Genomic DNA, 71,386 nt, shown 5'->3' with positions numbered 1-71,386 from the left:
TGTTGGTGCAAGGCCTGAGTGCTCTGGCAGCTTGGTCCCCGTCCTGCTGTGTGTCAGTGCTGTGAGCGCAGGCAGGGACACACAATGGGCACTGCTGTCACAGAGCTGGCCTCACAACAGCCTTTCCAGATAGAAAGATGATCTCCTATGGGAAGGGCCAGAAGGTTTAGGTCTTCTTCTAAAGGTTATCTCAAGAACATGCCAACAAATGTGACCACAGATTCAAACACCATTGTACATCTGAACAGTGTGTGTCTGCAGGGCTGGCACACAGCAGTGTCCTCTCACAGCCAGGCCTCCTGCCAGAGACCTGCAGGACCAGCAGAGCAGGGGCTGCGCTGTGCCCCTGTGCACTGGACACCCCTCAGAAGCTGACCCAGGGCATTGTCACGCCCCTCATAACCACCATTTCCAGCCCTGGCCTCTCTCCCCAGCTCACAGCTCTTCCCTCCACGGAGGGACACTGAATGAGCAGTTCAGAAATCCATGTTTGCATTGTACAGATGAGATGTGAGCATGCACATCATGTATGAGAGGTGTGATGAACCCAAGTGAGGACAGACAACATCAGCTGTTCCTGGGGATTCCATGAAGGCCTGTGGCACAAACAAGCTCTTGAGGTCACTTCATACTGGAAGAAACATCCTTTGGGAAACCACCTGAATGCAGCACCGGGTTGTGCATCCTCCAGCTGTGATCCCCGTGTCCGTTCCTCATGATGGGGGACATCTCAGATGAGTGCAGAGCAGCTGACACACCACAGGGCTGAGGTGCCTCCCATCCTTTGGGAGTGGCCACAGGAGGCCAGAGAGAAACTGAGACTACAACCTCTGTGTGTAAAAGGGACAGACACTGTCTCTGAGCACCCCTGGGTACAGAAGGAGTTCACGAGTCCACGTCAGACATGGATGTTTGACAGAACCTGACATTTCTGTGTGTGACTCCAGGAACAAACCTCACTGCCCCAGTGAGATTCATCTCAGCTGCCCTGGACAGGATCATTGCAACTGCTCCAGTCTGCTCTGCCACCCTTGCCTGTGATTCTGGATTGTGCTCTCAAAAGTGACAAAACAGTCAGAAGGGTTCCGAGGCCCTCGGAAAAAGCAAATGTCAAACCCTTCTGCAAGAAAAGCATGAAGGAGAATTAATGGCTGGTCAGCCTGCCTCCATGCCTGGAATTTTGCAAGGTCACAGACATGGTGTTCCAAGGTGTCCTCGTAGCCAGATCAGTGATCTCTGGGCTGGAGAACTGGAAGCTGGGTGGGAGGTTGGCTGGACAATTGAGCCAAATGTCATCAGTGGTACAAAGCCCTCAGTGTAGCCGGTTACCAGTGCAATCCCTCAGGGACCAGCACTTGGGCCAACACTGCTGAATGTCTTTATTCTCCCTCTGTATGATGTGACGAGTGCACTTTGAACCCTTGAACAACCTCAGCTGGTTCACCCTGCCTGGAGCTGGACAGTGAGACAAGTGAGGCAAGGGCTCTCTTCAAACCTCAAGTTATTCTGCGATTCAATGAATCTTTCCCTTGAAGAGGATTTTGAAGACAGAATAGGCAGAGGAAAAATAAAAAGAATAAGAGACAGAAAAGGAGTTCTAAAGGTGTCAACATAAATACAACGGTTCCTCAGAAGAGTATTTTTCCCCTCAAATTACTAGTAGAGAATATATTTGATAAATTTGATAAAACAATCATACTGTTTTCTGATAGGGTCCTGGACCAAACGGTGATGGATGATTATGGTATTATGAGGTCAGTTGTGTCTCAGACACTCATAATCCAGACAGAAGCGTGTGGCTGTGAAGGGGCAGTGAGGTCAGTTCTGTCTCTGGAGGTGACAGCCCAGCCGCAGGGACATGGCTGGGAAAGAGCCTCTCCCTAAGTGCCCACAGGCCCTACCCGGGAAGAGGCCTTGGAGATGGGTTGTCATGTCCATCCCACCTGAGAACATGACGGGACAGCAGCAGGAACATGGTCATGTCTGTCAGAGAAACTGAAAGAACAGCAGCAGTCCTGGGATTTATAAGATCATGGTGAGGTTACTTGTCTTCTGTCAGGTAAAAGACCACAAGAAGCCTAATGGGTTGGGTTCCCTGCATGAAGGGCAGTTCCTGAGGTGGCTGAGTATTCCTTTGTAGTGGGAAAAAGCAGAAGAGGGAAAAAAATATCACATAGTACAGTTTGGAAAGTGAGGACTGGATATCAGAGGAAGAAATGTCAGTGGAAGGGCAGTGCTGTGATGCAAGAGGTCACCCAGAGGGAGCTGGATCAGCCCATGGTTTGTGTTCCAAGAGCAGCCAGTGAGGGTGCAGACACAGCAGTGAAGGTGCAGAAATGCTGGGGTGAGAGCAGGTGGGGAAGCGAGATGGGTGTCTGCAGCCTGCAGGGAAAGAGGGGCAGGGGTAGGACCGTGTAGAACAGCCTGTGGTGGAGACGGCAAAGGGCGCTGGTAAGGCTGGAAGGGACCCACAGAACCCAGGTCTCTGTCCCCTTGGCCATGGCAGTTGTCTCTGCCACTGAGGCCCAGGAGAAGCCATGTTGTCCTCATGGCACTGTGGCCTCGTTGCCTCCTTGCAGCCCCATGGGGAAGCTGGAAGTTGTTGTACCAGTGTTGTCCTTCCCTCGGCCTTGCACACCCACATCCCACAGTCCCAGGAAGAGCCCTGAGCCGTGTGTGAGGGACAGGATCCCCCTTCCCATTGCCTGCAGGTCATGGCTTCTCCTTTCTGCTTCAGAAAGCAAACCAAGGGGTTTCTCAGCATCAGAGCTGAAGAGAAGACTAAAAGGAGACCTCACGGTGGCTACAGCTTCCTCACGAGGGGAGAAGGAAGGGAAGGTACTGATCTCTTCTCTCTGGTGACCAATGACAGAACCCAAGGGAATGGCAGAAGATGTGCCAGGAGGTTCAGGTTGGACATGAGGAAAAGGTTCTTCACCCAGAGGTGCTGGACACTGAACAGGTTCCCAGGGAGGTGTCACAGCCCCAACCTGACAGTGTTCAAGAAGAGACTGGACAACGTCCTCAGACACACGGGGTGACCTGTGGGGTGTCCTGTGCAGGGACAGGAGTTGGACTCGATGATCCTCGTGTGCCCCTCCCAACCCTAAATTTCTATGATTCTATGAAACACTAGGTCAAAAGTCCATTTTTTCATTGTACAGATGAGATGTAAACACACACATAATGTGCATGTCCACTGTGTGCATGTGGTGAGATGAACCCAAGGGAGCACAAATGCTGTTGTTCGCAATCAGGACACATAACCACGGGCGTAGTTCTATGCGGTGCTTTATTTCAGCGCTGGGAAACCAGGGGTTCGCACCCAAAGCTTCGAACAGCTGATTCAGACCATACCTTGTTATACAAGTCAGTCACATACATATTCATTACAGCCCTGACAACCATTAGCATATCCCACACCTATTCTAACACAAACTTTCTATCTAAAAGATGCTATAATTATCAGTTATTTTCTACGGTACCAACTTTAAAAGAATATATCGTAAATCTATGTCCACCTTAAGAATAAGGCTCGGTTACAGCTACCTGCCTTGTAAGAATATACCATAAATCTATGTCAGCTTTAAGAACAGAGTTTGGTTACTGATTACAAGAGTTGTATGGCTACAGGGCTGGTTGCTATCCTAATATTTATTCAACTGTAACAGATCCAGCGATATTCAGGGAAGATCCATTCTGTCCTGTTCCATGGAAAAAAAACATTTCGCAAGGTTGATTACTATCACTGTCAGCTATTCCTTGGGGTGCCATAAAAGTCAGTGGGAAAGAGATGGTGTTCAGGGGTCTCTTCCAACCTGCGCTATTGTAGGATTCCATGAATCTTTTCCTTGGACAGCTCTATCAAGAGAGATATATAATGCCCCAGAGTAAACACAACAGCTCCTCTGAGGAACGTTTCTCCACTCAAACCCTTGATAGGAAATCTATTGGATACATTTGATGAAAGCAGCTCAGTTTTATCTGCTCACACACTGGAGCACAAGGAGGGTGATGGCTGGGTACGATGCCATGTGGTCACTTGTGTCTCAGGAACTCATAGTCCAGCAGGAAGCCAATGGCTGTGGAGGGGACTGTGAGGTCACTTCTGACTCTGCAGGGGATAGGCCAACAGCAGGAACATGGCTGGGAAAGGACTGTGAGGTCACACATACGAGACGAGCAATCGGGCCCAATCAGCATGGCTTTGTGAAAGGTAGGTCCTGCTTGACCAGCCTGATCTCCTTCTATGACAAGGTGACCGGCTGAGCAGATGAGGGAAAGTCTGTCGTGGGGAGTGAATCCGCCACACAGGCTGTGGGTGTTGTGTCCTTAGACTGCAGTAAAGCCTTTGACACCGTATCCCACAGCATCTCCTGGAGAAGCTGCAGCTCATGGCCTGGATGGTGTATCTGTGATGGGTAAAGAACTGGCTCGAAGGTATTTTGTCCCCTGGAGCCATTTTTTCCCTTCCTGTTCTCATGGGCATCCCATGAATGCATCACTGCTCTCCTCCACTGTAGACAGGCACAAGGCCTTCTCCATCTGGGCCTCTCACCAATGCTACTGGTTTCTCCGGCAACCTCATCCTTGACTGTGGGATGTCCAGAATAGCCCTCCCAAGACAGTTTGACAAAGCCTTTTTCCTGCACCATCCCCGCATCCCTGCTCAATGCCCTCATGTACAGTTCAAGGACCAGAAAGTTTGGGTGTAAGTGGAGCATTGAGAAAAATGGTCAGGAAAGCTTTGAAATGCACAGGGAGTCCATCAACATGTTGGCCTGCTGCTCTCTTCTGAACAGGCCCAGAGGACCTGGACAGCATTTGCTGTGTCCCAGAAATTCGCCTGGAAGGTTGGGATATGGAGAAAAGGTTTGGTCTGGGAAGGAACAGACAGGTGCTGGTGGAACTGGCTGGTGTGACCGTGAGACATCTCTCAAGCACCTCAGAAAAGTCCTGGCTCTCAGGGAGGTTGCATGGTCCTCTGAGAAAGAAAAATACCATAAATGACTTATCATAGAATCAGAGAATAATTGTGGTTGGAAGAGACCCTTAAGATCATCATTCCAACCATAACCTAAATCTGGCACTAAACCATGTCCTTAAGAGCATCATCTATCTGTCTTTTAAACACTTTCAGTGATGGTGACTGCACAACCTCGCTGGGCAGTCTGTTCTGTTGTTTCTAAACCCTTTCCCTGAAGAATTTTTTTTACCTAATATCCAATCTAAACTTCCCCGGGTGCAGCTTGAGGCCATTTCCTCTTGTCCTATCACTTGCTACTTGGGAGAAGAGACCAACACCCACCATGACAGAACCACCTTTCAGGCAGTTGTGGACAGCGACAAGGTCTCCCCTCAGCCTCCTTTTCTCAAGCTGAACAGCCCCAGCTCCCTCAACCGCTCCTCATAAGACTGGTGCTCCAGACCCTTCACCAGCCTTGTCGCCCTCCTCTGAACTCTCTCCAGCACCTCAATGTCTTCCTTGCCATGAGGGGCCTAAAACTGACCCCAGGATTGAAGATGCAGCCTCACCAGTGCCGAGTACAAAGGGACGATCGCTTCTCTAGTCCTGCTAAAGCTCGGATTGGATCAAGGCTTGAACACCTTGGTGTAACCCAGTTGGTGACAGGTTGGACTGCAGACTCCTGAGGTCCCTTCAACCTCAGTTCTCTTATGATCCCATGGTGATGTTGGGCTCTATTTCTAACTGGAGCAGAGCAGACGATGATGGGGCAGAATCCACCTGTGCTGTAGGTGACCATCTAAACCAACATCTCAGCCAGGGAACCAGCCAACACCTCAGTGTGACTCGCTCTGGGCAAAGTGTGAGTAGTCCTGGGGAGGGAAGGTTTAGAGGGCATGGGGCGCTATGTAAGACACAAAATGATCTTGGCTTAATGATTGTAGGCCCATCAGATGTCAGTTAATGTCAATGAAAATTAAAATAAGAAGAACTGAAGACAAAGATCCAAAGCAAAGGAAGGTGTCAACATACTTCTCTTTATTTTTCTTTACGGGGGCTTTCTTTTCTTTGAAAAGGAAAGAGTTTTCCAGAACTGGGCATGGATTTAAGACACAGATGTCTTCAGCTCCAGAGACACAAACACCTGGTGCCAGTGTAGATGCCCTGGGAAGCCCTGCCCAGGCTCCACCTGCATTGCAAAGTGCTCTGGTCTCCCCAGGTCCTGTGTGATAGATGCCAATCCCAGGCCAGCACCTCAGGTACACTGGGGCCCCTAAACTGGCACTGGCTGTTAATGATGAGACAGCTGATGACTTGATGTCTGCTTTGTTTTGTTGTTGTTGTTCCTGCTGTTTTGGTTTTGGTTGTTGTTTTGTTGGGTTTGTTTTTTTTGTTGTTTTTGCTTTGGTTTTGTGGGGTATTTGTTTCTCCTGTTTTTTTTTTTCTTTGTTTGTTTGATTGGAGATTTTTGTTTAGTTATTGTTTTTTATTTGTTTGGGTTTTTGTTTGTTTGTTTGTTTGTGTGGGTTTGAGTGTGGTTTGTTCTTTTTAACATATTAATTAAAAAAAATAAAAGGCCAAAAAGTGAATTATGGGGAAGTGTACTAAGGGTAGAAAAAGAAATATCGGTCTTCCCCTGTACTTCTATTATCAACACTCTATTTTTTCATCTCCCTCGTCATTCAGGAGTTCCCACCTCTCCTGATTCAATGTCCCTGTCAAAGGACAACTTTCCAGCAGACTGTCTGGACCTTTGCCCTTCCCAGCACACTCAGGTTTCTCCTCCACTTGCTCTTTGGTCATTCTGTTGCCTCTCAACTGTCTGGTTTCTGCTTTGAGCTTCAGGGAGTTACAAACTTGCCCCATTCTTCAGAGCTCTAATTAACATGGCAGTCAACACATTCATTGGGTTTATTGCTATCCTTTCCTGTCTCTCTGTCTAAACCAGTTCTTGTGTGGATGTCCCTTGTGGATGGTGGACCTCATCAGATCCAGCTTACACACACAGCTGAGGAAAGTGTTTTACTGTTTGTTAAACTGTGCAGTGTTTGCACAGGAGAGCAGGTGGAGCTGGTGCACAGGAGCTGCAGCATCTCCTGCAGAGCTCAGTGGAGAAGTCTGATGTGAGGAGAAGTGATGCGGTCTCTGGTGGTCAGTGAGGGAACCGGCAGACTGGGGGTCGGGGTGAGGAGCGAGGTTGTCCATACAGTGTCCAGCCTCCAGGGACTGTTCTCCTGCCAGTGCAGAAAACACCCTTGAAAGAAAAAACTCTCCTTTATGAGATCTTTTTTGAAATTTTCATCATCAAGTGTCCCATTGAAACCTCCCCAGTTAGTTCTACAAGTCTGGAAGATTGTAAGAAAATTAGAGAAAGAAACATTGCTCATTAGGGCTTTCTGTGTTTTAACGAGCCCCATGGTGTATTTGGTGCTGAGTCCATGAACCTCAGATACCAAGGAGAGACTGAAGAATCTGCTCAAGAAGTCCAAGTCAGAAGCAAACTCCAAAGTACCTTGAAGCATTAATGGGCCCCACTGAGGGCTGTTACTGACAAAGCCTCCCCGGGGACTCGTTAGAGCAGATAATTGGAGGCAGTGATTGCATCGGGCAAAGGCAAAGTGCAGCAGGTCTGATGCTGAGAAAACCCTTGGTTTGTTTCATGAAGGACAATGGCCAAGCCTTGAGCCCCTGCCCCTAGGAAGGGAGATCCTGTCCCTCACCTGTGGCTCAGGGCTCCTCCTGGGGATGTGGGCAGTGCAATGCCCAGTGCAGGACAATGGTGTGACACTCCCTGGGGGTGCAAGGAGGCAATGGGTGCCATGGCCATGACAACCATGTGTCTCCTCTTAGACCTCGGTGGCAGAAACATCAGGCATAGCCAAGGGGACAAAGACCTTGGCTCTTTCAGGGACATCCAGCCTTGCCAGCACCCTTGGCCATCTCCACCATGGTCCATTCTACACTGTCCCAGGCCTGTGGCTGTTTCCCCACAGGCTGCAGACACCCCATGCGCTTCCCCACCTTGTTCTCACCCTAGTGTGTCCCCACCTGTGCTGCTGTCTCTCCATCCTCACCAGCTGTTCCTTGGAACACAAAGTCATGGCTGATCCAGGGTCCCTCTGAATGACCACAGCACTGTGCTCAGAATGACATTTCTTTATCCTGAGCTCCACTCTGGACCTCCAGAGCTGCAGTTTCTGATGTTTTTTTTTTTCTCCTGCTCTTCCCTCTACCAAAAAAAGTAAAATAAAATAAAATAAAAGGCATCATCTTGGAAAATGATTTTCAGGTTTTTGAAGCTATGACTGCCCCTTCCTGTCATGGTTTTACCACAGCCACCAAGTAAGACCATGAGAGCTGCTCACATCCTGCTCCCAGTCCACAAGTGGGGTAAGGGCGAGAACTGAAAGGGAAGGGAGAAACTTGTGAGTTTAAAAAAAAAATAATAAGAAAATGAAAATAATAAAAGTAATACACTACTACTAATAATATACTTATACTAAGATATACATCAAGTAAAATATATGATACTCAGTGCCATCCCCCCCCATAACTGCAGTTGTGCTGAACTGACAGCCCAAAAGAAGAGAGCACCCTGGACCTAAACAGCTGATCCCAGCAGGACATAGGGAGACCAGAGCACCTTGCAATGCAGGTGGAGTCTGGGCAGGGGTTCCCAGGGCATCTACACTGGCACCAGGTGTTCGTGTCCCTGGAGCTCAAGACATTTGTGTCCTAAATCCATGCCCAGTTCTGGAAAACTCCTTTTCGAAGAAAAGTAACTCCCCTACAAAGATTTTAAAATTAGTAATTTAATTAATAAAAAGTATGTGGACAGAATCCTTTGCTTTGGATCTTTGTCTTCAGTTCTTCTTCTTTTAATTTTCATTGAAATTAACTGACATCTGATGGGTCTGCAGGCATTACACCAAGATCATTTTGGTCTTGCATAGTGCCCCATGCCCTCTCAACCTTCCCTGCCCAGGACTCCTCACACTTTCCCCAGAGCGAGTCACACTGAGGTGTTGGCTGGTTCCCTGGCTGAGATGTTGGTTTAGATGGTCACCTACAGCACAGGTGGATCCTGCCCCATCATCGTCTGCTCTGCTCCACTTAGAAACAGAGCCCAACATCACCATGGGATCATAGGAGAACTGAGGTTGAAGGGACCTCAGGAGTCTGCAGTCCAACCTGTCACCAACTGGGTCACACCAAGGTGTTCAAGCCTTGATTCAATCAGAGCTTTAGCAGGACTAGAGAAGTGATCATCCCTTTTGTTGCTTTATCCATGCGAGCCACGGAACCTGACACACCAATATGGTGTTCACAGAGTTCGCTTTATTGTCAGACCGGGCTGGCTTTATAGCAAAGCTGCCCTGTCCACGTGTCTTACAACAATGTGACTGGTTGTAACTCGTGTTATACAATAACATGATAGGCTGCATGTACTGTCCACGCGCTCTGCACGCATGTGTCCAGCGATTGCTCACTCATTATTACCTTCTAATGGTGCTCCTTCAGTTTCTTTTGCCTCTGGCTTCACCTCTCAGCCAGGCTGGCGACAACGCCATCCCCCTGGGGCGGGGGGGGCTCTGCCACTACATCTCCCTCTCTTTTATTTAATATTAACAATACGCCGTATCATGCTTTAAATACAGTGTGAAATACAGGGTAAGAACATAAAGGCTAATACAATTACAATTAACAAGAACAAACCTGTTTTCAATATTCCTTTTAACCAAACAAGGCATTCACCCCAAAAAACCCAATATCTTCTGTTATTTTCTTGTTCTGCAAATCTTCTATCTTTTTAAGTTCAAACAACACATACAATCAAACTCTTCATATCTGTGAACATGTCCAATAACAAAAAAATAATTACTGCTCTGTTTTACAAAGTGGTATTCTCAACATTGGCTACATTCGTTGCTTAAAGCGATAACATGTCTGGGGTTAAGGGTTGTCATCACTGCAATCGGTTTCTTCTCTGTTAGCTGGCCAAGGTCTCACCCACTTTGCTGGGATCCACGAATTTTTGTGGTTACCTGTAGAAACACAAGCATATCCCCTTCCCCAGATTATTAGTGACATAGGACCTTCCCATTGTTGTGTTGGTTCCATTTCAGTTTCACTTTTAGGATTAAGCCAGTTCAGCACATACAATGCCTTCATCAATACCTCTTCTGGGCTCACACCAATTCCCCCTTGTTTTTTCAAAACAGACAAAAGATTTTTTAATGTACGGTGTGCACGCTCAATAATTGCTTGGCCGGTAGAATTATAAGGGACTCCAAACAGGTGTTGTACCTTCCACTGGGTGAGGAAGGCTGCAAGTCTGTCAGAGTGGTATGCAGGACCATTATCTGTTTTGATTTGTGTAAGGACACCCATGACAGCAAAGGCTTGTAGTAAATGACGTTTTACTGCCTTTGCATTTGCTGAGGTCAAGGCTGTAGCCCACAGCAGTCCTGAACAGGTATCTATGGAGACATGAATGTACTTTTGTCTGCCAAATGGTGCAAATTCAGTAATATCAGTTTGCCATAACTGACCTGGCTGCAAGCCCCGAGGATTTACTCCCTTTTGTTGGAGAGGGACTATGCGGGCACAATCAGGACAAGCTGCAATAATGGCTCGAGCTTGTTCCTTTGTAATTGTAAACTGCTTTCAGAGTGCTGCTGAGGATTGATGAAAGAATTCGTGAGCTTGTCTGACTTGTTCAAAAGGGGATATATCTGCTACTGCCACAAGTTTGTCTATAATGCTGTTTCCCTCTACTAGACCACCTGGTATGTTAGTATGGCTTTTTATATGCATGATAAACACTGGTGCTGTCCTATAATCTAATACGTTCCACAAATCTAACAATGCTTCAAACAACAAGGAATTGGAAACTCGCTGCAAAAGTGCTCTATGTATTCTTTGTACAATTCCCACAACATAAAGAGAATCTGTTACTAGATTAACTGGAGAGTTATGCCATTTTTGCAATGCTGCTAAGCATATTGAGGGCAGTTTCTTTTAATATGTCCTGTGTGTTTGCAAGTAAAACATGCTAGGCCACAAGAAGAAGGGCTTCCACCTTTCATTGCAGGCTTAAGTGCTGCAGCCAAGGCCGCAGCGTGGGCTTGAGCATGTATTTTTGCTTTTTCTACCTCCTGTTGCATAATCGGTACCTGTGTGCAAGCTTCCACCATCTCTGCTAAAGAAGCAGTTTTTCCCAAACCGGCTAATATCTGTTGGCATTGGGTGTTTGTATTCATCATAGCCAAATCTTTCCCCACAGCAGCTTTTGCCTCTGGAGTCAAGTTAGGAGAGGCATCTATAGCTTCTTTCAAATGATCTACAAACTTCATATATGGTTCCCCAGGATCCTGCTTTATTGTAGAATAGGGTGGCACAGGGTTACCTCTATTTGCCAATTCTTTCACTGCCGCCAAGACAAGCCCTTGCGTTTGCTGCAAAATCCTTGGATGAAGTGCTGCCTGAGTAGCACCATCTGCATATTGCCCACGACCCAGTAACTGGTCCATGCTAGCTAACCGCAACGGATCATCAGCTGGTAAATGAACATTTTCTAATACTGCCAGTTCCACTTTCCCCTGCCACTTGTCCAAGAACAGCGAATACCCTGTTGGAGGAAGCAATAACTCCATCAATGCCCTAATATCTGTTTGAGTTAGTACTTGCCCCTTGAAAAATGAATTGATTAGCTGCATCACATGCTTATTATCCATACCATATTGCATAACTGCACTTTGCAATTGCTTAACCGTTTTCCAATCAAAAGGCGACCACTGCCTTTGTCCTCTATTATCTATGTGCACTGGCATTGCTGTAATACTACCAGGTAACATGATCCCTTCAATAGTTGCATCTCTGATTACTCCTTGCCAACGTTGCCCTGCATTATAAGAATGATCTCGAGGAATATCTCTACCCTGATGCACAGGGGCAGCACCCAAATTATCATTATTATCACTGCTATACAATTCCCTTGTGTTTCCCTGTGGATCAATAAGTCGACGCATATTTGCAAACTGGTCTGCTAACCCAGTCTCCAGCCCTTTTCCATATCGCGCTCTCAAATATTCATCTGCTTCTCTTACAGACCACATCCCATCTTCAACACATTGTCTAGCCCATTTTTGTATTTGCTCCCTTTTGATACGGAGCTCCTCGGGAGTGAGGTCTAATTCCACCCCCTCCCTTTCCTGTTTTCTCCGTTTTTCACATTCTCTGCCAATTGCCTCCAGCCCGTCCTTAATTGCATCTGACGCCTTTTTATATGCTATTAACCGCGAAGTTTTACTGTTACCGCCATCTAGTCGTTTCATAGCTTCTAGAACTCCTTGCATCTGGCTCTCCTGCGGTCTCAGTAAGTCCTCCAGGCTCTGCACGTGGCTCTCCTCCTGGAAGTCAGGGCGATTCTGCGGCGCTCCGTCCTGGTGTTCCATCGGGTCCTCCGGCAAGGGCACGTCAGCTGGATTAACTTGTCCTGGCTTGTTGAAACTTGCTGGTTGCTGCCATTCGTTGTCGGAGCCAGGCAATGGCTCAACGGGCGCAGAGGGTATAATTTGCTCTCCGCCCCAGAACTCCAGATCTGATACGGGACATACCAGCGGTGTTGATTCTTCGGAGTCCTCGGAGGGTGGGCAGCTTGCGGCGGGCGGCTCCGAGGGGACGGCACACAGCTCCGGCTCCTCTGAGACTTCCTGCATTAGCTGTCTGACCTCCCGCCAGGGTCCGGCGAGATCGCAAGCCTCGCGGCTCCCCCTTGTAACCGCTTCCCATAGTTCGGTCCCTATGTCCTCCCATGTACCGGGAGAAAAAAACTCGTCCGTCGAACGAACACAGCCCTTACGCTGGGCGAATAGTAAAAGGCGCTCCACCGCGTCTTTTTCCAAAATTCTTCCTGTTCTTGCAGCCAGCTGCAGAATACTTTTCACTATTATTTTTCCTTCCACGGATGCCGTGTTTCCCATGCCACCTGCTTCCTCGTAGGCCTACTTTCCACTATGATTGAGCGCTGGGCTGGTGTCGCCCCCAGGTGGCGTCCTCGCGTCTTCACTTCCGGTGATCTTGCTTCGATACGAAGTATCACGTCGGGGTCACCAAAGTGTTGCTTTATCCATGCGAGCCACGGAACCTGACACACCAATATGATGTTCACAGAGTTCGCTTTATTGTCGGACCGGGCTGGCTTTATAGCAAAGCTGCCCTGTCCATGCGCCTTACAAAAATGTGACTGGTTGTAACTCGCGTCATACAACAACATGATAGGCTGCATGTACTGTCCACGCGCTCTGCACTCTGCACGCATGTGTCCGGCGATTGCTCACTCATTATTACCTTCTAATGGTGCTCCTTTAGTCTCTTTTGTCTCTGGCTTCACCTCTCAGCCAGGCTGGCGACAACCCCATCCCCCTGGGGCGGGGGGGGGCTCTGCCACTACACTGACCTGTCCAGTTTTCCAACCTGCAAACAGGAAGATGCCCCCAGGCAGTGCCCTGTGAACAGGCAGGACCTGTAGGGCCAGGGGGAGGGCACAGAGGGTGGGATGGGGTCTGTGAGAACTGACAGGGGAGAGACATGGACAGGGAAACACCTCCCAGGGGGAGAATGATCAGAAATGAGAGGAAATTAGGCCTGGAATTCTATGGGAGGGAGAACAGAGAAAAGTCCCTGTGATCCCCTGCAGTGCAGATCCCTCCTGTGAGCAGCCCCCTGGCCTCCTGTCCCACCCAGCAAAGCCTCTGCCCTCAGGGCCGGGGGCTCCAAGGCATGAAGCAGCTCCTGTGCAGCCAGAGCTCCAGTTCCTCTGCAGAGCACAGGGGCTGAGAGCAGCTGCCCGGCAATGTTGGTGTCTGGGAGGTGGCTGCACAGCTGGGGAAGGGTGACGCTGTCTGAGTGCCCGGCTGCCTCTGCCCTGGCCTCTCTCACACCCACCCTCACCGCATTGTCCTTCTTGCTCCCCTCCTCTGGGTCACTGCTGTTGGGATCTTGTTCTTGCTGTCAGGCTCTCTGGGGATGGCAGTTTCAGCTGCAGAGTCACAGTCTGATCTTGTGGGTCCTTTCCTGCAGCTGTGTCCATGGGAACACGTGTCCCAGCTTTGCTCTGACCTGTGGGGCTGTGGGCTATGCAGTCTGTGGGGATGGGGAATGAGCTGAGTCTCCCTGAATCAAATTCCATCGTTAGAACTCTTGTGTGTCTCGTTGAGGTTTTCTTCCCAGCTGCGAGCTTCCCTCCAGGATGGAAACCTGTCCTATAGCATCTGTGTGTTTTCTAAAAGCTCCATGGAGAAGTGCAGAGATGCTGCAACCAAGAAAATGCTTTTTAGGAAAGGATGAGACTTGTTTTGGTTCCATCCGACAAAGCTGAACCCCAGGACTGTCCCCTGTCCCCTGTTCCCATGCCCCCTGCTGCAGAGCAGGGCTGACTCCTTGGCAGCCAGCGGGCACAGGCCCTGCTCCTCACGGCACCTCCAGCCAGCACCACCCAGGGCTCAGACACAGAGCTGGAGGAAGGTCTGGAAAAGGACAAGGGGGTGTGGAGGAGGGGAGGGTGTATGAGAAATGGCTTTGACTTTGCTCAGAGAAATCTCCCCTAACTTGTCACTGCCTTTTCTTCTTTGGTCAGTGTCCTATGTTGAGAGGCAGCAAATGTCCAACAGCAGCTCCATCACCCAGTTCCTCCTTCTGGCGTTCACAGACACACGGGAGCTGCAGCTCTTGCACTTCTGGCTCTTCCTGGGCATCTATTTGGCTGCCCTTCTGGGCAACGGCCTCATCATCACCACCATAGCCTGTGACAAGCACCTCCACATCCCGATGTACTTCTTCCTGCTCAACCTCTCCCTCCTCGACCTGGGCTCCATCTCCACCATTGTCCCTAAATCCATGGCAAATTCCCTTTGGGACACCAGGGTTATTTCCTACAGAGGATGTGCTGCCCAACTCTTTTTGTTTTTCTTTTTCATTTCAGCAGAATTTTTTCTTCTCACCATCATGTCCTACGACCGCTACGTTGCCATCTGCAAACCCCTGCACTACGGGACCCTCCTGGGCAGCAGAGCTTGTGTCCACATGGCAGCAGCTGCCTGGGCCACTGGGTTTCTCTATTCTCTGCTGCACACGGCCAATACATTTTCACTGCCCCTGTGCAAGGGCAATGGCCTGGGCCAGTTCTTCTGTGAAATCCCCCACATCCTCAAGCTCTCCTGCTCACACTTTTACCTCAGAGAACTTGGGCTTCTTGTGATCAGTGCCTGTTTAGCATTTTCATGTTTTGTTTTCATTCTTTTCTCCTATGTGCAGATCTTCATGGCCGTGCTGAGGATCCCCTCTGAGCAGGGACGGCACAAAGCCTTTTCCACCTGCCTCCCTCACCTGGCCGTGGTCTCCCTGTATGTCAGCACTGACATATTCACCTACCTGAAGCCCCCCTCTATCTCTTCCCCATCCCTGGATCTGGTGGCGTCTGTTCTGTACTCGGTGGTGCCTCCAGCAGTGAACCCCCTCATCTACAGCATGAGGAACCAGGAGATCAAGGATGCCCTGTGCAAACTGATGACTGATATTTTCCTGAAGCAAGTCTTCTCGTCAGCTTCTGCATAGCAGTTATAGAACAATTCATTGTATTACATCTTCTCTTTTTGTGTGGTTTGTTTGTTTCTTTGTTTGTGGTTTGTTTTTCTACTTTAATTTTGCCTTTTTTTTTTTTGTGATGGTGGTTTATTTTTAGTCACTAGAATATTGTCATCCCCTTTGTAATTCACTCTCTTATGTGCCTTTCTGTCTGAGTGGATTTTGAAATAAAGAGTTGGTTTTATGTGTTTAACCATAACAAAGGCCACCACAGATATTTGGGAATATTTCCTGAAATCCTTACTCCAAGGTACTTTTGGAGCTGCAGGGACAGTTTGTGCGTTTGTACGGAAGGAAATGAAGTCCAGGTACAGCAGTGTCACTGGGGAGCACCATCTCTGGATCTTCAGGTGCTGGTTTTTTTTCCACTTCCACAGTTTCCTTCCCACCCCTTGTGTCCGTTCAAGGCTTGAGTGCTCTGGCAGCTTGGTGTCCGTCCTGCTGTGTGTGAGACCTGTAACCGCAGGCAAGGACAGGCAATGGGCACTGCTGTGACAGAGCTAGCATGCATAATGAAGGGTGATCTCCTCAGGGCAGTGCCTGTATGTTTATGTGTTTTTACAGAGTTTCTCTCAAGAACAAGCCCAAGAAAGTTGCGCACAGATGCAAACCCCATTGTACAGCTGAGCAGTGTGTGTGTGCAGGGCTGGCACACAGTAGTGTCCCCTCACAGCCAGGCCTCCTGCCAGAGACCTGCAGGACCAACAGAGCAGGATACGACTGGTGCCCGTGTGCACTGGACACCCCTTTGAAAGGAGCCTCAGGTCAATCATCATGCACTGGCCCCTCAGGACTACCATTTCTAACCCTGGCCTCCCACCTTAGCTCAGGGAGGTTGTTCTTCTTTCCATGAAGATACATTGAATGAATAGGTCTGAAGTCCATGTTGCACTGTACAGGTGAGTTGTAAACATGCACATCATGTATGTGAGGTGAGATGAACCCAAGTGAGCACAAATGCCATCAGCTGTTCCGTGAGGGTACCATGAAGGCCTGCTTCATTGAACTGGGATCTTCTTCCTTGAACCAAGGTCCATGTGTCCATTCCTCATGATGTGGGAAATCTGAGATGAGTACAGAGCAGGTGACACACCAAAGGGATGAGATACTTCCCATCCTTTGAGTGTCGTACCAGGAGGCCAGAGGGACACTGTGACTCCTACCTCTGTGTGAAAAAGGGACAGACTCAGTCTCTGAACATCCCTGGGTGCATAAGGAGTCCAGGAGGGCAGCTCAGATGCGGATGCTTGATGGAACCCTGATATTTCTGTTTGTGACTCGAGGAACAAACCCCGTTGGATCAATGAGATTCATCTCAGCTGCCTTGGACAGGATCATTGCAAGTGCTCCAGTCTGCTACGTCACCCTTAGCCATGATTCCGGATTGTGCTCTCAAATGTGTCATAGAAACCAGAATGATTCTGGGGTCTTCAGAAAATGCAGACCCATCTTGAAGTAGAGCAGGAATAGGAACTTGGAGAATTACAGGCTGGCCACCCTACCTCCCTCCCTGGGAAGGGGATGGGACATGTGGTCCTGAAGCCATTTCCAGGAATGTGAAGGACAAGGAAGGTATTGCTGAACCCAAATGGACAGGGGAAAGAAAGGCATGTTGTGCACAGTGTGTTTGCAAAGCTCAGCCATGGTCTGCTTCTGGCCAGAGTGGTGCTGATGGGGCTCAAGAAGTGGATGCTGGGTGGGAAGGTGGCTGGGTGGGAAGTTGGCACAAATATCATCAGTGGTACAAAGTCCTTTGTGCAGTCAGTTACTGGTGTCATCTCTCAGTGACCAGCACTTGGACCACACTGTTGAACATCTTAATTCTCATCTTCTGTGACATAACACAGAGCACGAGAAATCACCCAGAAGGAGCAGGAGATCAGTCCATCTCCTTTTGTTTCAAGGAACAGAGCATGAGAGTGGAGACACATCAGTCAATGTATGGAAATACCAGGGTGAGAGCAAGGGGAGGAAGTGAGATGGGTGACTACAGCCTGCAGTGGGACAGTGTAGGACAACCTGTGGTGGAGATGGCAAAGGGCACTGGCAAGGCTGGATGTCACCAAGAGAACCCAAGTCTTTGTCCCCTTGGCTATGGCCATCGCCTCTGCCACCAAGGCCTGTGAGGAGATATGTTGTCCTCAGGTACTGGGGCACCTCATGGCCTCCTTGCACACCCCCAGTAGGGCTGGGAGCTGTCACACCATTGTCCTTCACTCAGCATCACACAGCCCACATCCCCCTGGCCCAGGAAGAGCCCTGAGCAATGTGTGAGGGACAGGATCTGCCTTCCCAGGGGCTGGGGGTCAGGCCTTGGCCTCTCTGCTTCATCCAACAAAACCAGGTTTTTCTCAGCACCTCAGCTGCCTGCACATTTCCCTTTGTTTATCTGCCATCATGGCCTCCAAGTCTCTGCTCTAATGAGTCCCTGGGGAGGCTCTGCTGGTTCTTGCCCTCAGTGGAACTCATTAATACTTCAAGGTACTTAGTACTTTTTTCTTCTGGTTTTGACTTCTGGAAAGGTTTGTGCAATCTCCTCTCAGCACCTGAGTAACCTTCAAGGACTGAGCACCAAATGCACCATGGGGCTCATTACAGAGAAGAAAGCTCTAACAAACCATGTCTCTTCTTGTAATTTCCTTCCAGTCTTGTACTGTGAATTAGAAAGCTTTCTTTTTGTAATCATGGTGAAAGATTTAAAGAGCTTCTAATAAAAAATGTCTTTTTTACTGTAAAGGGTGTATTTTATTACTCTTCAGTTTGCAGAAGATCTGATTGCAGCATTATCTGATGTTGATCCAGGGTCTCTCCTAAGGAGGTCTGGACTGGCTGGAGAAGCTGTCCCTTGAGCTCTCACACCGTGTGCACAACCTTGCTCCTCACCTCCCCAACCCCATCATTTCTCTCATGGCCCCCTGGGCCTTGCATCCTTTTTCCTTGCACCAGACTTCTCCACTGCAGTCTGCAGCTGGATGTGCCAGCTCCTTTGCACCAGCTCCCACCTGCTCTCCTTGGAGACCTGGCTGCACACAGCAAAGAGGGACTTTGCTTTACCTTTGAACAAACAAAATACAACTGATGAGAGTCATGATTTAAAGAAAACACACTCCTCAACTGTACGCCAAGGACAAACTGCCACCACTGAGGTTCACCTTCTCCAAGGCAGAACCATGAAAGAAATCTTGTAGACAGAAAGGAAATTATAAAATGAACACAATAAAAGAGTTGGCTAAAGGCAGAATTAGACAGACTACTGAAAGACAAGGAAGCATTTAACTCCTTGAAGCTGAAAGCAGCAACTGGATTGTTGACAAGTGTCCGAGTGATCAAACAGTAAGAGGAAGGGAAACCCAGAGAGCAATCGCAAGTGCTTGTGTGCAGATCAGCTGCTGGAAATGGGACTTCAGACATGGTCAGTTTAGTTAGGGCAGGAGGAAATACCTGGAGGATGAGGGAGATCAGATGCACAGATAACAGAGAGTGCTGAGAAGGGAAATGGTGTCAAAGATGAGAACTTCTCCTCTTGTTCTTAATGCACATCCTGATAAGTCTCATTTTGATGTCATGGGAAAACACTGATATTTAAAGTATTCAAAACATAAAAAGGAGAATTAAAACACCAACAATGTTTGATGCTTAAAGTTGCAAAAAGACATTTACTTCATTCTACATCTTTATTTTGGTTTCTTTTCCCCTACACTTTTTAAATGGGTTCTCTAGATTTCTCTCCTACCAAAGCCTCCAACATTAAGAAAGATTATCCTTGTGTCTTGCACAGAGTCGAAGGCACCAAACAATCCACTGCCATGGACTGTCAGTGCCACTTTTTACCCCTGGCACACAGTGAGTTGTGCTGGAAGCTGTTGGCCACTCTTGCCTGATGGAGGAAATAAGGATAAGAAGGTGAATTGAACTGTTCTCTGTTTAGATGGCCATGTTGACAGTGACCTCAACAGATCTGTGTTATCTGTCTTTCTAAGTGATCATAAGGAAAAAGAAATATATTTATGTGTTGGTAAATACATAGGGAAAATAAATAATCGTGTCCAGTTACTCAGCAAAATACATTTCCTACCAGCACTCTCAAAGGAAGAATCTTTCTTCTGAAAAATTTCTGCCTCCCAAGCCTCTGTGGCTTGAGACAGGAATCTGGAGAACAACCAGCAGTGGATGGGGATCAAGTCAGGGGTCAGTGGAACTAACACAACCCTTTCCAGTCTATGGGACAGCAGGGGCAGCATCCCAGGAGCTGAGACAGCAGGACGATGTCACAGGGAGGCCACTCTCCACCATCTTGGAAAGCTCATGGAGACTGGGGGGACTCCCTGACCACTGGCAGCTCTCACACAGTGTGTGCACTTTTCAAAATGGCCAATGGGTGAGCAGGGGAACTAAGGGCTGTGCCCCAGAACATGTCCACTGGGACCCCATTTCTGGGTGTCTGGAAGAGAAGGTGACAGGGTTTACCCAGGGCAGGTTGTGCCTGTCCATCCTCTTTGCTTTCTGTGAGGAAAGGACAGGGTTGTGGATGTGGGGAGAACATTGATGGTCTGTTACCTGGAAGTCAGCAAGGCATTCAGCGTCATCCCCCACAATGTGCTTGTGCCCAAGTTAGGATATTATGGTCTGTGTCAGTGTGCAAGTAGATGGGTAAAAGGCAATCTGGATGGTTTGGCTTAGAAGGACAGTAGATAAAGGGAAAAACTTTCAATTCCTGACGACAGTCAAGCACTGGAAGCTGTTTCCCAGCAGTGTGCATCCACTCTACCTCAGAAAGTTAACACCATGTGTTTGTATAGACCCCTCACTAATCTGGTCTGACCCTGCTTTTAGGAGGAGGTTGGTCAAGACACCTCTTGAGGTGCCTTAGAGACTGAATGACGCTGTCCTTCCTTCCTTCCTTCCTTCCTTCCTTCCTTCCTTCCTTCCTTCCTTCCTTCCTTCCTTCCTTCCTTCCTTCCTTCCTTCCTTCCTTCCTTCCTTCCTTCCTTCCTTCCTTCCTTCCTTCCTTCCTTCCTTCCTTCCTTCCTTCCTTCCTTCCTTCCCATTCATGTTTCTGATTTGGAGAAAGTTCTCAGGTTACCTCTGATCACAGAAATAATTCACATGAGGCACAAGGCTGTTTTACAAGTAACCATGAACAACCCTGATCACAACCTTTGTATCCTTTTTCATTTCCTCTAATCCAGCTTCCTCTTGTTTGCTGTCCTAATACCCTTCCAGAAAGAAAACACCACCTTGTTCATCCTTTCAGAGCAGGTTGTTCAAGAGGTGTCAGCATCCATGTACAGAGTCCGCACATCAGTCAGGCAGCAAAGCCATCATTACAGAAATGCAGACGAGGTTCTTGACCAGCTCCTTGAACCCAGATATCAGCGTGACGTGTCTGCTGAGATTCCCGGGAACACCTGAACTTTAAGTGCAGAGCATGTGAGTGCTGGTTGGGTATCCTGGATTGTCTCCTGAGCCATGTGGTGCTTCAGGCTGTGAAGAGAATCAAAACCAACTTTTTCACTGGGTTAATTAATTTTACAGACTGTCACACAGGGAGTTGAAGGGAGCTCAGAACTCCAGTCTTTGCTGTACTATAAGGTTTGATACCCCATCCACAGGTACATATCTAAATGGTCCAGATAGAGGGTGATCTTGCAAAAGTCACCCTTTGTGTCCCCAGGTGCATGGACGCTGCTCATGTGCCTCGGCAGAGAGTGGCAGGGGTTGGTTCCCTTTCTCAGGAGAAACTCCTTGCTGGAAAGACACAGCTACGGGGTTGGCTCAACAAGGTTTTATTGCGTTTCACTCGGCATCAGATTTGACATATTTGGTGCTTTTCTGTGATCACTTCTTCTGCACAGATGATCACAGAAGGACAACCATTTCATAAGAGTTGGTTACAAAGGCCCTGTCATGAACAAGAAATCTCACCGTGAGATCTGGTGGGAGTGAGGAAGATTATAACAAGCACCAGGAAGAGCCAAGAAGCTCAAGGCCTCTTCTGTAGAGCGCGAGGCCCTGAGCAGCAGTGACTGGCCATGTGTGGTGTGGGAGAGGGTCAGGAGATGTGGGGTAGAAAAGGGTGACGGTTGATGACTTCAGCAAATCCTTACAACCATGTCTGAGCCACAAGTGGAATGCGGCTGATATCTGGGGGTCAAAGAGGAATAGTAGAAAGATTGTTGTTGATTTTGGAAAGAAGGCAGGCTTTCTTTGACTAAGGATATATGGCAGTGCCATTTGCATGCTGTGGGCTTGGCTGTGCCTGGGAGATGGGGAATGGCTGCTGCTGGGGTGGCTGTGCTCAGTCATGGCCCCGGAGCTGACCCTGCTCTGCTCCTCTCTTACACTGCCCACACTTAGATGGACCTCAGGACTCTTCCATGAACCTGGTGGATGCATGGACCTCCTGGAGTGATGGGTATGGATCCAAATAGAGGATTCAAGCAAGTGTGGGACTGGGACAGCTCAGGTGATTGGTGACCATTGCGAGGTGTATGAAAGAAGTTGAATGGGTTTGGGGGACCTCACAGGTTGCCAAGTCCTCAGAAAACCAGAGCTTTGTGGTTAAAGCAACAGCACTTGGCACCAAACCCACCCCCAAAACACAAAACACTCACAGTGACCACAGGCAGAGCCTGAGAAACCTTTGACTGAAAGGGTCTCCTTTGTCTGGTCCTGGGGTCAGGGCTTGGCCATTCTGATGATGAACAAACGTCAAGGGCTGACGTGGCACCAGAGCCACCTCCACATCGCCTTTACCACCTATGACCATTGTCTCCAGGTTTTTCCTTGAGCAGCCTCCAGGGACAGGGACTGCTTGTGTCAGCACTGGCCCTTCGTGGGGTCTCAAACACCCTCAGAAACTTGGGGTTTGTTTCTGCCCTTCAGTTCATTACAGGTTTGTTCATTCTTTCAGTACCTGCAGTTCAGGATCGTGGCAGCAGAGGGCTCAGTAACATCCAAAACGCCCTTAAAAGACAATGCTCTCTGCAGCACTTTCCTAAAGGCTTCAAGTCTGGTGTGGATGATTTCAGAGATTTCAGAATTGTAGCCAAACAGTGAGCATTTCCATAATAAAGAGTAATAAAACCAAATCTCTAATATTTCCATCACCCTTCCAAAACCCTTATTTCCACAACAGCTGGTATCAACAATCTCCAATGAATATTGATCTAGAGAACCTCCTGAGAACGACTGAATGTGTCAGAGAAGTGGGTGCGTAAAGGATCACTTGACCGAGGAGACAGGCCAGGACACCTCAAGAGGAGACACACTTCTCTGTACCAAGAGGTGGGTGTTCCTGGGAATCTCAGATGCCACAGCACAGTGATACTTGTGTTCAGGGAGCTGTTCAAGTGACCCATCTCCTGTTCTGTAATGGTGTCTGAGTTTGCTCAGGTCACCCCTGACTTGAGCCCCATCCACTGCTGGGTGTTCTCCAGACTCCTGTCTTCAGGAACAAAGTCCCAGGAGACCTTGCTGGTGAAGATGGAGGCAAAGAAGCCATGAAGAACCTCAGTCCTGTCTGATTCTGCCCCTATAAAGTTCAGCAGCAAGCCCATGTTCTCCCTGTCTATTCCTTTTTTTTTTTGTAAGGAAGCTGTATCAGCTCATCTTGCTGCCCTCAGCCTCCCCTTTAGGTATCAAGTCCAGGGCAACTTTGGAATCATCTCTGCATCCGTGGACAAGGTTTCTAAATTCCTCCTTTGCAGCTTCCCCTGCTTCCACCTCCTGTGTGCTGCCTTTTTGCTCTGCAGCTCCATCATTTCAAAGGATCAGCCTCACAAGATAAATGCTTCTTTTTATGGGTACTCGGAGGGATCATTCTTGTGCTTGGAGCAGCCTGTCCTATAAGGCTGATCAGATTTCCTGAGCTCCTTCACCCACAATGACTTTACCACATCACCACCTCTACCTGCCATCCCCCAGTATGTCAAAGCCTTCTCCTCTGGAGCCAACCAGCCTGTGCTCTGCTGCTGTCCTTCCTCCCTCCCCTGTGGTGCCTGGGACCCCACTGTGTCCTGGTCACAACAGCCAAGGTGGACACTCATGTTCACATCCCTCACCATCTCTTCCTTCTTCGTTGGTACCAGATCCAGGTGAGCATCACCCTTGATGGCCCATCAGGTAGCTCTCTTAATCATTTCGCCCAAGATCCTTTGGACTGTTGGCACCTGCAGATTTGCCTCGCCAGTGACTGTCACGGCAATTACAGTGCCCCATAGGAACCTGCTCATTGACTGAAGACTTTCATGCGTTGCTGAAAGAAGATCTTTACAATTTCTTCTTCACGATCAATTATTTTGTAACATCCAACGCACTGTCACCCTGTCCTGGGTTTATGGCAAAGTCTTGGAACGGGGGGTGGGTGTGGCTGTGCTACTGTTGTCACCTCTCTGAGAAGACAACAGGAGTTGGACCAACGTCAGACAGAGCCAATTTCAGCTGCTCCAAAATGGACCCACTCCTGCCAAATCTGAGCCACTCAGTGATGCTGGCAGCACCCCTGTAATATTGTATTTGAGAAAGGGTAAAAAACACTGCACAACAGCAGGTGGGAGAGAGGAGGGAGGAGATGTGAGAGAAAAGCACTGCAGACACCAAGGTCATATCCCATAGGACCCAAGCAGGTCCCTCAGCAGGCCAAAGCTTGCTCTCCTGAAATCCTGCTCTTTGCCTTGTCATCATCTCCCAGGAGCCTCAGCTCCACTTTCCCATCCCTGACTGTTCCATCCTGACCAACTCTTTCTGGTTTGTAAGTGTGAAGTCCCACAGGGCACCTCACCCCACTGACTCCTCAGTCACCCGTGTCAGGAAGATGTTGTCAATGAGCTCCAACCCCTCCTGGATGGCTGGTACCTTGCAGATATTGGGATATCTCAGGTCTGCCAGAAGGACATGGCCCTGGAAACATGAGGCTTCTTTCATTTGTCTGAAGGAGGCCTCATCTAATTCCTCTTCCTCATCACTGAGTCAGTAGCTGATGTCCAGTGACCACAACACCGCCCATGTTGTTCTGCCCTCTCATGCTGACTCCTCAACCTTCAGCTGACATTGTCTGTCCCCAGGCTGAATTTCATGCATTCCTGCTGTTCTCTCACAAGAACGGAATCTACCCCTGTGAGTCCAAACCTCTGACATTATGAGTAGCAGACCCCCAAGACCCCAGAGTTTCTCCAGGAGATGGAATTTGTAGTGTCCTGTAACTCCTTATCCTGTTATCTTGGGAGAGAAACCCCTATCAGGATAAACCATCTGCATGAAAACATTAACAGCTGAGCAAATGGAGCTTCAGTCCAGGGAGAGTCCAGACCTTGTGAATATCTGGTATTTGCCCAACAGAAAGCTCTTAAGTTGTACAAAGAGAAGTGACCAGTGCTGTATCAGGGTGGGACAATAACCCCATCAATCAGGACAGAGCAGGACCTGACACGCTGAGCAGTGACCCTGAGGAGAAGGGCCTGGGCACTCCAAGGTCCCCACACAAGCCCGTGGTGCACGCTCACCATGAACAAGGCAGCTGCACACGGGGCTGCATGAGGAGGAGCGTGGGGACCCAGACACCTGGAGTTCTCATCCCATTTGGTTCAGCACTGGTGTGACCACACACACGGGGCTGTGCCAGTGTGCGGCTTCCCAGTTTGGAGAAGCAGGGACGAACTGGAGAGTGCAGGGCTCTGCCAAGGCAGGTTCAGCACCTTGTGCACATGGTGTGGGATGCTGAGGGACCTGGGCTGCTTTGGCCCAGCAGTGCTGGGGAGGCTGCAGCAGTGCAGGAGTAGCCTGAGAGTGCTGAAGGGTGGTTTCAGAGATGGTGGAGGTTTCTTCATAGTGGGAAAGAGCTTGAGAAAGAAATAATGGCACAAAGAGCAGCTGGGGAGGTCCAGGCTGGACATGAGCAGAAAGGAATGTGACTGGAAGGGCAGTGCTGTGGTGGAGCAGGTCAGCAGAGGGAGTCTGCATCAGCCCAAGGCTTTGTTCTCCAAGGAACAGCTGGGGAGGATGAAGAGATCTCAGCAAAGGAAGGAAGATGCTCAGACAAGAGCAAGGTGGGGCAGCAGGGGGGATGTCTGCAGCCTGCAGGGAAAGAGGTGCAGGGGATGCCACAGCACAGGACAGGCTGTGGTGGAGATGATCAAGGGATGTAAAGAGTCTGAAAGCCCCCACCAGACATGAGCTCCTTCTCCCCTTGGCTATGGCTGTTGTCTGCACCTCTGATGCCTGTGAGGAGACACCTTGTCCTTCCAGCACAGGGGCCTCATGGCCTCCTTGTCCCCAGCCAGGAACCTGGCAGGTGTGGGACCATAGTCCTGCCCTTGGCCTTGCACAGCCCCACATCACACTGTCCAGGAAGGGCCCTGGGCAACGTGGGAGGGACAGGATCTGACTTCCGAGGGCTGGGGGTCTGGGCTTGACCTTTGGTTAATGAAAGACAACCAGGTTTACTCAGCATCAGAGCCACCTTTCACTTGCTTACCCTTTGTTCTGCTGCAAGTTTTCTGTCCAAACTGATCCTGGGGATGGTTTCTCAGTTGTGTCCCTCAGTGGGATTCATTAACATTACAAGAAACTTTGAAGTTTAGATGTGAGTTTGACTTCTTCAAGTTTCTCCAGGGTCTGATGTCCATGGACTCAGCACCAAACCCACCAGAGGGGTCATTAAAGTGCCTTGGGCTGCTCCTGTGCTGCTGAGCTGGGCTGGGCTCCTGGGACAGAGGGAGCTCCTGGCAAGCGGCAGCGCTGCAGAGAGACAGCTCTGCCCAGGAGCAGCTCCTCTGCACACGCAGCAGGGCTGAGGACTCTGCCTGCAGCACCGAGGGCACAGGAGCCAGGCACAGAGAGTGGAAAGGCAATGTGGTTCGTTGCTGAGCACTCAATGAGAGAAAAATCTTCACAGTTCTAACATGGTAAGTCTGTGACTATAGGACAATGAAGGTGCAGTTCCTGGAGGGATCTCCTGAAATTGGCACATCCTGCAGTAGATAGGATCTGGCAGCATGGCACTGTCAGTTTCTTCATTGTGGAAGAATATGGGCTCCTTCTAGAGGGAGATTCCTTCTACACCGTCACAGACCCAGGACAAGACAGCTCCTTTCTCCTGGATTAGTTGCAGGTGTGTGAAGCCGGGTGAGCACTCAAGGGTGTCCAGGGCTGTCCTGCAGTGCAGGGTCCCTGCACCCCAGGGCTGTGCCAGGGCAGGGACTCTGCCGCCTGCCAGGGTCAGCGCTCAGCCTGCCCGGGGAGATCCCCACGGTGCTGTGGGGAGAAGCTGTGGGTGGAAGGAACAACCTCTTGTTGGACAGGGTCCTGCTATGGAGAGGGTGCTGCCTGGGTCTGGGCTGCTCTCAGCTCCAGATCGCTTTAGGACACGCCCAGGAGGCTTTTAATGAAGCACAACAAGACAGGGGCTCTGTGAAAGGGAAGGATCCTGTTCTATCGGTCTCATACTCTGGGTTGTCTATGTTACCAAAGGGACACAGAAACTAATGTCTCAGTTCAGCAGGAGGCACTGAAATTCCTAATCTGTTACTCTTAGAGGTGAATAAACCTGTGAGTATCAGAAATGGACACACCCTGGCTTACAGACAGCATCAGGATCACTTTTCCTGGCTCATTATTGTTAATCTGCTGTTCCCATCAGAACCACCCACACAGAGCTGCCGCTGGGCAGTACTGGCTGCTGGGAGGGGTCTGCAGGGCAGAGCTGAGCACACAGCGGGTGGGATGGGGTCTGTGACACTGACAGGAGGAGACCTGGGGACACAGACACAGCTGCAGGCAGGGACAGCTCCAGGCAGCAGAGCAGGGGGTGCTCAGCAGCTCTTTTGGTCCTTCTCTGCAGATGGTGCTGGGTGTTGTCTGCTGGGCAATGACCTGACTGTCCCTTGAGCACATCCCATCTTCAGCAGCCCTGGCTCTGCTCTGCCTGTCCTGCTGGGCTCACAAGCTGCCCCAGAAAGGCCCAGCTCTGCTGTAGGATCCCAGGAGTGCTGAGCCTTTCCTTGGGGTCCACACTCTCCTCTCAGAGTCTTTTGCTTCTCTTGGTGAGGGGTCGTGTCCTGCTGTCCCCATCACATCTCCACCTCTGGGCTGGGGCAGAGAAGAGTTTGCAGATCTGCCCTTTCAAACAGGGCTCCCCTGCTCCAGTATGAGTCCGGTTTTGTTTATGAAATTTGTTTTCAAGGCAGCACAAGTGAAAGCACAGGGCAAACGGGTAAAAGCTGCTCTCCTAACTCTGCAGTGAGCCACAGAGAGATGAGCACTTTTGCCTTCCCTGTCTCAAGACTCTTCACATTTTCAGTCCTATCTTTGAGGAATTCAACCCCTACCAAAATCCACTCATGAGATGTGATGATGGAAAATTAAAAACAGACAAAATCATAATAATGACATGCTAAGCCTCTGCTCTGCAGCCCACGCTCTTATGTGTCATGAATACTGATATTGAACTTTTCCATTAATGGTGCATAAAATCTGACACTGCTTGTGAACACCAGAGCTCTCACAAACCAGCTCCCATGGCCCCACTGCAGAAGAGCAAAGCTGGATGCTTGGCCCCAGACGGGCAGAGGTCCTGCTGCTCACAGCACACTCAGCCAGCACAGACCAGAATATGGAAATGCATTTCAGTTGGGGTTATTTATCTGAAAAATGAAGTAGCTTTCTCAGAGGAGTGTGTGCTGACTTTAGGTTGTCATTTCCTTTTTAGAAAAGAGACCCCATGGCAAGAAACAACAAATGTCCAACAGCAGCTCCATCACCCAGTTCCTGCTCCTGCCGTTCACAGACACACGGGAGCTGCAGCTCTTGCACTTCTGGCTCTTCCTGGGCATCTACCTGGCTGCCCTCCTGGGCAACGGCCGCATCATCACGACCGTAGCCTGGGACCAGCACCTCCACACCCCCTTATACTTCTTCCTGCTCAACCTCTCTCTCCTGGACCTGGGCTGCATTTCCACCATTGTCCCCAAATCCATGGCAAATTCCCTCTGGGACAACAGGGCCATTTCCTATGCAGGATGTGCTGCCCAGGTCTTCTTTGTCTTTTTTTTGTTTGGTGCAGAGTATTATCTTCTCACCATCATGTCCTACGACCGCTACGTTGCCATCTGCAAACCCCTGCACTACGGGACCCTCCTGGGCAGCAGAGCTTGTGTCCACATGGCAGCAGCTGCCTGGGCCACTGGGTTTCTCAGTGCTCTGCTGCATACGGCCAATACATTTTCACTGCCCCTGTGCAAGGGCAATGCTGTGGACCAGTTCTTCTGTGAAATCCCCCAGATCCTCAAGCTCTCATGCTCCAGCACCTACTTCAGGGAAGCTGGGCTTGTTGTGGTTAGTGTCTGTTTAGGATTTGGGTGTGTTGTGTTCATCATCGTGTCCTATGTGCAGATCTTCAGGGCCGTGCTGAGGATCCCCTCTGAGCAGGGACGGCACAAAGCCTTTTCCACCTGCCTCCCTCACCTGGCTGTGCTCTCCCTGTTTGTCAGCACTGGTATGTTTGCCTACCTGAAGCCCCCCTCCACCTCCTCCCCATCCCAGGATCTGGTGGTTTCTGTTTTGTACTCACTGGTGGCTCCAACTGTGAACCCCCTCATCTACATCATGAGGAATAAGGAACTCAGGGAGTCTATAAGGAAACTATTGACTTTTTGCTTTTCAAAAGCACTAATGAACTGACCTCCTTCTTCTGCATGTCACTTGCAATAATGTATTACTTGTTCAACCTGAGTTCTGTAGGTGGTTGGTTGTTTGTTTGGTTTTGTTTGTTTCTTTGTTTGTTTGTTATCTTTGGTGTTTGCTTTTCTTGGTTGTATTAATGCTATCCACAAGAAAAATTATTTGTCATCTTAAGGCTGTGTCCATGTCTACCTGTCTGGTGTGTCTCGTTGTCTTTGTGTAAATAAGGACCCATTCTCTCTATGTGTATAAAATGAAATAAAGGACCCCACAGTGACTTGTTTGCCCAGAATCCTCTCTCTGAGATCTCTGGAGCTGCATAAGCCATGTCTCTGTGCTGAGGGGGAGTGAGTAGGAGCCACCCTGAGCTGGGTCTTCCTCCCATCCTGACCAACATGAATCTGCGGACTCACCCCATGGCCCTGGCCACCACAGCCCACTTGCTCTGCAGTGCAGCACTGTCAGGTTGGGGCTATGTGGAGCATGGAAAGAGGGTGCAGGAACAACCAGACAGGTCAGCATAGCTCAGCTCTCTTGGCAAAGGGCTCTGTGGGGAGATGGGATGTTCCACGAGAAGCGTGTGGCACAGAATGTGTGCAGAAAAGACGTGGAAAGAGAAACCCTTTGCTGCAGGTGGCAGCTTAGGGCAGGTGGCCCTGGCACTGTGGCAACAGGACCTTCCTGAAGATCTCCGAGGCCAAATGTCTCATGCTGTCCTGGGGAGCAAGTCTGGACCTGGGTCTTCCAGCTGCCTGGGCTGGAGATCTGCTCAGCATGCTGACTGGATGAACATTCTCGGTGTCCTTCATTCTCACTGGTCCCCACTGCTGTGGCACCAGTTCCAGCATGGCTGCTCTGCTGGGCTCAACCGGCAAGAGGGCGGGGGGGCACGATTCAGGAAGGGGTGGGAGGGGTGAACTGGGAAATGCCCCAGAGAAGAAAACACCAGTGAACAGCTGAAGTGTGTGAGTGTGCAGGGCTGGCACACAGCAGTGTCCTCTCCCAGCCAGGCCTCCTGGGAGAGCCCTGAAGGACCAGCAGAGCAGGGTCTGGTGTGTGGCCATGTTCATGGGACAAACTGGGGAAGTTGCCCCAGGACAGTCATCACAGACCAGCCCCTCAAAACCACCATTTCCTTCACTGGCTCTTCTCTCCACCTGAGAGAGGTTGTTCATCTCTCAACACAAGGACACTGAATGAGTAGGTCAGAAGTCAATGTTTCCATTGTACAGATAAGGTATGAGTGGCTGGGAAGTGCCTGGAGGAAAGGGATCTGCGGGTGTTGACTGACAGTTGCTGAACATAAGCCAGAATGTTCCCAGGTGGCCAAAAAGGCCACCAGCATCCTGGCTTGTAAAAGGAATAGGGTGGCCAGCAGGACTAGAGAAGTGATTGTGCCTCAGTGATTGTGTTCTGAGTGCTAGTGAGGCTGCAGCTTGAATCCTGTGTTCAGTTTTGGGCCCCTCCCCATAAGAAGGACATCGAGGCACTAGAGAGAGCGTAGAGGAGGTGACGAAGCTGCTGAGGGGCTGGAGCACAAGTGTGATGAGGAGCATTTGAGGGAGCTGGGGCTGTTCAGCCTGGAGAACAGGAGGCTGAGGGGAGACCTTCTCATTCTCTGCAACTGCCTGAAAGGAGGTTGGAGCATGGAGGGTGTTGGTCTCTTCTCCCAAGTAGCAAGTGACCGGGCAAGAGGAAATGGCTGCAATTTGCACCAGGGGAGGTTTAGATTGGGTACTAGGAAAAAATTCTTGCCGGACAGGGTTGTCTGGTGGCAGAACAGACTGCCCAGGGCAGTGCAGGAGTCACCCACCCTAGAGGGGTGTAAAAGACATTTAAATGAGGTTCTTAGGGACATGGTTTAGTGTGAGAGCTGGCTTATCGATGGACTCAATGATCCCAAGGGTCTCTTCCAGTCGAAGTATTCTATGATTCCATGATTCTACCTCACGTGAGAGTCCACAAAGCCAACTCAGTTGTGGACGCTGACAGAACCCTGACATTTCTGTGTGTGACTCTGGGAACAAACCCCACTGACCCTGTGAGATTCATCTCAACTGCCCTGGACAGGCTCATTGCAAGTGCTCCTGTCTGTTACGCCACCCTGGCCTGTGATTCTGGATTGCACTTTCAAAATGACAGTGCAGCTGAGGAGGATCTGGCATCTGTCAAACCCATCTTCAAGAAAGGCAGGAAGGAGAATTGGAAGAATCACAGGCTGGTCAGCCTGCCTCTGTCCCTGGGAAGGTGATGGGACAAGTCCTCCTGCAACCATCTGCAGGCACTTGAAGGACAAGAAAGGGACTTGTGTACCAAAATGGGCAGGGGAAAGAAAGACATGTTATGTGTATGAATTTGTGCCAGGTCTTGGACATGGTCCCCCATGGTGTCCTTATAGCCAAATTGGTGCTGTCTGGGCTGAAGAACTGGATGCTTGGTGGGAAGTTCACTGAAATATCAAGCCCAAATATAATCTGTGATGCAGTGTCCTCTGCGCAGTTACTTGTGTCATCCCTCAGTGACCAGCATTTGGGCCGAAACTGCTGAAAATCTTTATTCTCCTTTCTATGATGTGATGGAGATGACACAAAACTGAGTGGAGACCTTGAACAACCTCAGTTGGTCACCATGCTTTGAGAAAGAGAGTGAAACAAGAAGATGTTCAGGGATCTCTTCAAATCTGACCTACTCTATGATTCAATGAATCTTTCCCCTGGACAAATTTTTGAAGATGAAAAAAGAAAAAAAAAAGGCAGAGGAGGAGATGGTATCAACATAAAAACAGTAGTTACTGAAGAGAATTTTCTCCACTCAAATAGTTAGAAGGAAATATATTTGTTTAATCCGGTCAGGTCCTGTGTTATGCCTGGATTATGAGGAGGGTGATGGGTGGGTATGGTATTATGAGGTCACTTGTGTCTCAGGAACTCTTAACTGAGTTGGAAGGGTACGGCTGTGAAGGGGACAGTAGGGTCAGTTCTGTGTCTGGAGGGGACAGGCCAGCAGCAGGGACATGGCTGGGAAAGAACCTCTGTCAACATGCCCACAGGTCCTACCCAGGAAGAGGGCTTGGAGCTGGGTTCTCAAGGCTGACAAGGCTGGAAGGCACTCAAAGAACCCAGGTCTCTGTCCCCTTGGCCATGGCAGTTGTCTCTGTCACAAAGGCCCAGGAGAAGCCATGTTGTCCTCATGGCACTGGGGCCTCTCTGCCTCCTTGCAGCCCCATGGGGAAGCTGGAAGTTGTTGTACCAGTGTTGTCCTTCCCTCAGCCTTGCACTCCCAGGGTCCCAGGAAGAGCCCTGAGCCGTGTGTGCTTACATCTCATGTGTACAATGAAAACAAGAACTTTTGACCTAGTATTTCATAGAATCATAGAATGTCTTCAGTAGGAAGGGACCCACAGGATCATAGAGTCCAACTCCGTCCCTGCGCAGGACAACGACGACAGTTCACACCGTGTGTGTGAGGAGATTGTCCACTCTCTTCTTGGCCGTGGCACTCCATCGACTCCTTGCACCCCCAGAGAGTGTCACACCATTGCCCTGCACTGGGCATCGCGCTCCCCACATCCCCAGGAAGAGCCCTGAGCCACGTGTGAGGGACAGGATCTCCCTTCCTAGGGGCAGGGGCTCAAGGCTTGGCCATTGTCCTTCATCAAACAAACCAAGGGTTTTCTCAGCATCAGAACTGCTGCACTTTGCCTTTGCCTGATGCAATCACAGCCTCCAATTATCTGCTCTAACAAGTCCCTGGGGAAGCTTTGTCAGTAACAGCCCTCGGTGGGGCCCATTAATGCTTCAAGGTACTTTGGAGTTTTCTCTGACTTGGACTTCTTGAGCAGATTCTTCAGTCTGTGCTTGGTATCTGAGGTTCATGGACTCAACACCAAATACGCCGTGGGGCTCATTGAAACACAGAAAGCCCTAACGAGCTGTGTTTCTTTCAGTAATTTCATTCCAATCTTCAAGACTTGTAGAACTAACTGGAGAGGTTTCAATGGGACACTTGCTGATGAAGATTTCAAAGATTTCATAAAGGAGGGTTTTTTCTTTCCAGGGTATTTTCTGTCATTTTTCAGTGTATAGAAGTGACAGCAGCATTCTACACTGGACATTGATCCAGAGGGTCTCCTGAAGACATCTGGACAGGCAGGAGAACAGTCCCTGGAGGCTGGACACTGTATGGACAACCTCGCTCCTCACCCCCCACCCCCAGTCTGCCGGTTCTCTCATTGGCCACCAGAGACTGCATCACTTTTCCTCACATCAGACTTCTCCACTGAGCTCTGCAGGAGATGCTGCAGCTCCTGTGCACCAGCTCCACCTGCTCTCCTGTGCAAACACTGCACAGTTTAATAAACAGTAAAACACTTTCCTCAGCTGTGTGTGTAAGCTGGATCTGATGAGGTCCACCATCCACAAGGGACATCCACACAAGAACTCGTTTAGACGGAGACATAGGAAAGGATAGAAATAAACCAAATGAACGTGTTGACTGCCATGTGAATTAGAGCTCTGAAGAATGGGGCAAGTTTGTAACTCCCTGAAGCTTGAAGCAGAAACCAGACAGTTGAGAGGAACTGAATGACCAAAGAGCAAGTGGAGGAGAAACCTGAGAGCACAGGGAAGGGAAATGTCCAGACAGTCTGCTGGAAAGTTGTCCTTTGACAGGGACATTTAATCAGGAGAGGTGGAAACTCCCGAATGATGGGGGAGATGAAATAATAGAGTACTGGTAATAGAAGTACAGGGGAAGACCAGTATATCTTCTCCTATCCTTAGTACACTTCCCGGTAATTCACTTTTGTGGCTTTTCTTTTTTCCTTTGCTTGTTTTAAGAAGTAAAAAAAAAAAACAAAAACAAACAAAATAAAACAAGACAAGAAATCGCACCAAAAAAACACAGACCAAAGAAACCAAAAAACCACAGCAAACACAAAAAACACACACAGAAAAACAAACAAAGAAAGCCACACAAAAAACCCACAAAACCAAAAAACAACAACAAAGCAGTGCACCTTTCCAGGCAGACATCAGTCATCAGTTGTGTCACCATGAACAGCCAGTGCCATTTTAGGGCCCCACTGTACCTGAGGTGCTGGCCTGGGATTGGCATCTATCACAGAGGACCTGGGGAGACCAGAGCACCTTGCAATGCAGGTGGAAGTTAGGCAAGGGTTCCCAGGGCATCTACACTGGCACCAGGTGTTTGTGTCCCTGGAGCTGAAGACATTTGTGTCCTAAATCCATGCCCAGTTCTGCAAAACTCTTAGTTTTTCAAAGAAATAAATACCCCAAAATACTTAAAAAGAAAATAAATAAATGTTTAATATGTAAGAATGTAATATGTGCCATATGAAAAATCAATATGTAAAAAGCTATCCATGTAGCTGAGGACATGTGTGTCTTATATCCATTTCTAGTTGTGGAAAACACTTTCCTTTTTGAAGAAAATAACCCCCCAAAGACCTAAAAAAAAAGGAAAAGTACGTTGAAACCTTCCTTGGCTTTGAAACTTTGTCTTCAGTTCATATTTTAACTTTCATTGACATTAACTGACATTGGATGGGCCTGCAGGCATTACACCAAGATCATTTTGTGTCTTGCATAGCGCCTCATGCCCTCTAAACCTTCCCTGCCCAGGACTCCTCACACTTGGCTTAGAGCGAGTCACACTGAGGTGTTGGCTGGGTTTAGATGTTGGTTTAGATGGTTACCTACAGCACAGGTGCGTTCATGCCCCTTAATCATCTCCTCTGCTCCCATTAGAAACAGAGCCCAGCATCACAATGGGATCATAAGAGAACTGAGGTTGAAGGGACCTCAGGAGTCTGCAGTCCAACCTGTCAGAAACTGGGTCAGAACAAGGTGTTCAAGCCTTCATTCAATCAAAGATTGAAAACTCACAAGGACAGAGGCTGCTCAGCCTCTCTGGGTGACCTGCGACAGCACTTGGCTGAGCTCCCAGGGCAGGGGTGTCAAATTCATTTTCACCGGGGGTCACATCAGCCTCACGGTTGCCTTCAAAGGGCCAAATGTATAAATGTAGGAGTAGTTAAATTTATACAGTCCTAAAATCACATTCGGCCATTTGAAGGCAACCGTGAGGCTGATGTGACCCCGAATGAAAATGAATTTGACACTCACCTCCTAGGGAAAAAGCTTTTCCTTATGTCTTGGCTGAACCTCTCCTCTTTCACCTGCCACCCATTCTCTTTTGTTCTTCTGCCACACACCATGGTGAAGAGCTTGGCTGTGTGTTCTCCATGATCTCCTTGTTGGTACTGACAGGCTCTGATGAGGTCCTTGTCAGCCTTCCCTTCTCTGGGCTGGACAAGCCCGGCTCCCTCAGCCTCTCCCCACAGGCCAAGTGCTCCAGTTTCTGGCTGTCCTGAGGCCCTCTGCTCAACCCACTCCAGCTTGCCAATATCTTTCCTGAATTGGGATCTGAGATCTGGATGGACTATTCCAGAGAATCCCTTCCCTCCACCTCCTGGCCGTGCTCCTGGTGGCACAGCCCAGGGTGCTCCTGGCCTCCCTTGCACCAGGGCACACGCTGCCTCCTGTCCAGCTCCCTACCCATGCAGACCTTTCCCACAGAGCTGCTCCCAACCAGACATCCCTAGCCTGTGCCATTGCCAGGTGAGTCCCCTGCAGGGGCAGACACTGGTGTTTGTCCTGCTGGGGTTTCCTGAGGGTCCTCCAAAGACTTGCTCTCCTCCTTGAAGCCCTTCATTGAGCATAGAGGCCTGGGAGATGGTTTCAGTAAAGACCCAGGTACAGAAGGCATTGAGTCCCTCAGTGTCAGTGTCTGCTGTTACTAAATTTCCCTCTTCACTCAGCAGCAGCTCTGTTTTCCCTTTCTTCAGCCGTGGTCTCTAACACAGCTGTTGAAGCTCTTAGTTTGCTCTTGACTTTTCTTGCAGTCGCCAACTCCAGGTGAGCTTTGCCTTTCCCGAAGCCATCCCTGCACAGTAAAGCCAATGTACATGTACTCTTGTCTTTACTGTCCTTGCTGTCACCCCTGGCAGCTGCTTTGTGGCCCCTGTCTGCACCTTGTGCTGTGACAGCCCAGCCCTGCTGCCCCACACGTGGTCCCACAGCCCCATGGTGCAGGTTCAGCACAGGACAGGGTGCATTCGGGGTGGGGAACGGTCTCCTGACTTGATAGCCAGAGCAGTCCTTGGTGCTTTGTCACCCCATGGCCTTCCTGTTGGGCAGCCTCTCCAAGCTCCTGGAGAGGCCGTGTCACCTGTGGGGTCACAGGCAGCCCTGCTCCAGGGTCTGCCAGGGTCTGGGCCAGGAGAGAGTCTGGGCAGGGCTGTCCATTCCCTGAGACAGGCCCTGAGCCCAGCAGGAGGATGGACATGGCCTCACAGGGAACCTTACCCGTAAACCTGGGGTGCGCGGCCAGTGCTAGAAATGGCCCATGAGAGATGGCCAGTGACTGGGGGGTGATGAAGGCCCTGGGCCACCTTCCTGGTCTGTCCATGTCACCAAGGGCATAGAGCAGTCTCCTCTCTCCTGCACCTGCATGTCTTTGATCCCTTCCAGAAGCCCTGGCTCTCCACCACAACCCCTGGTGTGAGTCTTCACCCTGCATGGTCATGCACCACGAGATACACGCTGATATTTTTCACTCCCAGGTACTTTCCAGCCCAGTCCAGTTCTCTCAAGGTTCTGCCACCTCCCCTGCCCTCTCTCCACCACCAGCACCCTCTCCCCAGCGAAGCCCAGTCAGGGCTGGTCCCACAGCAGTGCCCATTGCAGGTGCTCTGGGCAGTCACCCCACAGCCTCTGCCACTCTGAAGGGCAAAGCAGCTCCTGCAGCTCAGAGAGGAGTCACCCCAGAGGTGGGCGAACACACATGGCAAAAGGAAAAGGAGGCACCTGTGTCATTTGCTCTCCTCTCCAGCACATCCTGAGAGGTCTGCAGCCCCTCCATGCCATCCCCTCTCCCCAGGCCAGCAGAAAAGCCCTGGCCCTTGAGGACCTCAAGAGCTCTTACTGCTCCAGGCACAGAGCAGCCTTCCCAAAGCTGGTACAGTCAGGAAGGTGTTTTCATTTCACATTTGTTCTAACTATGCTGAGGATGGATCTCGGACTGAAAACAAACAAAAAAAGCTGTTGTAGGTTCATTTATTTCACTTAAATACAATGAGAAACTCCCCATTTACACAAAGTGCCTCAGTCACACAAAATGTGAGGATACTTAATGGGATGAATAGTGACATAACTTTGAAGATAACATCATGTGTAGAAAAGGGAAGTAGAGAAAGAAAAACAAACTTAGCCTGTCATGATGTACACTGGAGCCCACTGCAGAGAAAGTAGGCCGTCTATGGCTCCTGAAAACATCCAGTAATCAGCTTCCTCAGAGCATTCTTCAGCTCCTGGTTCCTCATGCTGTAAACGAGGGGGTTCAATGTCGGAGGTACCAGCGAGTACAGAACAGACATCAGTAGGTCCAGGAATGGAGAGGAGACAGAGTGGGGCTTCAGGTAGGCAAATGCACCAATGCTGATAAACAAGGAGACCACGGCCAGGTGAGGGAGGCAGGTGGAAAAGGCTTTGTGCCGTCCCTGCTCAGAGGGGATCCTCAGCACGGCCCTGAAGATCTGCACATAGGACACCACAATGAACACAAAACATCCCAAAACCAGAAAAACACTGAAAGCGAGAAGCCAAATTTCCCTGAGGTAGGAGTGTGAGCAGGAGAGCTTGAGGATCTGGGGGATTTCACAGAAGAACTGGTCCAGGGCATTGCCCTTGCACAGGGGCAGTGAAAATGTATTGGCCGTGTGCAGCAGAGCATAGAGAAACCCAGTGACCCAGGCAGCTGCTGCCATGTGGACACAAGCTCTGCTGCCCAGGAGGGTCCCGTAGTGCAGGGGTTTGCAGATGGCAACGCAGCGGTCGTAGGACATGATGGTGAGAAGAGAATACTCTGCTGAAAGGAAAAAGACAAAGAGAAAGAGCTGGGCAGCACATCCCATATAAGAAATGGCTGTGGTGTTCCAGAGGGAGTTTGCCATGGACTTGGGGACAATGGTGGAAATGCAGCCCAGGTCCAGGAGAGAGAGGTTGAGCAGGAAGAAGTACATGGGGGTGTGGAGGTGCTGGTCCCAGGCTATGGTGGTGATGATGAGGCCGTTGCCCAGGAGGGCAGCCAGGTAGGTGCCCAGGAAGAGCCAGAAGTGCAAGAGCTGCAGCTCCCGTGTGTCTGTGAAAGGCAGGAGGAGGAACTGGGTGATGGAGCTGCTGTTGGACATCTGCTGTTTCTGGACATGGGGCACTGACTCAAGAAGTAAAGACAGTGACAAGTTAGGGGAGACTTCTCTGGGGAAAATCAAAGCCATTTCTCACACACCCTCCCCTGCTCCAGACCCTCTTGTCCTTTTCCAGACCTTCTTCCAGCTCCGTGTCTGAGCCCTGGCTGGTGCTGGCTGGAGGTGCCGTGAGCAGAAGGGCCTGTGTCCACTGGCTGTTGGGAAGCCAGCCCTGCTCTGCAGCAGGGGTCATGGGAACGGGGCGCAGGAGACAAACCTGGGGCTCGAAGTTGTCATCTGAAACTGCTGCTGGTGCAGAAGGGCCTGTCAGCATCTGCACTCTCAGAAAGAATGACAAAGGATGGCAGAATGAAGCTTGAGACATTTGGGTCTTTTACAGCTTTCTGCATATTCCCAGGAGAGTGTTCTTATATCCCAGAAAGCCTCAGCATTTCTGACTCATTCACCGTGAACAGAGCGAGACCTGTGAGACCAGAGGATGCCTGTGGGTCAGTGCAGAGTGAGGGCAGCTGCTCTGTCCCTCTGTCTTGCTCCAACTGCCCTGGGTTGGCACCTTTCTGAGATGGAGCCTGATCACACTCCCATGTTACCCTGAAAAGCCACCAGGCACTGCTGAGAGCAGAGGGATCCACCTCACACCATGACTTCTCTCAGCCTTTCCCAAGGTCTCAGCACCCCACGTTTAACCCAAGAAACACAACGCTCATTCCCCAGCCCCACAGACTGCATTGCCCACACCCCACAGGTCAGAGCAAAGCTGGGACACGTGTTCCCATGGACACACCTGCAGGAAAGGACCCGCAAGATCAGGCTGTGAATCTGCAGCTAAAACTCCCATCCCCTGAGAGCCTGAAAGCAAGAACAAGATCCCAACAGCAGTGACCCAGAGCAGGGGAGCAAGAAGGACAATGCGGTGAGGGTGGGTGTGAGAGAGGCCAGGGCAGAGGCAGCCGGGCACTCAGAGAGCGTCACCCTTCCCCAGCTGTGCAGCCACCTCCCAGACACCAACATTGCCGGGCAGCTGCTCTCAGCCCCTGTGCTCTGCAGAGGAACTGGAGCTCTGGCTGCACAGGAGCTGCTTCATGCCTTGGAGCCCCCGGCCCTGAGGGCAGAGGCTTTGCTGGGTGGGAGAGGAGGCCAGGGGGCTGCTCACAGGAGGGATCTGCACTGCAGGGGATCACGGGGACTTTTCTCTGTGCTCCCTTTCATAACAATTCCGGGTTTAGTTTCCTCTCATTTCTGATCATTTCCCTGCTGCCTGGAGATTCTCCCCCTGGGAGGTGTTTCCCTGTCCATGTCTCTTCCCTGTCAGTGCTCACAGACCCCTTCCCACCCTCTGTGCCCTCCCCCTGGCCCTACAGATCCTGCCTGTTCACAGGGCACTGCCTGGGGGCATCTTCCTGTTTGCAGGCTGGAAAACAGGACAGGTCAGACTAGGCTGAGGGGTCCAGCAAAGGTGATGCAGGTGCTGTGCACAGGCAGAGGGGTGGTGAAGGGATGTTATGAGCCTTCTGGCAGATGTACTGATCACTCAGAGTTGCGGCTCAGGAGTCTCAGTGACTTGTTTAAGCATGAGAGCTCATTTTCATTTTATCCTTTCCTGCACCCCTCACGCCTTGGGAGAGGAAACTGAAAAGACAGGCTCAGGAAAGTTCCTTATCTGTCTGGTAATCCTTGCAAGGATCTTCTCCTTGAGGCATCCCCCTGGAAAAGTCCTGGGGGTGATCTGGAGCTGTGAGCAGCACTGACTCATACAGCACCCTCTCCAGAGCAGAAGCACCTTTACTGCCCTAATAGGGTTTGCTCCTTCTACCTACATCTTCTCCCCTCGGTGTTGTTGGGATCTCCCCGGGCAGGCTGAGCGCTGACCCTGGCAGGCGGCAGAGTCCCTGCCCTGGCACAGCCCTGGGGTGCAGGGACCCTGCTCTGCAGGACAGCCCTGGGCACCCCTGGGTGCTCACCTGGCTTCACAGCTGTTCAACATTGCCTGAGAGAGCCCCCTCCTTACAGATCCCACCAGCTGTGCCTGTACCAGTTTTAGGAGATGGCTCCAGGAGCTACAGCTGCATTGCCCTGCACCCAGAGACTTACCACGGCAAGGGCTGCAAAGGTTTCTCCTCCAGTGAGCTCTCAGTCATCCTCCCAGTCCTGACCACCTTTAATCTCTCTCTGCCTTGCTCGTCTCCCTGAGATCCCCAGGCAGAGCCCTCAGCCCTGCTGCGCTGTGCAGAGGAGCTGCTCCTGGGCAGAGCTGTCTCTCTGCAGCGCTGCCGCTTGCCAGGAGCTCCCTCTGTCCCAGGAGCCCAGCCCAGCTCAGCAGCACAGGAGCAGCCCAAGGCGCTTTAATGACCCCTCTGGTGGCTTTGGTGCTGAGTCCATGGACCTCAAGCCCTGGAGGAAGCTGAAGAAACCTCTCAAGAAGTCAAAGTCAGATTCAAACTCCAAAGTTTCTTGTTAAGTCAATGGATCCCATTGGGGAACACTACTGAGGAAATGTCCCCAGGGTTGGTTAGAGCAGAAAAATGGAGGTAGTGATGACTAGTCAGGAAAAGCAAAGTAAAGGTGGCTCTGATGCTGAGTAAACCTGGTTGTCTTTCATTAACCAAAGGGCCAAGCCCTGACCCCCAGCCCTGGGAAGGCAGATCCTGTCCCTCCCACATTGCCGAGGGCCCTTCCTGGACAGTGTGATGTGGGGCTGTGCAAGGCCAAGGGCAGGACTATGGTCCCACAACTCCCAGGTTCCTGGCTGGGGACAAGGAGGCCATGAGGCCCCTGTGCTGGAAGGACAAGGTGTCTCCTCACAGGCATCAGAGGTGCAGACAACAGCCATAGCTAAGGGGAGAAGGAGCTCATGTCTGGTGGGGCTTTCAGCCTCTTTATGTCCCTTGATCATCTCCACCACAGCCTGTCCTGTGCTGTGGCATCCCCTGCACCTCTTTCCCTGCAGGCTGCAGACATCCCCCCTGCTGCCCCACCTTGCTCTTGTCTGAGCATCTTCCTTCCTTTGCTGAGATCTCTCCATCCTCCCCAGCTGTTCCTTGAAGCACAAAGCCTTGGGCTGATGCTGACTCCCTCTGCTGACCTGCTCCACCACAGCACTGCCCTTCCAGTCACATTCCTTGCTGCTCATGTCCAGCCTGGACCTCCCCAGCTGCACTTTGGGCCATTATTTCTTTCTCAAACTCTTTCCCACTATGCAGAAAACCTCCACCACCTCTGAAACCACCCTTCAAGCACTCTCAGGCTACTCCTGCACTGCTGCAGCCTCCCCAGCGCTGCTGGGCCAAAGCAGCCCAGGTCCCTCAGCATCGCACACCATGTGCACAAGGTGCTGAACCTGCCTTGGCTGAGCCCTGCACTCTCCAGTTCCTCCCTGCTTCTCCAAACTGGGAAGCCGCACACTGGCACACCCCCGTGTGTGTGGGGTCACACCAGTGCTGAACCGAATGGGATGAGAACTCCAGGTGTCTGGGTCCCCACGCTCCTCCTCATGCAGCCCCGTGTGCAGCTGCCTTGTTCATGGTGAGCGTGCACCATGGGCTGGTGTGGGGACTTTGAAGTGCCCAGGCCCTTCTCCTCAGGGTCACTGCTCAGCGTGTTGGGTCTTGCTCTGTCGTGATGGATGGGGTTATTGTCCCACCCTGATACAGCACTGCTCAGTTCCTGGGATCAGCAGACTGAAGCCAGCTCAGCTGGAGCTGCGAGTGAAATGTCAAAGTTACAGAGGTCGAAGAGGGTAAAGAGAGGGGCTTCTGGTTGCATTTTCGATTTCGCTGCTCGGAAGTCCCCGGCAGCCCTTGTGGAGGCAGCTGACGTTACCACGGCGATGGTGATCACATCCCCTCCCCTTTGCCTTGAAAAAGCTTCTAGGAGGGCAGAGACGCACCAGGCACTGGGAGGTGAACCAGGTTGTGCAGCAGGTGAGCACGACCCACGCTGTGCTGCAGCAGTGACCGTGGTAGCTCGTGCAGTAGGGCGCAGAGGTTCTGTCCCTCCTTGCTGTTAGACCTCTCACCTGTTGCTGGTGACACACACTGGGGAGTGGCAGGGCCAGCAGACAGGACACAACCAGCTCTTGTAGGTCAGATTATCAGGGGTTTCGTCCGGCTGTGGTTTTTTTCCCCGGTTTAACTAAAGGCAGCAGTGGTTTCTAGAAAAGGAAAGCTGTTGCTGCTGTTAACACAAAGAGTGTGTCTACACAGACACTGCCCTCCAAGGAGGATGCAGCCACCCAGGTTTCTGGCTGTGCAGTGTCTGTGCCTGGCATTGGTACCAGAGGATGGTAAGGGAGGCACCTGTGTACGATGTGACCAGGTCAATGACTTACTGTGCCTAGTGGCAGAGCTTAAGGAAGAGGTGGAGAGACTAAGGTGCATTAGGGAGAGTGAAGAGGAAATTGACTGGTGGAGTCAAAAGGGTTTGGGTGGGCAACAGGAGATGACGAAGCCTTGTCCCTCCTGCCATAAGGCAGATAGAGCAGACCTAATTGATGGGGAGGAATGGGAATAGGTCCCTGATCGGAGAGGTAAAAGAACCCTCTCTTGAACCCCATCACCACCCCTGGTGCCCTTAACAAATAGATATGAGGCCCTGGACCCAGAAAATCAGGCAGGGAACAGCCAAGAAGATGTGCCTGGATGGACCATCCTCCTGGATGGACCTCATCTACAAAACGGATTACAACTGCAGCTGTAAGAAAAAAACAAACAAGGGTGGTTGTAGTCGGCGACTCCTCCTGAGGGGAACAGAGGGCCCTGTATGTCGCCCAGACCCATCCCACAGGGATGTCTGCTGCCTTCCTGGGGTCGGGCTGAGGGACATTAATAGAAGACTTGCGGAACTAATTCAGCCCTCAGACTATTATACCCTGTTAGCAGTCCAAGCTGGCAGCGAGGACATTAATAGAAGAAGTGCCAAGATAATTAAAAAAGACTTTAAAGCACTGGGTCGGTCAGTTCATGGAACAGGAGCACAGGCGATATTTGCCTCAGTTCCTGTGCTGTCTGGGATAGATGAGGAGATAAATAATGAGAGGAGTAGAAAAGCCCATCTCATTAACAGGTGGCCAAAGGATTGGTGTCACCATCAACATTTTGGGTTTTTTGACCATGGGGCAAACTCCATGGTATTTGGTCTCCTCATATGAGATGGGCTTCATCCTTCTAGGAAGAACAAGAGGACTATAGCCCAGAAGTTGTCGGGGCTGATCAGGAGGGCTTTAAACTGGGTTTGAAGGGGGAAGGGATTGAAACTGGGCTCTCCAAAGATCAGCCTAAGGATGGAAAGCCTGAATTAAGAGTGAAATCAGCAGCCTACTTGAAGTGCATGTACACTAATGCACGCAGTATGGGCAACAAGCAAGAGGAGCTGGAAGCCATCGTGCAGCAGGAAAGCTGTGACATAGTTCCATCACAGAAACATGGTGGGATGACTCATACGACTGCAGGGCTGCTATGTGTGGCCACCAAGCTCTTCAGAAGACACAGGCAGGGTAGGAGAGGTGGAGGGGTGGCTTTATATGTTAGAGAGTCTCTTGACTCTGTTAAACTTGAGGTCAGCAGTGACAAGGTTGAGTGTCTGTGGACCAGAATGAGGGGGAAGTCCAACAAGGCCGACATCCTTGTGAGTGTCTGTTCTAGACTGCCCAACCAGGATGATGGAGGAGGTGAATTATTCTACAAGCAGCTGTCTAAAAATCAACAGTCCTTGTTCTTATGGGTGACTTTAACCTGCTGGATATCTGCTGGGAGCTCAATATGGCACAGAAGAGGCAACCTAGGAATTTCCTAGAGTGTATAGAGGACAATTTCCCTCATTAGCTGGTAAATGAGCCGACCAGGAGTAAGGCCCCGCTAGACCTACTGTTCACAATCAGAGAAGGGTTGGTGGGTGATGTAGTGGTTGGAGGCCACCTGGGCATAGCGACCATGAAATAATAGAATTTTCAATACTCAGAGATGCAAGGAGAGCCGTTAATAAAACCTCTACACTGGACTTCCGAAGGGCGGATTTTTGCCTATTCTGAAGTCTAGTTCAGAGCATACCCTGGGAAACAATGCTGAAACCACCTTGGGGTTCACTTCTGCGGGGTCACAGCCCAGGGCTGACCCTGATTGGCAGCTCTGTCATGGGCTCTGCACTGTGGGACCAGCGTGACCCAGGCAGTTGGGAGATCTCGGGATGAAGAAATGGGCACTGGGGAGCATCATGGGATCTGTTAGAGAGTCATTTTGACTAGAAACTGCCTGTGGCAAAGCAGGAGGGAAGCGTCTCTGTCAGCAGGATTATTCCACAGGGACCACGGGCGCTGGCAGCACCACAACCTGACCCCAAGCCTGTTGTCCCTGAGACAAACCCCTTCCGCACCGCCATGTCTTTGTTCTCTGCTGCCCCTGTTAACACTCGGGAAGATTTCCTGGCACCTGGGCAGACACAAACCAGCTCCGGGCCAAACCCCCTGAGACTTTTAATAAGCACAAATATGATGTACAATGTAAAAATGGAAAACAACTGGAGGAAACTCTGGACTGTTGGTGCTGCCCATGGGCAAAGGGAGGCGGTTCCTGATGCTCACAGCTCTCCCAGCTTCAATGACAGCAGGGATGGGCTCTCCTGGCTGGGGGCTCAGGGGTTGCTGTGCACCCAGCTCTGTCACAGCCTTTGTGTGTCACAGATGTGCCAGAGACATCTCTTCAGCGTCATCGTAGCCCATGCTCCCCGGGGACAGGGACGTGGTGCCTCCTTCAGCTCCAGGGACCCCAGCACTTCTCTGGGAGCACAGGCTGCCCCCTGCAAGGAGCAATGCGGGACATTGCAGCTCACCCCATGGGGCCTGTGCATCACGTTCCCCCCTGCTCCTCACCACACTCAGCTGCTTCTCCCACCCTTCAGTCCCTCCATGGGAAACTCCTGGGGCAGGTGCCCCCTTCCCAGGAGGTTTAGGTCTCAGTGCAGCAGCAACCAGGGTGGCAGTGGGGGTGGCAGTGGGGGTGGCACCCCAGGAACCAGCAGCGCTGAGTTTCCCTCTCACCTCTGGGTGCATCGCTGGGTTCTGCTTCCTCCTCTGGCACCCTGGGCATTTCCCAAGCTCCCTGTCCAGGGGCATCGCCCTCCCCAGGGAGAGAAACCTCCCTGGCATCATCATAGCCATCCACTGGGTCACCCTCAGGCAGAACAGAAACATCTGAAAAGAGAGGGGAGCTGGTGACAACGAGAAGATCCATCGTGCAGAGCAGAGGATGGGAGGCACTGGTGTTGGCAGCAGCACAGGAGACCCTCAGGTCCTCCTCATCTCTGACGGTGACACCCAGTGACACCTCTGTCCTTCACTTGTCTGCAGGCAGATCAGCCCCTTCCTGCTTCATTACCTGGTGCTGATCCCAGACCATCCTCCTCCTCTCGGTGCCCAGGGTAGGGCTGCAGCTGGGTCAGGGACTGCTCCGAAGAGGAGCCTGGAGAGATGCGCAGTGGGTGTTATGGGATGAGACCACTGACCTGGTTTGTGGCCAGTGCTGCTGGGGAAGGGGGACCCACAGAGCTGGGGCTTCATGGGGAGGAGGGCTGGGAATTCACCCTGCTCCCCTGGGACAAGCCCTGTCTCAAAGGTGCTCCCAGAGCTGCCCCAGGACAGCTCTTCCCTCACTCGTCAAGTGGCTGTAAGGGCAGGAAGAGAGGGGCTGTCCAGCTGCGACGGGCAAAGCTGGTTGGGAGGCAGCTCCTCTCCCGGGTCCAGGGCTGGGGTGCTCTCCCCACAGACCACACAGCCCCAGCACTGCAGGGACCACGAGCTGGGGGCTTCAGGGCATCAGCCCTGGGGTGGGGTGGGGAGAAAGGGTCCTGCAGATGTGCCCACACCCACCTAAGTGACCAAACCTCGCCTGCTTCTCCCACGCTGGGCTGTGACCGATCTCCTCGTACACGGCCTCGGGGAAGAGCTCCTGGGCTGTCCTGGAGCCTGGGAACAGAGGCAGAGCTGGCATGGGGACAGGCAGAGGGGCAATGGGACCCCACTCTCCTCCCCAAACCTGTTCCTTGGCCCAGCCCAGGACTGCTCCAACAGCACAGCCCCACTGTGCTGTCCAGGAACAGCTGCCACATTCCCAGCGAGGGCCACATCACTGTGGAGATGATCTAGGGCAGCATCACCCTCACATCAGCCACTTGGAGACAGCGCTCAAGCCCCTCTGGCCCCTGGGTCATCCCCCTTGTCTGACCCCAGAGCAGCTCCCGTGCTTCCCCTCCACCTGGAGCCAACCCCTGTCTGCCCCACAAGTCCATAGCAGGGCCCCTGCCCTACCAAGGGCATGCAGGGCTGGGCAGAGGGTCAGCCTGGGGCATGAATCCATGGAGATGGGCCCTGCTGCCCTATGTTCCTCTCGTCTTCTCCTTGCCCCAGAGTGCCCTCCAGCACTACCCAGAGCACTGCCAGCCTTGACCATCTCCTCCAGGATAACATTTCCCCCAGGATAACATCTACGGGATAACATCTCCCCCAGGATAACGTCTCCTACAGGATAACATCTCCCCTGGTCCTGCTCTGCCCTGTCTCCCCTTGCTCCATCTCTTGCTCCAATCATCTCTGGGCTCTCTCCACCCCTTCCTGCTGGTGCCCTATGGCCAGACAGTCAAAGGGGTGTGTGGGACAGGTGGCAGCACACAGTCTCCTCCCCTCAGCTCTGATTGTACCCCTTACTGACCCCCCACAGCACCCCCAGCCCTTCCAGGAGGCATCACTGGGAGCTCTGTGGAAGGACCCACCTCTGCACCCAGCCCTGGCACTGAACGCTTGCCAGGCCAGCAGGGCCAGGAGCAGGCAGAGAAGGGCCCCCAGGATGATGCAGATGATGACGGGCACTGAGGTTCTCCCGCTGACAGTCGGACGGCCCCGGGTGGGATCTACACGGGCAAGAACATGGAAGAACAGCACCAGCCCTGGGAGAGATGGAGGCAGCACCAGCCCTGACCCCCATCACACAAGGCAGCAGAGAGGGGAGGACCCCAGGGGGAATGATGGAGAAGCTTCCACCCTGCTGACTGAATTTCACCCCCTCCTCAACCCCCACATAATCACCCCAGTGCCACCTCCTGGGAGTTTCACGCTCCAGCAAGAAGCCCCTTCCACCCAACTGTGGGTCAGAGCCTGGCCCTGGGATACCCAGCCCTGGGGAGGATGAGTTACCTGCTCGGGGTGGGGATGCTGCTGTCCTGGGTGCAGCTGCAGGGGAGGAAAAGGAGAGCTGGGCTGAGAGGGTGGGAGTGCATGTACCAGGGAGCCTCCCCTGTAACACACAGCGTGTGTCTGTAGGGTCCCTGACACATCCCACCCCAATTGCCCCTCCCGTAGTGCTAGAAAGGAACCCAGGACAGGGCTGGGGGCCTCTGCCCTGGGCGGCGGGCAGGGTGGCACAGGTAGCCCAGGGGATGGATGGTCCTGGAGCTGCAGGGCTCCATGGGCATTGACCCAAGGACACAGTTCCACTGAGGCTGCTCCCTGCTTGGCACCAGGCTGCTGCATCCCACAGGAACGTTCCTGCTCTCGGGAGTTCAGGGGCCATGCCAGGACCAAGCGGGTGAAAGGCCTTCCCCAGCTCCCTGCTGATACCTGAGCAAGGGGTCCCAGCCCCCCGCTCACCCAAGCAGCGCACGGCAGCGTCTTCCTTATGCCGGCAAGCACGTCCGTCCCTAGGCTGGGCCCAGCAGTCCTGCAGAGACAACTCCGTTCCCCGGCACTCCACCCGCTCCAGCCAGATGGGGCCTTGGCCCACCCCAAAAGCAGCCTCATGCAGGGCAGACACCGCGGGGCCACAGCCCAGCTGCCTGCACGCCACCTGGGCGTCCTGCATGTCCCAGGAGTCATCGCACACTGTCCCCCAGGAGCCGCGATGCCAGAGCTCCACTCTGCCTGAGCACCCGTCCTCACCTCCCACGGCACGGATCTTCTCCCTGTCTGGAGAAGGCAAAGAGCTCCCACGGCACTCAGACAGCAGAGGAGCCAGGCAAGAGGAGCACGCGGAGGAGCAGCTCCCTACCTGTGCAGCTGCTGGAGTTGGGGCACAGGGCCAAAGGCTCTGGGGGCATTTCTGGGCGTCCCCTGAAGAAGGAAACACTGTGGTGAAGGGACTTGCTCGGGGGATTGTGCAGAAGAGAGCGGGGCTGAGCTCTGCTTGTGCCCTTGTGTGCCATCTTGGTTGCAGAGCAGCAGGAGGGTGGCCATGGAGGGGAGGCTCCTCTGAATCCTCTCTGGTCTCTGCTGAGACCCCACTTGCAGATGTCGCTGCCTCCCCGAGGCACTGCCGGGTGGCAACGGCTCCCAGACATGTGGGACACTGAGAACTGTGGTCACATCTGTACCACCAGCAGCAGAAGAGTCTGACATGGCAATGAAAACCCCTCCAAGCTCTTTCTCTGCATTTGGCCGTGCCCAGAGGGGAGCAGAAGCTGGGGTGACACCAGTGCCCGAGTGGCTCAGAGTTACCATTGCAGGTGATGTGGGTCTCATCTCGCAGGTCATCGCAAGACTGTGGGTCCCAGGGGGCGGATGGACACTGCCAGAAGGAGCTGGTTCCCTTCTCACATTGCATGTAATCCAGCCAGGCAGGGCCAGACACCCTGCCATAGGGCAGGCCTGTTTCCAGGGATCCTCCGTCCCCACAGCCCAGCTCCTTGCACACCAGTGACACCATGTCAGGAGTCATCGAGCTGGAGCAAACGCTCCCCCACGTCCCGTTGTAGAAAACCTGGAGGTGCCCAGAGCAGCCATCACTGTTCCCCAGCCTCAGGTCCATGAAGTCTGGGAGGAAAGGCAGCAAGAGAACAGGCTGGTGTGGGGCTGTGGGAGCCAGGACACCCCTGCGCTCCCCAGGCCCCCAGCCAGGTAGGGCAGGGCCAGCAAGTCCCCCTTGCACCCAAGGCAGAGAGAAGTCCCTGAGCAGATAACACCCGCATCCTCTTTGTGCCCACAGTCGTGCTGCCCCCAGGGCCCGGCAGCGCAGTCCCAGAGAGCAGCTTCGGCCCCAGAGCAGTTCACACCGTCCAGCCAGATCTGCCCGGAGCCTTCCCCGAAGCGAGCGGAGCCAGCCGCCTCCACCGCCCCTCCACAGCCCAGCTGGTGGCAAACGACGGCGGCATCAGACAGGTCCCAGCCATCGTCACAGACGGTCCCCCAGCTGCCCTGGTAGTAGATCTCCACTCTCCCTGCGCAGCGCCCGGGTCCGTTCACCAGCCGGACCCGCAGGCTCCCTGCAGTGGGGAGGAACCCCAGGTGTTGTCAGGGGGTGGCCGCCCCCCCACCCCATCATCTGGGGACCCGTTCAGCGCCGCTCACCCCAGCAAATGACTCCCATGTCCTCCACAACCCCTCCCAACAGGGCACTCCTGGGCAGGGAGCTGTTGCAGCGGGTCAGGCTGGCCTCGTGCCCTGCGCACCGGACCCCTCGCAGCCCCATGGGGCCCGTCCCTCGCTCAGGCTTCGGGGGGTTGTAGGCTTTTTCTGCCTCTCCACACCGCAGCTGCCGGCACACCACGCTGGCCTCCCGCACGTCCCACTGGTCGTCCAGGACTCTGCCCCACATCCTGTGCTGAAAGATCTCCACTCGCCCGTCGCACCGGCTCCCGCCGCCGACCAGTCGCAGGGACGTAGGGTCGGCTGGGCCTGGGGACAGTAGAGGAGCCACAGCCATCAGCGGCACCGGGCAGCACGGCAGCCTCCAGGGAAGAGGGCAAGGGGGGGTTGTCCGACCAAACAGGGCGAGAGTGAGCCCTGTGCTGACAAGAAGCGAGGGCAAAGCCCAGGCCCTGTCTGCAGCTCACACCTGGGTCTGCTTCTGCTGGGTGATGGGATGAGGCTCTGCAGGGCTCTCTGTGGGGATGGGATGTGTTTGTCTGCAGCTGCAGGATGGAGCAGAGCCCCACCAGCCTGTTCTGGGCTCATCATATGGAACCCGGGCCGGGCAGTGGTACCAGGGTCTAAGGCGCTGCCCTGGGGACAGGTGTCTGTCTCTGTTCAGACCTCAGCTCTCCCAGAGCAGAGCGATCAGTCTGAGCAAGGAAAGCCCCCCAGGGATCCTCCAGGGAGAAATTTAGCCTGGTGCTGCCATGGGACCCCTGCTTTGGGTGGCCATGTCTCACACAAAGGGAAACGGAGCTAATGCACTATTTTCCCAGCACTCACCTGAGCAAATGACAGCAGCGTTGTTCCCGTGGGAGCACGGGGGGGCCCCCAGGGTGACCACTGGGCACTGTCCCAGGTGGGCTTCAGTCCCGTCACAGTGGAATGAGTCTCTCCAGACAGGGCCAGTCTCTCTCCCAAAATGCTCTCCTCCAGGAATGGACTCAGCAAACCCACAGTTGAGTTGATGACACAGAACATGGGCATCCAAGAGATCCCAGTGGGAGGCACAGAGAGTTCCCCAGCTCCCCAGCATCTGGACCTCCACCCCCCCCGCACACGCTGTGCTGCCATTCACCAGCCTGAACCCTGTGTACTCTGGGGACAGAGGAGGAGAGAATCACAGAATCACACGTTAGGGATTGGAAGGGACCTCAAAGCTCATCCAGTGCAGTCCCCCCATGGAACAGGAACACCCAGATGAGGTTACACAGGAAGGTGTCCAGGTGAGTTTGAATGTCTGCAGAGAAGGAGACTCCACAACCTCCCTGAGCAGCCTGGGCCAGGCTCTGGAACCCTTACTGCAGACTGCACTCACTCAGTTCAGCTGTGAGGATGCTGTGGGAGATGGTGTCAAATGCTTTACTGAAGTCAAGATAGATCACGTCCACTGCTCTGCCATCACCCATCCACCTCATTATGTCCTCATAAAAGTCGATGAGGTTGGTCAAGCACAACTTCCCTTTGGTGAAGCCGTGTTGACTGTCCCTAATGACCCTCTTATCCCTGATATGCCTTGAGATGGCACCAAGGAGAAGTTGTTCCATCAGTTTCCCAGGGATGGAGGTGAGGCTGACCGGTCTATAGTTACGTGGATCCTCCTTCTTGCCCTTTTTGAAGACTGGAGTGACATTTGCTTTCCTCCAGTCCTCAGGCAACTCTCCCGTTTCCCAAGACTTGGCAAAGATGATGGAGAGCAGCCCAGCAATGACCTCAGCCAGCTCCCTCAGCACCCACGGGTGCATCCCATCCGGACCCATGGATTATGGATGTCCAGATGGCCTAACTGCTCCCTAACCCAGTCCTCATCAACCCAGGCAAACTCCTCCATTGTGCTGCCTTCCTCTGGGGCCTCAGTAGTACGGGGCTCCTCAGGACAGCCCCCGGCAGAGTAGGCAGAGACAAAGAAGGCGTTCAGAAAGGGTGGGTTGGTGCTTTTGTACCCTCCGTAGCTGGTGGAAAGGCCAGAGGGACAAAGGCCTTTCTTCTTCTGCATGGTTTTCATGCTGCAGACAGTCCCATTACCCCTTCTGTCCTACACTCACCCAGCCTGGTCCTTGCTCTGTTCCCAACCCCCCACAGAGCCCCAGTGTTCAACACCCCACCCCGAGTCCTCACGTGTGCAGCTGACAGCAGCGCTGTTCATCTGGGTGCAGGCCTGGTCCCTGGAGGACCCCGTGGGGCAGGAGGACAGGAGGGACTCATTCCCCACACACTGCAGCTCTCCATCCCACATGGGACCAGCCCCTTCTCCAAAGTGACCTCCTGCAGACACAGGCAGGGCCACGCCGCACTGCAGCTCCCTGCAGACCACCTCAGCAGCCTGGGGGCCAAAGTGGGAATCACAAACACTTTTCCACTGGTCCCCGTCATGGATCTCCACACGTCCTGAGCAGTGGCTCTTCCCGTCCACCAGACGGACAAATCCTGGAGGAGGCGGGGAAAGCAAACCAAAAGAAAACAAGAAAACAAACAAAACCACAATAAAACCTAACCAAACAAAGAAACAAAAAAGTAACCAAACATACAAATCCAACGCCACACCTGGGAGCTCCCCAGAACTCTCTGGCAGTTACATGTCCACATCCCACATCACCCCCAAGCAAGCCATGGCCAAACTGCCATTGCACATCCTAGGGGAAGCTGTTGGGGTCGTGATGATGACACAAACACATCCAGGACCCCTCCGGCCCTTCTCTACACCATCAGAGCACTCGAGGTATGTGGCTGCCATACGTCTCCCATGTCTCTGAGGGGGAACAACCCAGCATGACCAGCCATCTCATGCTCTTCCTCCAAGGTGTGGGTGCCGAACAAGTTGCCCTGTCGTGTTTCCAGCACAGGGATCCTCAGCCTTGTTTGCTGGGAACTGGCAGAATGGGTGGGGACCAGTACAGACCAGAGGACACCCTACGGCAGGATGGAGGATTTTCCTGGAGCCCAAGGCACCAGGTGAGGTGGGACTGAGACACTGAGGCAGGGTCAGGACACACTGAGGCAGGGGCAGTTCACCCTGGGGTCGGCTCCCTCTGGGCTTTCCCCAAGGACCAGTTACGCCAGCAATGACCGTCCCAGATTGGCAGGTCGACCAGCATCACTGGGCCCAGATCCAGCTCATGTTTGTTGTTCCCCGAGAACACAGCCAGGGCCTTCCCCCATCCCAGCCCCAAAGGTGGGAACAGGCTGATCCCTTACCTGAACACGTCACTCCAGTGTCAAGACTGTGATCACAGTCATGTTCACCCCATCCTGCATGTTTGCAGTCAGACAGGGCAGATTCGGTGCCATCACAGCCAACATCATCCATCCAAATGGGGCCAGATCCTGGCCCAAAGTGTCCGTACTGTGGAGCTCCAACAGCAGACCCACAGTCCAGCTGCTTACAAACCACTGCAGCATCGTTCATGTCCCAGTAGTCACCACACACTGTCCCCCACTGTCCCTGGTGTTTCACCTCCACTCTCCCAGCACAGTGCCTGCCGCCATCTGCCAGCCTCACCTCCGCAGCACCTTCAAACACTGACACAGGACCAGTCAGATCAGCATCAAGCCCCAGCACTGTGGGTGTCAGGGTGGGATCCTCCTCCCTTCCAGGCTGTCCCCAGTATGGTGCAGAGGTCCCTTCTATCCCCAAGGACCGTGCAAGCCTGGGACGAGCAGCTCCAGCCCTGCTGGGTCATTTGTAACCCCAGAGATTTCAGCACTTCCTTCTACTCTTGCAGACCCCCTTTCAACCTGCCCCTGGCCCAGACCCACCTAGAGCACCAACTCCTCCCCAGCCAGCACCCTGGGAAGAGACCTGTCCCCAGGGATCCCCAAGCACAGGCTGCTGTTTCTCCCAGGACCCCCAGCTCCCCTGGACCACAGTCTGCCCTGAGTACTTGCCACCTCATCATCTCAGGCCTTTGTGTATGCCCTGTGAAGCAACAGGTTGATCCCAGAGAGGCCTACCAGCCCATTGTTCCCTTTGTCCTGGGGCATCAGCCCAGCCCTGCCCTTGTCTGTGATCCCCAGGAGGGTCACATCTCTTTCAGCTGTGGGAACAGATGCCCCAGTTCCTTTGTCTCCACAATCCCAAACTGTCCCCTCCTCAGGCTGGGGCCACCCCAGTGTTCAACACCCCACCCCGAGTCCTCACGTGTGCAGCTGACAGCAGCGCTGTTCATCTGGGTGCAGGCCTGGTCCCTGGAGGACCCCGTGGGGCAGGAGGACAGGAGGGACTCATTCCCCACACACTGCAGCTCTTCATCCCACACGGGACCAGCCCCTTCTCCAAAGTGACCTCCTGCAGACACAGGCAGGGCCACGCCGCACTGTAGCTCCCTGCAGACCACCTCAGCAGCCTTGGGGCCAAAGTGGGAATCACAAACACTTTTCCACTGGTCCCCATCACGGATCTGCACACGTCCTGAGCAGTGGCTCTTCCCGTCCACCAGACGGACAAATCCTGGAAAACAAACAAACAAACAAAAAACAAAAAACCAAAACAAAACAAAACAATAAAAACAACTTGGGCTTTCCCAGAGCCCTCTGGCAGTTACTTGTCCATGTCCCACATCAGCTCCAAGGACTCCCTGGACAAACTGCACATTGTAAATCCCAGGGGAAGCTATTGGGTGAGTCTTCGTGCCACAAATACATCCAAGGCTCCTCCTCCCCTTCTCTACAGCACCAGAGCACTTGAGGTGTGTGTCTGCCACACACTCACAGCCACAGGTGCTGCTCAGACAAAGGGCTCCCACACAAGGTCCTCTGTGCTGCCCAGCATGCTCCCCCAGCACTGCAGCCGTGTGAGCAGTTGGGGTCCAGGAGAACTGGCCCAGATGGTGACAAAGCTGCAGCTGCTCAGCCCCTGCAGAGCTTGAACCAGGCAGGACCATCATCACCTGTGTGCAACCAGAGGCTCACTCTGATCCCAGGCTGTTCCTGCAGTGTTGGGAGGTTCCTTTCAGGTGGGAGATGTCCCAGAGCACAGAAATGCAGGAGCTGTTACCATGGCTGGTGCTTTCCAGAGCCCTCCAAGGCCTGCTCGAGGGGGATGTTCTCATCCAGGGACACGGTGCTCTGCCCAGGGGTGCACAGGTCCCAGGCCAATGGCCAGGCAGGGAACAGGAGAGTTGTATGTCCCCCTGGCCTCTCGCTGCCTCAGAGGGTGACAGCAGCACAGATGAGTCAGTCAGTGCTGGTATAGACCCCGTTTCATGGGTCATTGTGGGGAGCTGTGGGCAGGGAGGAGGGGTTGGGCAGCTGGTCATTGCTGCCTGCATGGGGTGCTGTCCCCACAGGGATGTCACAGCTCTCCCCAGGGACCAGTTACACCAGCAATGACAGTTCCAGCTCAGCAGCATGATTGATTAATTTGGCCAGATCCAGCATGTGTGTTGCTCCTTATGGCACAGCCAGGTCCCTTCCCCAGTCCCATCCCCTAAAGGTGAGAAAAAACTGACCCGTTACCTGAACATGTCACTCCAGCATCAAGACTGTGACCGCAGTTATGTTCACCCCATCCTGCATGTTTGCAGTCAGACAGGGCAGATTCGGTGCCATTACAGCTGACATCATCCATCCAAATGGGGCCAGATCCTGGCCCAAAGTGTCCGTACAGAGGAGCTCCAACAGCAGATCCACAGCCCAGCTGCTTACAAACCACTGCTGCATCGTTCATGCTCCAGTAGTGACCACACACGGTTCCCCACTGTCCCTGGTGTTTCACCTCCACTCTTCCAGCACAGCGACTGCCGCCATCTGCCAGCCTCACCTCCGCAGCACCTTCAAACACTGACACAGGACCAGTCAGATCAGCGTCAAGCCCCAGCACTGTGGGTGTCAGAGTGGGAGACCCCTCCCCTGCACGCTGTCCCCAGGGTGGTGCAGAGGTCCCTTGTTTCCCTACGGGCTGTGTAAGGCTGGGGCGCCCAGCTCCAGCTCTGCTGGGTCATTTGTGACCTCAGAGCTTTCAGCTTTTCCTTCTACCCTAACAGACCCTTCAACCTGACCCTGGACCAGACTCACCTAGAGCACCCACTTCTCTCCAGCCAGCACCCTGGGAAGAGACCTGTCCCCAGGGATCCCCACGCAGACGCTGCTGCTTCTCCCAGGACCCTCAGCTCTCCTGGACCATAGTCTGCCCTGAGTACTTCCCAGCTCATCATCTCAGGCCTTTGTGCACCCCCTGTGGAGCAAGATGTTGATCCCAGGGAGTCCTACCAGCCCAGTGTTCACTTTGTCCTGGGGCATTAGCCCAGCCCTGCCCTTGTCTGTGATCCCCAGGAAGGTCAAGACTCTGCCAGTCCATGAGAACAGATGTCCCAGTTCCCTTGTTTCCACTGCACCAACTGTCCCCTCCTCAGACTGGGTTTCACCCCAGTGTTCAACACCCCACCCTGCGTCCTCACGTGTGCAGCTGACAGCAGCGCTGTTCATCTGGGTGCAGGCCTGGTCCCTGGAGGACCCCGTGGGGCAGGAGGACAGGAGGGACTCATTCCCCACACACTGAAGCTCTCCATCCCACACGGGACCAGCCCCTTCTCCAAAGTGACCTCCTGCAGACTCAGGCAGGGCCACGCCGCACTGTAGCTCCCTGCAGACCACCTCAGCAGCCTTGGGGCCAAAGTGGGAATCACAAACGCTTTTCTACTGGTCCCCATCACGGATCTGCACACGTCCTGAGCAGCGGCTCTTCCCGTCCACCAGACGGACAAATCCTGGAAAAAAACACCAAAAACCAAATCATACAAACCTGTGGTGAGGCAGGAGGGGTTGGGCAGCTGCTCAGTGCTGCTTGCATGCGTTCCTGTGCCCGCAAGGCTGTCACAGCTTTCCCAAGGACTGGTCACACCAGCAATGACAGTCCCAGCTCAGCAGACTGGTTGGCCACATTGGGAACTCCTTCAGATCATGTTTGTTGCTTCCTGAGAGGGCCAGTGCCTTCCCTCATCCCACCCTAAAGGTGGGATCAGGTTGACCCCTTACCTGAACACATCACTCCAGCATCCTCAGCATGATCACAGTCATGATCACCCCATTCGCTGTGTTCGCAGTCAGACAGGGCAGATTCGGTGCCGTTACAGCTGACATCATCCATCCAAATTGGGCCAGATCCTGGCCCAAAGTGTCTGTACTGAGGAGCTCCAACAGCAAATCCACAGTCCAGCTGCTTACAAACCACTGCTGCATCATTCATGCCCCAGTAGTCATCACACACGGTCCCCCACTGTCCCTGGTGTTTCACCTCCACTCTCCCAGCACAGCGCCTGCCGCCATCCACCAGCCTCACCTCCGCAGCACCTTCAAACACCAACACAGGATGAGTCAGGAGAGCACCAAGCCCCAGCACTGCAGCTCTGGGGGAACCTCCTGCCTGGGCAGAGTCAGGGGTACCAGGGTGGGAGCCCCCTCCCCTGCAGGTCCCCAGAGCAGTGTGAGGGTCCCTTCTGTCCCCACAACTGCACAAGGCTGGGGGTGCCCATGTCCAGACCTGCTGGGTCATTCTCCATCCCACCACACAAGGCACCTCTTCCTACCTCAACGGCCACCTGCCCCCCACCCATGCCCACCCACACACCGCCCTGCCCTGCACTGGGCACCCACTGCCCCCAGCCCAGCACTCCCTGAACAGCCCCGTGTACCTAGGGCTGCAGCTTCCCATGTAAACCACCTGCCCCAGCACCATCCAAACCCAGCCCATCCCCAGGGCTTTCCCTGTTCCCACTGAGATGATCCAGAGGATCCCACATCCCCTCCTCTCCCCTGGCATCAGCCCTGGGCCAGCCACCCAGGAAGGCCATGTCTCTACTGCAGATGTCCCTGTCCTCTCTCTCTCTGGGGGGCACAAACTGCCCTCGTGGGGTCAGGGCTCCCCTGGAACAAGGGGCAGTGAGCAGTGCACCAAGCCTCTGGGGCACCCCAGAGGTTGGCAGTGCCCTGGGGATCTCTGGGTGTTGTCATCACCAGTGAGGCACCGCTGGTCCAGAGGCAGAGCGTTGGGGACAAGGGGTCCCAAAAGGTACCCCAGGACAGGGGGTCTGTGAATCCAGCCAGGCACAGAACACTGGAGCTCTGGAAAAGGAGGTGCTCTCTCCCACCCAGACAGGCACAGGGAAAGGCACAGGCTCCGTGGAACTGAGCACCTTCTGCCCCCTGTCTCAGCAGCATCTGCAAAGAAACCCCATTCCCAAACAGATCCCCATGACCACACTGGTACCCGCTGGCCCTGGGCAGTAGGACAAGGGAGTCAGCACTTACCCCTGCACAGCTGTACCCAGAGGAGCAGCCACAGCGTCTGAGGGGACAGGAGTCCCTCTGTGCCCATCCTGAGCCTCCTGCCCTGATGGCACATCCCTCTGTGCCGCACTCCCTGCCACAGCTCCAGGGACTCGGGGGAGCAATGATGACAGGAGGGCAATACATCTCTGCAGATGTCCCCCAGTTACAGGAGGAACCAATCGAAGCAGCAGCACCTTTTTAGACATTATCAGGAGCCATCTCCCCTCCGACACGGCCCAGTCCTCCAATGAACTTCTCCAGCACCGTTCATGACCATATATGAGGGACGGCTCTGCTTCAGGTGTCACATCACTGCAATGGTAGAACATCACAGGACAGGGCTGGCTGTAGTGGGGGAAGCAGTTTGTTCACCCCTTGAGCTCTGAGTGCGGACCAGGAGCACTGAGCATGTGCTGCAACAGGCACATCCAAGAGCCCGAGGTGAGAGTGTCCAGTCACCCCAGTGCCATAAGACCCAGGGGGCTGGGACTGCACCGGGGCTGTGTCAGGAAGGGAAGGAAACAGCACCTGTGACAGAGCCCGCTGTGTTGGGAGCAGCAGCTGGGAAAGGGCCTTAGCCCAGGGCAGAGCCCCATCCCAGGAGCGCTGGCTCACCCACCGCTCCCTGGAGAGCCCGCGGAAGGTCCCTCACAGGAGCTGGAGCTGCGACACGTCCCTGTCGTGGCAGCAGACGTGCAGCCCAGAGGCTCAGACGTGTCCCAGACTGTCAGCATGTCACCGAGGGGCCGTTATTCCCCACGGGTGGATCAGAGCTGCAGCCTGCAGGTGCACAAACCACAGCCCCCGTGCTCCCCCCGCGGTGCCCAGGCAGGAAGTCTGTGGTTTCCTCCTGGCGCCGTGCCCGGGCTCATCCCTGCGGTGCCCCTAAGACACCCCCAGCCCGACAGCTGCAGCCAGGGCTGCAGGGGCTGCTCCTTCAGCCTCGCAGGCACGGGGTCGGGCAGCTCCTGTACCTCCTGGGGACCCTGTGACAGCACATGGACGGTCGGCACCGAGCTCCATGGCCATGGGGTGACACTGGTGATGTGAGCACTGCTCCTCCTACTGCAACTGCTGTGTGCTCATTGGTTATATTGTCAGTGACCTCACACCCTCTAGTGCCACCGCTGCGTGCTCGTTGGTTACACTGACAGTGACCTCACACCCCCCAGTGCTGGCTCAGCCCACAGCACCCACTATTCCCAGCTGGTCTCCCATCCAAGCACTGACCGGGCCCGATCCTGCTTAGCTTCCCAGATCAGAAGAGATGGGGCATTCTCAGGGTGATGTGGTTGCTTAATTTATACATATATATATATATATGTATATATACATGTATATTTAAGTTCCCCGAGTATATCCTGATAGTATCTGAACTAAACCCTTTTTTTAAGGGCAGAGCAGAGGGGCAGGAGAACCTCTCTGACCTACTGACTACCCCCTTCTAACCCACCCCAGGTACCATTGGCTTCCTGGCCACAAGGGCCCAGTGCTGGCTCATGGTCACCTTGTTGTCCCCAGGACCCCCAGGTCCCTTTCCCCTACGCTGCTCTCTAACAGCTCATTCCCCAACTTACACTGGAACCTGGGGCTGTTCTGCCCAGATTCAAGACTCTACTGAGACCCCAGGGACCTCACCAGCACAACCTGTTTGCTCTGTGCACATGTTGGAGTCCTCACCAGCACAACCTGTTTGCTCTGTGCACGTGTTGGGGTGACCCCATCTGGCAGCACCCACCCAATCACTTGCTCAATCCCCAGCAGTGGGATGGGGGAGGGAGCTGGAAGGGCAGAAGCAAGAAAGAAAACCTCATGGGTCAAGATAAAGACAGTTTAAGAAGTGAAGAAATAGTTACTCACAGCAGCAGATACATATGTCCAGACTGTCTCTGAGCAAAGGATGTTTTAATGTGTGGGAGATTTGAGGGATTTTCTTGAGGTTGTTGTGTGGATGGGTTTCTGTTATATGGAGATTTATTTCTGAACTATCCAGGCTCAAAGGAATTTCAAGGCCACCTCGACAGCTGAAAGCAGGACCTGCTGTGGGAGTGAGGCAGTTCTACAATAACAGTACCTCAACAAGATGTAAATCAACAGACCTATCAGCAGTGAGACTCGGGTGCCTGGGCAGCACGTGACCATGGACAATATCCAATCAGCTAACGCATGCTTGGAGCCTGGATGCATGATCAGGAAGTAACTGCATGTATAAGGAGGCTTGTTTCTGTAATAAATGGCTTTGCTTAAATTCATATGGGATCGTGTGGAGTCCGTGAGTTTTCGCCCTCGCATATGATTGTCACTTTTCTTGTTGTGGATTGTCCTATCACCTTTTTCTCTCCAAATCCCTCTCCCTTTGCCCGGGGCTTTCATCTGCCCCAGTGTCCATGGGTAGAGAAATCTGTCTCACAGGAGCCAGGCGGGGAGAAGTATTTGACACTTGTCAGGACCAGGAGCCCAAACTGCCCTCTGCTCTCGTGCTGGTGGGTCTCTGCACCCCTCTGGTTCTTCCCCAAAGACTCCTCTGATCCTGCTGGTGGGTCTCCGCACCCCTCTGGTTCTTCCCCAAAGAATCCTCTGATCCTGCTGGTGGGTCTCCGCACCCCTCTGGTTCTTCCCCAAAGGCTCCTCTGCTGCAGGTGGCAGGCACGTTGGCTCCTGTGGGGAGCTGCTGCAGCTCAGCGCTGTTGCAAGGAGCAGAATCTGATCCCAGAGCAGGAGAGGGGAGGAGGCGGCTGTGACCGACATCCTCTCCCACTTCAGCATTGCCCAGCTCCCTCCTGGGATCTCCTCCACCCATGGTGACCCTGGGGGAACTGGGGCAGCCCAGGCTCACACGTACCAATGCTCAGCACCCTGGAGCCAAAACTGCCAACTAAGTATTCCATCCCATCCACGTCATACATCATATAAAAGGGGGAGAACACGAGGGTCTCCCCCCTCTCTTCGACTGTGGCTGACATCTGGGGAGGATCCTGCCTGCTGTCCCTGTGACCTGAGGCCTAGGAACATACCCTGCATCCTTGAATCCAGTTCCAGTTCAATGCAGAGTCCAGCCCAGGACTTCTGGGTGCCTGCACTTCAGTTACTGGAGCAGCTCTGAGCTTTGCCGGGGAATTCAGGACTTGTTTTGTATATTTTGTGTTATTTTCTCTATTTTCTTAGGAGCATTAGTAAAATATTTTTAACATTTTTTTTCCAACTTGCAAGTCTGTCTCGCTTTTCCTCCCATCATCTTTACTCTCCATCAAATGATTGGTCAAACCACTTGTCAATCATCCATGTGCTGCACTCCCACCAGCCGTGATTGGTGCAGCCAGCACAGCCCAACCCTTAGCTCTGCCCAGTTTGTTCAACTCTCGCCAACTTTCCTGCAGGCCTCAAAGCTTGATTGGCTGCTTACATATCAATCACTTGACTTGCCCCACCTCCTCAAATGTGATTGGCTGTCCTGGGCCCACTGACTCCCCATAGACTTCTGGGCGGTTGTTGCCAGGCAACGAGCTCCGCCTGAAAACGACGTCGTGTGCTCTAAACAAAGGCTGTGGGTGATAAAAGACACGTTGGGACCCTAAACATGAGGATTTGGTCCCAAGGAGGAGGCTCTGGGCACTCAAAGGACGGGCAGATGCTACAGATAGCGTTTTGGGCCTGAACACGAGGGGACCCTCTTGGTTCCCACCCAAGCTGGGTTTGGTGCCCGTGACCCCACGGAACGACACCTGTGCTGTCCGGAGTGGCCACGGAACAGACGGAGCCCAAAGACACGGCCTCCAGGAGCTCAACGGGCTGTTGTGACATTTCATGGACGTTTCACAGGGGCAGCCCATGGACTGAGGGCAACAGTCTGTGTGTGACATCAAAGGGCGGGAAGGGGAGCGGTGGTTGGTGAGGACATGTTGGATTGTGTGGGACCTGAGCCTGACGTCCATGGGGTGGAACAAGGGGTGCAGAAAGGACTGTGGTGGTGGCGACACTGCTCCTGCGTGGAGCTCCAGAGGCTGCAGGGAGATTTCTGCTCCACCAGGGACCAGCACAAGGCAATGGCCCGTTCATGTCTGTCCCTGCTCTGGGGCTGTGACCCCAGCAGCCCCTGCACAGCAGCAGTGTCCTCACTGCCAACACCGGCTCTTTGCTCCGTCTGCCCCTCTGTCCTCATCTCCTCGTGCTCTCCCCACTCCCAGGCACCTTTCCCACCTCCTCCAGGACCCACCGAGGCCTCTGTCTGTCTCTATAGAGACTGAAAGCCCCTGCTTATATCTCCCCAAAATCCTGGCGACAATTTCCCTCCCTGTTTCCCATTGGTTTGTACTTCAGGTTTACAGACTCCCTCGGCGCATACAATAACCCTTCCCCTCATCAATATGGATTCTTGGTACTTTAGCTGCACTTCCCCCAAATTAACTTGTCAATACAGGTATCAGTATATATACAGGTATCAGTATATATTCTGGGAAAGAATTGTGTTTTACATTAAGGATTCACAGTCCGATGTCTCTCGGTCCTTCCCCCGTGCTGGGCTCAGGCATCAGGTCCTCAGTGATGTAAAAACAACAATTCTTTGTTAAGTGTTCCTTAAAATAGTGCAGCTTTGGTTTCTACCAAGAGGGCGTGTTCTGTGTGCTGTTCACATTTCACACATATTATACCAATTGATTTTTTCTCCCTGTTCAGTTCTTTCTACGCATGTCTTGTTATGTCCATAGGTAACCACCCAGAATTTGTACTTAGTTTTGATATTGTTCGGTCAGCTGCTACTCCACATTATCTAATCTTTCATTTTCCAGCGCTCTCCTGTTGCAGCCTTTGGCAGACGATGTTCTTGTTACCAGGTAGATCATCCTTCCCACATGTAATTTGGATGGTCCCCAGCTGATCCACGGTGCTTCATGTGTTCTAACGTCTGCCTTCTGCATCACCTGATGATGGATCTGTCACTGTGTTTGTGTGGCAGGTGTCACATCAGCAGCATTGTCCCAGCCAGGTCACTGCATCTCTTTCTCTTCTCCCTCTGCTGTCACCATGACTGTACCAGCTGTCTGCTGTGCTTTCCGACCTCATGGACCCTCTGGTCCTGCCTCCCTCCTGCTGGTCAATCCTGTTCCTGCAAAACAAGTGACAACCAGTCAGTGTCCCCTCTGTGGCACCTGGATCTTCCAGAGCGGGATGGCTGGTGGGAACTGTCACCATGAACCAAGGATCTGTGTGAAGTCTTCTCCTGGAACAGGAACAGCTCTGGCTGTGCCTGGTGAGCACCACGCTGCCCCACGGAGAACAGCAGCAGTCGCAGAGTGGGTCTCTATGGGTCTCCATGGTCTCTGTGGGTCTCTATGAGTGTTTACGGCTCTCTGTGGCCTCTATGGGTCTCTATGGATCTCTATGAGTCTCTATAGGTCTCTATGGGTCTCTATGGTCTCTATGGGTCTCTCTGGGTCTCTATGGGTCTGAGCCAGAGTGCGGGTGCCTGAGCTGGGCTGAGCTGGAAGGGTCTGGAAAACAGCTCATCGGGAGGAGGCGATGGAAGAAGGTGGAAGAGTGTGTGTGGCACCGGGGATGAACTGACACCCTCAGTTTGGTATCTGGACCCGTGCTGGGCTTGCACATGGACTAAGGTCCAGCTCCGAGCACAAATTGCTGCTACCAGTCCTGGATGCCAAGCACTGGTCCTGCTCTCTCCTCCCTGGAGCGCCCTGAGCACATGGCTGCCCTGTGGCCTCTGTGGGTCTCTAAGGTCTCTATGGATTTCTATGGGTCTCTATGTTCCCTATGGGTCTCTATGGGTCTCTATGGTACCTATAGGTCTCTATGGCTCTCTATGGGTCTCTATGGTCTCCATGGGTCTCTATGAGTCTCTATGGTCTCTGTGGGTCTCTATGGGTCTCTATAGTCTTTATCAGTCTCTATGGTCTCCATGGTACTGTATGGGTCTCTATGGGTCTCTATGGCCTTGGGGCTTGGGGAACTCGGGTGAAAAGGAAAGACAGACTGGTGTGGGTATGGGATCTCTTAAGTATCCTGGGATTGCTTTGCTAATCACTCTGTAGCTGTTCCTGGGCTGTTATCTCGATATGTGCCCAGAGAGGCAAAAAAGTCCATGAACACACTTTCCTATTAAGGTTGCCTTCTTACAAAAAAACCACACTTCCATTTTCTCATCGGCAACAGACTGAAAGATGGCAGCTGAAGCAGCTTCTGCCTCTTGTGAAAACAGGTAACAACAGATGGTTCCATTCAGGTGATCCTTAGTTGCTTCACCTCAAAACGGACAGATTTTGCTCTGGGGAGACTCAAAACTGACAAATTTTACTCTGGGGAGACTTGAAACCAACAAATTTCTCAATGGGGGTCAATGGGGTTCTATGGTAGTCAGTGGGGGTCAATGGGAGTTAATGGGAGTCAGTGGGAGTCAATGGGAATCAATGGGGGTCAATCGGGTCAATGGGAGTCAATGGAGGACAATGAGAGTCAGTGGGGGTCTATGGGAGTCAATGGGGGTCAATGGGGATAAGTGGGGGTCAATGGGGTCAATGGGAGTCAATGAGAGTCAATGGGGGTCTACGGGAGTCCATGGAAGTCAATGGGGATAAATGGGGGTCAATGAGAGTCAGTGGGGGTCGATGGGATAAATGGGAGTCAATGGGAGTCAATGGGGTTCTATGGTATTCAATGAGAGTCAATGGGAGTCAATGGGGTTCTATGGTATTCAATGAGAGTCAATGGGAGTCAAATGGGGATCAATGGGAATCAATGGGGGTCAATGGGGATCAATGGGGGTCAATGGGGATCAATGTGAATCCATGGGATTCAATGGGCGTCAAGGGGAGTCAATGGGGATAAATAGGAGTCAATGGGAGTCAATTAGAGTCAGTGGGGTTCAATGGAGATCAACGGGGAACCTTAAAACTGCCTTTAATCCCAATGGGAAGCTCCAAAAATGGCTTTTATCCCAATGGGCAGCCCCAATATGCCTTGTTGCTTTCTCTCAAAAGACACGGACACAGAATGGCCCCCCTGTCACTACTCACTGCCCGCACCAACAGAACCCTCAGGAAGCCCAGTATTTCTGGTCTCTAACTGACAGACCAGCAGTCGTGCATCCTACGGGATGTGGCCGCTTGTGTGCACTTGGGGTCCAGACAGTCAAGCTGATTCCAGTTTCAGCTGTGGTGCTTCTAAGCACTGAAGTTTAGCCCCAAAATGAAAGAGAATACCAGCAGTCCAGGCATCTACCACCAGGAAGTTAAAGCAGAAGAAAGGTCAGCATGGCACACGCTCAAGGACAGGGCTGCCTGTACCCTTTGGCAGGGAAGCCTCTCCCCATCCAGCCGCATTTCTCCTCCTCTCCTCCAGTTCTCCTCCCTCTGTGTCCCCGTACCTTCAGCTGGAAGGTCTGACTGGGATTCAGCGCCGCCAGGAAAGTGAACTGTCCCAGGAACGCTCCCTGCTCCTTGTCTTCTTCCTTGAAGCCCTACAGAGAGATGGGTGGAGAAAAAAAGAGCGTCTGGTGCACCATGGAAGACGGAACTTCAGTTGGTGAAGTACGGGGTTATTTCAGCTACGTAGTCCAAGGATGATGAGGACAAGGAAAAGACGAGAAGCTGCAGGTGGGCAGCATGTCACATTTGCCCACTCAACAAGTTCAGGCTACCTGTCAGAAAAGGAGCAGACGCTCCCAGTGAGAGGAAGGTGACCTGAGGATCACAAATGCCACTGGGGTTGGAAGCCAAGAAGTTTTAGGACCATGCACTGTCCAGCTCCTTTTCCTTGTGGCTCCTGGAGTAGCATCTTGCCCCAGAAACTTCAAGTGGTACATTGAATAAAAGGGGAATACAATGGGAAGGAAGCAACTCCAAGGAGCCTGTTTGTTCTGAGTGACAGGAGAAAGTTCCAGGCCACCAGAATCCCTCACCCATCTTCATCACCTGCTTAGCAATGCTGTGCAACCCCCAGAGAAATCACTTACATAGACAGCAAAGTCCTTTGGAGCTCCGGAGATGCTTTCTCCATGGAACGCTGTCCCTGAGACATGGGCCATGGTGATGGCTCTGGGAACGACTGGCATGGACAGCTTGATGAACACATGCCCCTGACTTCCTGGGAAGGGCCAGCAGATGCCAGGATGATTTTCTGGCTGAAAGGACAAGAAGAAACTACATTCACATGGAGAACATTGCTCTGGTTCTCACTCCCACTATAAGCATCAGAGGATTAAGAACTTATTTGACCAATCAGCTTTGCTCTGAACCACAACCAGGGCCTTCAGTTGGACCCTGTGGGTACTGAACAGAGCAGCGGTTGTGAGAATTCATGTATCCCAAGGCCCTTTCAGCAGAGAAGCCCTTCGATGGCTTGGAGCTGGTTGCGCTACTTGTAGAAGCTCAGCGGCCTCTCCCAGTCCAGAGCCCTCACCAAGAACAACCAAGGGATGGTGGCCCCCCTGGATGAAGCGTCCCTGCCAGGGGAAGCACTTGCTCCCTCTCATCCACTCCCAGCTCCTTCCACTGGCACCAGCCGGCTCTTCAGACTGCGCAGGCAGCTCAGCAGCAGGGCCAGGACGGCTTCAGAGCCCAATGTGGGGCCCTCCAGCTGTGCAGGCTCTCAGCACCCGCTGATGCTCACTGAGAGCACATCCCAGAGCTCTGCAGGCTCCTCTGCCATTCCCGTTCTGTGCCGTGCTGACAGTTTGCACAGCGACTGGGCAGACACAGACTGCAGGAGCAGCCTGGCCTGGCAGAAGCTCCCGCAGAGAACCTGGGGCACTCTGGGAGAGGAAACAGCAGGGAGACACAGGAGGAGAGCAGGAGAAGCAGCTTCGAGGAGCAAAAATGGGGAAAGGCAACTCTGAGCAGCGTGTTCTTCATTCTCCCGACCATTGTTCTACAGCTTCTTGGTGCACCTACCTCCAGAATCAGCTCAGGAGACCTCATGTAATCCATCACCGGCAGCGAATACAAGAAGAGTTTGGCGTTGGCATTCCGCAGTGATGGAGCAGTCGTTGAATGGATGACAGCTGCCCCTGGAAATTCAAACATGAGGACAATTATCGGACAGTGTCAGGAGGAATATTGCACTGTTGACTTGGAAAAGGCTTCTCACTTGTCATCCGCGTCCTGCAGTGGGTTCCCCTCTTTCTTACTGGCACGACCCCTCTGGAACACACAGCAGGGAGTCAGCAAACTGTCATATGGGGCCATGGAAAAAGACAAGAACATGAACCAGGCTTTCTGTTCTTCCCATGGAGTCTGACAGGCTCTGTCAGCGGGTGCACTTTTAGGGCATGAGGTGACCCTTGACTTCTCGCCCCTTCTCTTCTACCCCTGGGCACGTTCCAATGCCAATCTGTTTAATCTGGACAGGAAGCGCTCTGGAACTGGTTTGTTTGTATAATGTCACGGCACCTGCTGATTTCAGGGCGTAATCAGCCATCGGGACCAGGATTTCCTCCAGCTTCTCCAGGGCTTGATTGATGATCTCCTGAACAACCTGGGAAGGAACACAAAGGAGAGCGCCTGTTGGAAGGAAAAGGACCGGGGCAAGCAGCTCCCCTGCAAGGCCAGCCAAGGTGAACGGGGACAAGGCCCATCTCAGATGGAAGGAACGCCCACATTGCCTGGAAGCCTCCCAGGTTTGCTGTGCTTCGATTGACGGGATCAGAACAGGGGGCTGCTCACTCCAGTGCTCTGAATGCTGGAACTCCGGGAAGGGGCTTTTTCTGTGGAGAGCCCCAGGCCAGGCAGCACAGACAGATAAGCCTTCTGGGCATGAGATAGGCCTGGCTTAACTCTGGACCTTTGAGACCATTCTTTCTTTCCAGTCCTCCCTTGAGGAGGACCCGAGATCTGGGCGCAGAGGAAGGTTTGCCTCAGACAGCTGTCATTCCCGTCATGCTCTCTCTTCCCCATAAGGAAGTGTGGAGTAACAGGAAAAGGAAGCGTGGCCATGGCAGCACTTGTTCCAGCAGCACCAGCCTGTTGGCTGTGGCAGGGAATGGAGCAGGATACGTGCCGAGGGAGGATAAAACCCCTGAGTAGATCCTTCTGCCTTGTGCCCTTACCCGTCCGGTAAAGCCTGGGAGCTTTGCCTTCTTCAGTCCTTCCTGCAGAGCCCACTCAACCACATCCTTTGTGCTCCAGCGCAGATGGTAAAGCTGTTCCTGGAGCTCATGGAGCTGGATGGGCAGGGAGATGGTTGCGCTGAGGTCTCCCAACTCTGGTGCGGTGCTCCAGGTTAAGGTACCGAGTTGTCCCACGTGGTAAACACCTGTCAGACACACACCAGAGCTTAGAACTCGATCTAAGGCTGTGTTATGCCTTGGGCTGCCCGTTCCCCTTTCTGTGTCTCTCCCAAGTGCCATAGTTGTGTCTCCTCTTGTTGTCTTTGACAGTGGCCATCATGGCATACGGGCTCCGCAATAGATGGACGTGCCCTGCCCTGGACTGTGCTCCTTGTCCTGCAGAAGATTCTCAGCTCCTGGGGCAGGAGAGCTCAGCCACGGCCTCTCCCTGGGCTGAAGAGAACTGGCTCAGCCCTCCTGGGGAAGGCAACTCAGCCCTTCCTCACCCACACCCGTCCTGCTGGAGCAGGGACTGGCACAGCTCTGCTGGGGACTTTCTGCTCTTAGCTGAGCTCCTCTGCTCACAGCAGGGGAAGCGGAACAGGGCAGGATGGAGCCCCGAGTACCTCCTAAAGGACCGACCTCAGGTGGGAGCTCTGCAGAGACTCACCAAAAGAGAAGAGACTGAGAAAAAGCACCAGGATCATTGTCTTCAGTGTCTTCATTATTCTCTCACCTTTCTGGAAGACTTCTTTCACTGTGTCGCCCCATACGATGATGTCATCAATATATTGCAAGTGTTCTGGAGCTTCACCTTGCTCCAGCGTGGTCTGGATCAGTCCATGGCAGATGGTAGCACTGTGTTTCCACCCCTGGGGCAAGCGATTCCATGTGTACTGGATGCCCCTCCAGGTGAAAGCAAACTGCGGCCTGCACTCTGCTGCTACAGGAATAGAGAAAAATGCATTAGCAATGTCAATTGTAGCATCGCACTTCACTGCCTTTGACTCCAGTTCAAACTGCATTTCAACACATCAGGCACAGCAGCACTCAGTGGCGGTGTAACTTCATCCAGGCCACCATAGTCTACAGTTGGTCTCCACTCATCACTAGACTGACGCACTGGCCAGATTGGGCTGTTAAAAGGTGAGCGAGTCTTACTGATCACACCCTGGCTTTCCAATTGACAGATCAGCTTCTGGATAGGAATCAAAGAGTCTCAACTGGTGCGATATTGCCGGCGATGCACCGTCGTGGTAGCAATTGGCACCTGCTGACTGTCAACCATCAGCAGTCCTACAACAGAAGGGTCATCTGAAAGACCAGGCAAATCAGACAGCTGTTCAATTTTCTCAGTGTCCACAGCTGCTGTACCAAATGCCCACCTATACCCTTTTGGGTCCTTAAAATACCCTCTCCTGAGGTGGTCTATGCCAAGGATGCACGGAGCATCTGGACCAGTCACAATGGGATGCTTTTGCCAGTTTTTTCCAGTTAAGCTCATTTCAGCCTCTACAACAGTCAGTTCCTGGGATCCCCCAGTCACTCCAACAATATTGATGGATTGTGTTCCTTTATAATTAGAAGGAATTATTGTGCACTGAGCACCAGTGTCCACTAAAGCTTTGTACTCCTGGGGTTGTGTTGTACCAGGCCATAGTATTTGTACAGTCCAATAGACTCTGTTATCCCTTTCCTCCACCTGGTTGGAGGCAGGGCACCTCTAATTCCTGTTTTGCACAGTCTCTGGGTGTGAATTAGAGGTTCCTTCAAGAGCATCAGAATCTCTTCTGCTCCTTTTGTAAACTGGAGCAGCCACCTTCCTAGGAGTTTTTCCTTTTATCTCACGTACTCGTTCCTGAAGTTCTGAGGTAGGCCTTCCATGCCACTTATTCATGTTTTCTCCCTGCTCATGTAGGAAGAACCACAGTGAACCTCTTTTTGTGGGCTGCCTCTGCCCTCTCTCTCGAGATTGGAAACGCCTTCTCCTAACAGCTGAAACATAGGTTTGTGCAGGTCGTGAACGGTACGAGTCTTCTCTGAGCTCTTTGATTTCTTGCAACAGCTTTTCAAACCGGTCATCAGATTTTTCACACAGTTTCTCCACAGCGGAGACACAAGCCCGTAGAGAACCAGCAAGGCTGTCCTCAAAGTACCGGAGCTGCTCAATCACTTCATTAATTTCTTGTGCACCTCTAGCTGATCAGACCATTCCTGCCAATGACTTAGCATATGCAGGTGGTGCACTTTGTACAAATCTGCGCCACATAGATTTTGTACAATTGATTCTATCTGGGTCTGTCCCCTCTTGGCTGTTTGGTCCTAGATAGATGATCTCTCGCGCAGCTAATTCTCTCAGGAACTGGATACCTCTCTCCATAGTATTCCATTTCCCTAACGTGGATATACAATCTTCCTTGTAGGGAAATCTGACTTTCATAGCTGCAGGAGTCGGGTCCAGAGAGTAGCGGCATTAGACTCTCTTGAAATTGCCCTATCAATGGTGGAATCTTTTGACAGAGATCCCAGCTGCCTGGCTTCACCACCTTCTAATTCAATTGTTTCTGCCCCATTGTCCCAGCATCGCAGCAGCCAGGTTAAAATATTCTCGCCTTCACGACGACTAAAGTCTTTTCGCAGATCTCTCAGCTCACCTGGAGAAAGGGACCGAGTGGTGGTCACTTCATCTCCTCCCTGTCCTGATGATGCCTCTTGGGTTGATGTTGGCCCTGTGCCATCACCTGCTGCACGGGTAGTCTTTCTAGTGACTTTCTTACAACCAGCAACTGATGCTGATATGGGTTCACCATCATCTGATTCATTTTCAGAATCTGAATGACTGTCACAGTGATTGCTGTGGTTACAGCAGCAACAGTGCCCAGTGTGTGAAAACGGGGGGGCTGCCTTGTTAGTCTTTGAGGCTGGAGAAGTAACGTTATCTGCAGCGACCTTGGCAGAGGAGCTCTGCGGAGGAGCTGTAGCTTCAGCCTGTGAAGCCACGGTTGGGGGGGCAGTGGCTGCAGCAGCAGCTTTGGCTGTTTTGCCTTTTCTCGAGCGGCTAGGAGTGCTTTTTGCTAAAGCTTCCGAAGACGCACCGCAAAT

The 71,386-nt window shown here is 52.6% G+C and overlaps 1 pseudogene; it reads right to left on the bottom strand.

The window, feature by feature from the left end:
- Positions 1-43,733: 43,733 nt before the first annotated feature.
- LOC136116114 (scavenger receptor cysteine-rich type 1 protein M130-like) lies at positions 43,734-57,752 on the bottom strand (annotated as a pseudogene).
- Positions 57,753-71,386: the final 13,634 nt, after the last annotated feature.

Source organism: Patagioenas fasciata, unplaced genomic scaffold (genome assembly GCF_037038585.1).
Source record: "Patagioenas fasciata isolate bPatFas1 unplaced genomic scaffold, bPatFas1.hap1 Unplaced_11, whole genome shotgun sequence".
Lineage (NCBI taxonomy): Eukaryota > Metazoa > Chordata > Aves > Columbiformes > Columbidae > Patagioenas > Patagioenas fasciata.
The sequence above is the reverse complement of the archived record's forward strand: the minus strand, read 5'-3'. Positions and strand labels throughout refer to the sequence as shown.